Below are 72,089 nucleotides of genomic sequence, written 5' to 3'. Positions count from 1 at the left end.
TTAATAAAAAATAATTATTATGCAAAATGAGAAGATTTACAGAGTACTGTATTTAGTAAAGTGTGAATTTATAACAAATATACATCTTAACATTTACCGGCTTCGGTGGTGTCATGGTTAGGCCATCGGTCTACAGGCTGGTAGGTACTGGGTTCGGATCCCAGTCTAGGCATGGAATTTTTAATCCAGATACCGACTCCAAATCCTGAGTGAGTGTTCCTCAAGGCTCAATTGGTACGTGTAAACCACTTGCACCGACCAGTGATCCATAACTGGTTCAACAAAGGCCATGGTTTGTGCTATCCTGCCTGTGGGAAGCGCAAATAAAAGATCCCTTGCTGCTAATCAGAAAGAGTAGCCCATGTAGTGGCGACAGCGGATTTCCTCTCAAAATCTGTGTGGTCCTTAACCATATGTCTGACGTCTTATAACCGTAAATAAAATGTGTTGAGTGTGTCGTTAAATAAAACCTTTCTTTCTTTCTTTCTTAACATTTAACATCCTATCATGTTTTATATATATACTCTTCAAAAAAAGTAGGGGAACTCTAATATGAATTTACAATTGCTAAAATGCTAAGCTATATTAGCTGTGGGGAATGGTTATATGATAATAGTGAATTAATTGGGCAAACATTACAAACTGGTAGTTCAGTATTACAGTAGGTTTTATGACCACCAAAGATCTTGAAGGATGATTGGGGTGTGAAGTGAAATTTGAAAGTTGACATTTTTTTTTATCAGTAAATCGCAAATTCAAATAATAAAAATGACTAAAAACAAAACAATAACAACTGTATGATCAACAGAATGAAAAAGATTGACAAAAATAATGTTCCAAAGTGATTAATGGACCTTCCTTGAAATTGTCAAAATCGAGAATGACACCCCACGCATGGGTACGGGGCAACTGCATGATGCATATGCAAACTATGGAATGTGTTTCGGTGTGTTGATAAACAGACCTGAACGTTCTTTACTAGGATGTCTGTGGTCAAAACCTATGTTCACTCTAATAGTTGATATTAACATGAATATTTCAGGTTCCCCTACTTTTTTTGAAGAATATATATTTATATGTGGTAGTAGAACACTTTGTTAATGTTGTACTATACAGGCTTAAACAGAAACTGAATAAAAACGACAAAGGTCCAACAAAAAGGGAAAACTTAGAATTATAGCCCTTTTATATTGCTATTAAAAATCCCTACAATGGGGTTTTACTGTGTGATGCTATTCTGGGGTGAATAAATTTAGATCATTGTATAAGGGCTTAATGCAACAGCTGTATGAGGAGGGTCAGATGGTGTAACCCTGTCGAACTCCACAATAGGATTACAAAGCTGGATCAGGTGTCAGAGAAAGGTCACTTTGTGATGCTAACCGGCCTCGGTGGCGTCGTGGTTAAGCCATCGGACATAAGGCTGGTAGGTACTGGGTTTGCAGCCCCGTACCGGCTTCCATCCAGAGCGAGTTTTAATGACTCAGTGGGTAGGTGTAAGACCACTACACCCTCTTCTATCTTACTAACCACTAACCACTAACCCACTGTCCTGGACAATAAGTAATGTTATAAAATTGGGAGGCGAGTTTGTGATTTTAAGAAACCGGCCTTGGTAGTGTCGTGGTTAAGCCATCAAACATACACACAAGGCTGGTAGGTACTGGGTTCGCAGCCCGGTACCAGCTTCCATCCAGAGCAAGTTTTAACAACTCAATGGGTAGGTGTAAGATCACTACACCCTCTTCTCTCTCATTAACCACTAACAACTAACCACTAACCACTAACAACTAACCACTAACAACTAACCACTAACAACTAACAACTAACCCACTGTCCTGGACAGTAAATAATGTTATAAAATTGGGAGGCAAATTTGTGATTTTAAGCAACCAGCCTTGGTGGTGTTGTGGGTAAGCCATCAGACATAAGCCTGGTAGGTACAGGATTCGCAGCCTGCTACCGGCTTCCATCCAGAGCGAGTTTTAACGATCAATGGGTAGGTGTTAGACCACTACATCTTCTTCTCTCTCACTATCCACTTACAACTAACAACTAACCCACTGTCCTGGACAGACATCCAGATAGTTGAGGTGTGTGCTCAGGACAGCGTGCTTGAAACTTAATTGGATATAAGCACGAAAATAATTTAAAAGAAAGAAATTTTTAAAAAGCTGGATCAGATGTCGGGTAAAGATCAGTTTGTGATGCTGTGTCTTTAAACAGATTACAGATTTATTTCAAAATCATGGCAAAGATTTCTTTATTAAAAGTATAATAAAAAATAAAACAACGGTAATTGCTGTAGCTATAATATCCATGTTTGTTTTTTGTTTTTTAATTATTCCACAAAACTCTTTGGCCAAATGTCGTAAACTTTATGTGGGACATGAGGACCCTTATTGTCTAAGAGGTGTAAAAAGAAGAACTTGCATATTGCAATCACCTTATTCTGTAAAAAAACAAAACCCATTAAATCTTAAAACTCATGAATTTTGGTGGTAAGATAAATGTATCATTTACCTAACAGTGATAAAATATTTGGACATAATACAAACAGTGATAAAATATTTGGACATAATACAAACAGTGATAAAATATTTGGACATAATACAAGTTTGTGTATACAGTGAGCACTGTGGATTACACACATGATGTCACATTTCTGCCTTTTTCATTCAGTGTTAACATATGCTTTTTGAATCTGTGTTAACATATGCTTTTTGATTCAGTGTTAACATATGTTTTTTGATTCAGTGTTAACATATGCTTTTTGATTCAGTGTTAACATATGCTTTTTGAATCGGTGTTAACATATGCTTTTTGATTCGGTGTTAACATATGCTTTTTGATTCAGTGTTAACATATGCTTTTTGATTCAGTGTTAACATATGCTTTTTGATTCAGTGTTAACATATGCTTTTTGATTCAGTGTTAACATATGCTTTTTGATTCAGTGTTAACATATGCTTTTTGATTCAGTGTTAACATATGCTTTTTGAATCAGTGTTAACATATGCTTTTTGAATCAGTGTTAACATATGCTTTTTGAATCAGTGTTAACATATGCTTTTTGAATCAGTGTTAACATATGCTTTTTGATTCAGTGTTAACATGTTTTTTGATTGAGTGTTAACATATGCTTTTTGATTCAGTGTTAACATATGCTTTTATGTGCTGTGGATATATCATTAAACATTCCTTTCTAATTTTTTTATAATGGTACAAATCACCACATTACACAAGCTGATCTCAGTGCACAGTTAACAACGTAACATTTCATTATATCTTTACATCCAATCTGTCCTTCTCCTCAAACCGCCCGTCTCTTTCAGCCTTATTAAATCCAAATGAATGAATTCCCCCAGGGGACGTAACTCTGAATGGCTATAATTTGATGAAGTAATTGAGTAACAATGAGTATGTGATTAACTCAAAGGATTCCCTTGAGTCTGGAGTTATTTGTGAAACTAGTCTCAGTGGTGTCGTGGTTAAGTCATCAGACTGGTAGGTTATGGGTTCGCAGCCCGGTACCAGCTTCCACCCAGAACGAGTTTTAATGACACAATGGGTACATGTAGGTGTCTTCTCTCTCACTAACCACCTGGACAGACAGCCACCTATTGTGGGATGGTGCATATGAAAGATGTCTTGTTCCCAGTGGAAAAATGTACTGGGTTTTCTATCTTAGAATTACCAAATGTTTGACATCCAATAACTGATGATAAATAAATCAATGTGCTCTAGTGGTGTCATTAAACAAAACAAACTTTTAACTTTTTAACTCTACGATGAATGGGCGTCAGTGCCAGCCTGATGCACGGTTGGTCTAAGATCGATTCTTGTCGGAGGACTCATTGGGTTATTTCTCATTCCTGCCAGTACACCACGACTGGTTTATCAAAGTCTGTGGTATGTGCTATCCTGTTTTTAAGATATGGTTTCCATGTTATCTAGGTTACAGCATTTCCTCAGTTGACCGGCCTCAGTGTCGTAGTGGCAGGCCATCAGTCTATTGGCTGGTAGGTACTGGGTTCGGATCCCAGTCGAGGCATGGGATTTTTAATCCAGATACTGACTCTAAACCCTGAGTGAGTGCTCTGCAAGGCTCAATGGGTAGGTGTAAACCACTTGCACCGACCAGTGATCCATAACTGGTTCAACAAAGGCCATGGTTTGTGCTATCCTGCCTGTGGGAAGCGCAAATAAAAGATCCCTTGTTTTGGCTGTCGTAAAAGAGTAGCCTATGTGGCGAGAGCAGGTTTCCTCTAAAAAACCAGTGTCAGAATGACCATATGTCTGACGTCCAATAGCCGATGATAAGATAAAAAAATCAATGTGCTCTAGTGGCGTCGTTAAATAAAACAGACTTTTTTTACTGTGGTATGTGCTATTCTGTATGTAAGATAGTGCATATGAAAGAGCCCTTGCTAAGACTATATGTCAAAATTATCAAATGTTTGACATCTAGTACCCAATTTTTTAATAAATCAGTGTGCTCTAGTGGTGTTGTTAAAGAAAACAAACTTTAAACTTTACTTCATCTACACTGGTTTATTACTGACCCATGAGGAGTGACCTACAGGTACATGTATGATGTTTGTTTTGTTTAACAACACCACTAGAGCACATTGATTTATTAATCACCGGCTATTGGATGTCAAACATATGGTCATTTCGACATAGTAATAGAGATGAAACCCGCTACATTTTCCCATTAGTAGCAAGGGATCTTTTATATGCACCATCCCACAGACAGGATAGCACATACCACAGCCTTTGATACACCAGTTGTGGTGCACTGGCTAGGGCGAGAAATAGCCCAATAGAAAGAAAGAAAGAAATGTTATATTTAACGACGCACTCAACACATTCTACTTATGGTTATATGGCGTCAGACATATGGTTAAATTCCACACAGATATTGAGATAGGAAACCCACTGTTGCCACTTCACGGGCTACTCTTTTCGATTAGCAGCAAGGGATCTTTTATATTCACCATCCCACAGACAGGGTAGTACATACCACAGCCTTTGATATACCAGTTGTGGTGCACTGGCTGGAATGAGAAATAGCCCAATGGGCCCACTGACAGGGATCGATCCCAAACCGACCATGCACCAAGTGAGCACTGTACCACTGGGCTACATCCCACCCCCCGAAATAGCCCAATAGGCCAACCGGCGGGGATCGATCCCAGAACAAGCATGCATCAAGCGAGCACTGTACCACTGGGCTACGTCCCACCCCCTGAAATAGCCCAATAGGCCAACCGACGGGACACATGTATGAGTAAAGCTGTGATTGAATGACTTTGTGTACTAGAAAACAATGCGACCATAAACTGGAAACAAATTGAATTGATTTTCATCTTACTGTTGTAGTTTTTCCACAAAACTACAATAGAAATATAGCCCCAAGTGACAGGTCTTTACAGTGGGAGATTTATAGTATTGAAATAGTAATCACAAACTGGGTATGGCATATATAACTCGTAAAGAATCACAACAAAATATCAGCCTTTTTATATAGGTGACTCATGCTGTCTGTGGAATGGTGCACATAAAAGATCCCTTTCCTGGCTATTTCTCCAGCCAGTGCACCATGACTAGTACATCAAAGGCTGTGGTATGTTCTATCCTGTCTGTGGAATGGTGCACATAAAAGATCCCTTGCTGCTAATCGGAAAGAGTAGCCCATGAAGTGGCGACAGCAGGTTTCCTCTATCAATATCTGCCATAAGACTGATGCCATAGGATAGTGCATATAAAAAAATCCCTTATGGAAAAATGTAGCAGGTTTCCTCTTTAAGATTATATGTCACAATTACCAAATGTTTGACATCCAGTAGCCGATGATTAAAAAATCAGTGTGCTCTAGTGGTTTTGCTAAACAAACCAAACAAACCAACATGCTTGTGGATTTGCTAATAATTAAATTCTAATTGTGAATGGAACCTTTTAATCACTTATTTTAGCTTTGACCACAATTAGATTTGATTTGGTAGCATATCCATTTAACCACCTACATGTACATTAGCAATGTCAGCTTTAAGACTATATGTCAGAATTACCTGATGCTTGACTTCCATATACCATTTGTGACACCCAATAGCCGATGTGTATTTTTGTGCTGGGGTGTCGTTAAACATTCATTCATTCATTCATTCATTCCAGTTAAAGATGATCAATAAATCAGTTTGCTCTAGTGGTGTCATTAAATAAAAAACATACGGAAGCCCAGTGGTAAAGCGCTTGCTTTGTGTGAGGTCGGTTTGGGATCGATCCTCATTGGGATATTTTTTGCGCCAGCTAGTGCACCACAACTGGTACATCAAAGGCTGTGGTATGTGCTATCCTGTCTATGGGATGGTGCATATAAAAGATCCCTTGTTGCTAATCGAAAAGAGTAGTCCATGAAGTGGCGACAGCGGGTTTCCTCCCTCAATATCTGTGTGATCCGTAACCATATGTCCGGCGCCATATAACCGTAAATGAAATGTGTTGAGTGTGTTGTTAAACAAAACATTTCCTTCCTTTTTAACATGATATGCACTTCCCCATGCATAGGACACCACATACCACTAACCTACATCCATCTCTAAGGGGGAGATGTGTATTATTTATATTTATCCTGCATCCACTGTTTCTATTGACTGATTATGATGATCAATTAAAGAAAAGTCATATACGTATAGTAGCAGAATATGACTTTAAAATTTTCATGTCACACATGTATGTGACTTCACATGCATATATACACATGCATATATACATTATAAGAGCTGGGACATAGACCAGTGGTAAGGTGTTGCCTGATGCACAGTCAGTGTGGGATCAATCCCCACTGGTGGGCCCATTGGGCTATTTCTTGTTCCAGCTAGTGCACCATTACTGGTATATAAAAGGCTGTGGTATGTACCACCCTGTCTGTGGGATGGCGCAAATATAAGATCTCTTGCTAATAATGGAAAAATGTAGCAGGTTTTCTCTCTAAGACTATATGTCAAAATTTCCAAATGTTTTACGTCCACTAGCTGATGATTAATAAATCAATGTGCTCTAGTGGTGTCATTAAACCAAAAAAACTTTAACTTTTATATATACATGTACATTACAAAATTTTTCATTTGACCTCTAGGTCACTATCATGTAGATCAACTAACAGAACTAATTATCCCCCCCCCCCCTTAATGTTTATTGATTACAGGATAAAGATAATAACTAGTTAATGATGTAGGATATTGGCTTTATCCTGTTGAGGCCGATATCTGTCATTTACTAGTTATTCTCTGTTTGTAACCGTTACATAATTATACCATTTTTATATTTTAATGGAAGTAATCATATTGATGTAATTACCTTGTTTAAATTGACACCCAGTAGCCAATCTCTATTTTTGTGCTGTGGTGTCATTAAGCCATCCATCCATCCATGCATCCATCCATCCATGCATCCATGCATCCATCCATCCATCCATGCATCCATCCATCCATCCACATATCCATCCATGCATCCATCCTTCCTTCCTTCCTTCCTTCCTTCCTCCTCCTTCCATCATTATAAGGGGTGGGACATAGACCAGTGGTAAGGCGTCCATCCATCCATCCATCCATCCATCCATCCACCCATCCACCCATCCATCCGCATATCCATGCATCCATCCATCCTTCCTTCCTTCCTTCCTTCCTTCCATCCACCCAATAACCCACCCACCCATCCATCCATCCATCCATCCATCCATCCATCCATTCATCATTCATTCATTCATTCATTCATTCATTCTTCCCTTCTCTCCCCCCTCCCTTACCATCCTCTTTCCCCCTCTGTTTCAAAATGTTCTTCAAAGGGTTTGAATTAACACATAAGTTTCTTTGTCCCACCAAACACATTTTAAAAGTCTTTTCAGTAATTACAAAGTTCAGACAAATTAACGACTAAATATCTAGTAGTAAAGTACTTAACAAACCAGGTCTTTTTAGCAATTACTAAGTGCGGACAAGTTTCTTAACGACTAAAATATCTAGTAGTAGAATACTTAACAAGCCAGGTCTTTTTAGCAATTATTAAGTGCGGACAAGTTTCTTAACGACTAAAATATCTAGTAGTAGAATACTTAACAAGCCAGGTCTTTTTAGCAATTACTAAGTGCGGACAAGTTTCTTAACGACTAAAATATCTAGTAGTAGAATACTTAACAAGCCAGGTCTTTTTAGCAATTACTAAGTGCAGACAAGTTTCTTAACGACTAAAATATCTAGTAGTAGAATACTTAACAAGCCAGGTCTTTTTAGCAATTACTAAGTGCAGACAAGTTTCTTAACGACTAAAATATCTAGTAGTAGAGTACTTAACTAACCAGTTCTCAGGCTGACATTTAGACATTAATAAACACTATCAATAATAAAAAGTGCCCAATGTTGCTGGGGGCAGTGTTGCTAATGGAATTGTGGTCAAGTTTTTGAGTGGGGCTATGGTTCATCCGATAACCTTATAAAATAAAAACTCTTTGATCAGTATGCTTGCTTCCGGTTGTGATTTTTCATTGCTGTAGGCTGCGATTATTTTGCTTAAGATGTCTACCATTTTCCACCCAAATGAATCGGAAGAAATTTGGGACGTGCAGACGTTGAAGATTAAATTAGCACGATTCGGTTTTCTCTTTCTTTCTTTCTTTCTTTTTTCTTCTTTTTTTTCTTCTTTTAAAAAAAATCTTTCTCTTAATGTTTTTTTAAGTGCGTGTAAAATGGTGCAAATCAATAAAACTATTTTCACTTATGGTAGTACTAAAACAAATAACTTCTGGCTGGGTCAAAGTTCGAGGTGCACCCAACTTTTGATAGAGAAGTGAACACCACAAGTCCTGTGATTGGTGATAAATGTGAGTGTGTTGGTTGTAAAACAAAATAGTTTCATCTGGGCAAAAAAAATTATTTCCAATTTTATTTCATCTAGTACCACTGTGTCAAGTAGCCTTGTGCTTGAAAGGTAAAAAAAAAAATTTGAATTTTGTGCGAAACTAGAGTAGTCATAGACACTACCTATTATCTCAGAAATGAACAGCTTGACCCCCATTTTTCTGATTCACTTTAAGGGTGAGGGGTGGTAGTATTTTTATCCGTGGCGTTTATGTTGATTGATATGCTGCTGGCAGGAGTTTTAGCCACATATGTTACTATTGTCGTCTATGGGATTTGATTTGGTAGTATACACCCTTATTTTAAACAACTGGGCCAGATTTACAAAGCCTGTTTATATCTTACAGGTGTGTAACTACATACATTTACATTGCTTAAACACATGCGTTTAAAGGGACATTCCTGAGTTTGCCGCATTGTAAGATGTTTCTGAGTAATGAAATATTTCTACGATTAAACTTACATATTAAATATATTTTCTTGTTTAGAATATCAGTGTCTGTATATTCAATGTGTTTCTGGTCATCATAATATTTGTAAGAAGCCCAAACTGGATTTTTTTTTCAAATAATTTCGTACGTACGAAAAAATCTTTTTTAGAAAATAAAATGAAATTTAACCTAATACAAATATTAGAACGATCAGAAACATGTTTAATATACAGCCTCTAATATTTTATGCAGAAAAATATTTTTGATATGTAATTACAGTCGTCAAAAAGTCTCTGTTAGTCATTAACATCTTTAAAACTGCAGCAAACTCAGGAATGTCCCTTTAATTAAAAACAGGATTTGTAAATTTGGCCCTCAGTTTTTTATCTTTTAATAATATTTTATAACATGTATTAATTAAAGTAAAATATATTTTTATTTTTACATTTACTGATCATCATGTCTGTTGTGAAAGGAAAATAAAATAAAATGTATTATATTAGCTTAATATTAGCACATGAGTAAGTTATACCAACATCATTATCTTTATCATTATTATCATAATTATCATCAGCAGCAACAACATTAATTTTTGTTGTTCTTGGGATGTTTTCTTGGGGTTTTTTTTGTTTGTTTGTTTCTTGTTATTGTTTTTTGTTGTTGTTGTTTGTTTTTAAAAATTTATTTGGCCATTACAGTATTAATAAGGTAAAATAAATAACGAGGTACATGTAAAATAAATTTAGTGTTTGTTAGAAATTTGTGTATAAACTTTAGTAGCCTACAGTTAAACATTTACAATGGAAATTATGATACAGGGTTTATAACAAAGAAAATAACTGCTAGAGAATATTAAAAATAATAATTATTATTATTATTTAAAACAAAAAACTAAATCCCCTAAAAAAAATTAAAAACATTTGTTGGTCTTTTTTTAAATACACTAAACTAGACAATATTAATAATAATAATAATTATTATTATTATTATTTAAAACAAAAAACTAACCCCCCACAAAAAGGGGGGGGTAAATGTGCAAACAAGTAAACAAACAAACAAATAAATAAACAAACAAAAACACACATTTTAAAGCTATGATGATTATAAAATGGGGGATTATTAAAAACTACAAGAAAACCCTTTTTTTTTACAACCATACAAATGTATGTGGGTAGGGGGATTAAGAAAAAGGGAGATAACCCATCAATGCCCCGAGTGATGATGGAATTATTTACTTGTGAGATAGATCTAAATGGAGATCAGAGACGGAGTGAGATTGCCATCTGTGAGGAGCCCCCACCCCCCCGGCATGTCAAAGGTAATCATAGTGCTCAGTCCAATCTACAAAACCAGGGATTTGTGTTCTACCTTCAGGCAACTCTACACATTACTCAGTACATATTACACAACACTGTTAGAACATTCCAGAACACATCACAAGGGGAACGGTAGGGGGTGGGAGGCAACAGTCTTATTATTTTACTAGATGTAATATTTAATTAGCAGGCACAATAATTCGGAATCAAAAATATTACTGATAGTAAATCTTAAGGCACAGATAAATTTTGCTTGTAGAATGCAGGAAATTGCATTTCAGGACATCTAGTTTTCAAAATTTTACGGGGGGAGCATACCCCCAAACACCCTAGAAATTGTTGTGTCCTTGATCTCAGTCAGCCCCCCCCCCCCCTCCAATGTCTATTTGTTTCCGCTGTGCCTGACCTGTTACATTTCTTTCCATTAGTAGCAAGGAATCTTTTATATGCACCATCCTACAGACAGGATAGCACATACCACAACCTTTAATAAACCAGTTGCGGTGCATTGGCTGGAACGAAAAATAGCCCTGTGGGTCTACCAATGGGGATCTCTCCTAGACTAACCACACATAAAGCGAGTGCTTTAACACTGGGCTATGTCCTGCCCACGTCAGACAACACTGGTCTTAACTCAGTACATATTACACACCATTGTTAGGACCATTCCAGATCACATCACAAGGGGGTGAGGGATTGGAGGTGGTGGGGTGGTGGAAGGAACACCAAAGTTATTATTTTTATGCATATATAGTGGGATGGTTGCAAATTTCTATTCTCTATACAAATTTGGTTTAAATTAAAAAAAGAAGAAAAAAATGTAGGAAAGTATAGGGGAAAAATAAATTTATTGAAATTAATTGCAGTTCATCAAAATATTTTTTTTCACACATTACTTTAGGTCTTTGAAAATTGTGAGAGCGATAGTTTCATTTGGGCATCTGGGCGGGTCATAGCCTAGTGGTACAGCGCTCACTCGATGCACGGTCGGTCTGGGATCGATCCTCGTCGGTGGGCCCATTGGGCTATTTCTCATTCCAGCCAGTGCACCATGACTGATATATCAAAGGCTGTGGTATGTACTACCCTGTCTGTGGGATGGTGCATATAAAAGATCCCTTGCTGCTAATCAAAAAGAGTAGTCCATGAATTGGCAACAGCAGGTTTCCTCTCTCAATATGTGTGGTCCTTAACCATATGTCTAATGCCATATAACCGTAAAATAAATTGTGTTGAGTACGACGTTAAATAAAACATTTCCATTCATCCATCCTCTATGTGTGTTTAGAGGTTTTGTTAGACAAACCAAATTATAACCCCATCAAATTCCCTATGCGACAAGCTGTGTGTGTAACAATCCTTAGTGTTTCTTCAAACTCTTGTCCTGACCGGCCTCGGTGGCGTCGTGGTTAGGCCATCGGTCTACAGGCTGGTAGGTACTGGGTTCGGATCCCAGTCGAGGCATGGGATTTTTAATCCAGATACCGACTCCAAACCCTGAGTGAGTGCTCCGCAAGGCTCAATGGGTAGGTGTAAACCACTTGCACCGACCAGTGATCCGTAACTGGTTCAACAAAGGCCATGGTTTGTGCTATTCTGCCTGTGGGAAGCGCAAATAAAAGATCCCTTGCTGCCAATCGGAAGAGTAGCCCATGTAGTGGCGACAGCGGGTTTCCTCTCAAAGTATGTGTGGTCCTTAACCATATGTCTGACGCCATATAACCGTAAATAAAATGTGTTGAGTGCGTCCTTAAATAAAACACTTCTTTCAAACTCTTGTCCTGGTCGGCGCTGACCAGATTAGGCTGGAGGTGTTTTTAATGTATTTTATTAGGATGTTACACAATTCAAAAGTTCTTATCAGTACTCTTGAATTTTTTTTTTTGTGGAATTGCTAAGCTGGCTGGTGTGTGTCGTTCGATCTTCATCTAAGCCTGGAGGGGGTTTCTTTTCTTTCTTTTTTTCTTTTTTTTCTCAAGGTTTAACTAAGAATAGCTCATTTGTATGGTTTGTTCAAAAGAGCAGGGCCCCATTTCACGAAACATCGTAAGTTACGTCTGCTACTAGCAGTTATGCCGGCCGTGCGTTTACACTTGTTTGGCATCAATTTCACGTAGAAAATTACATCATTACGGAAGCTGGAGTATTTTAAAGACAAAAGAAAATGAAATATGTGCTCTTCTAACTATATTTGTTGAACTATAATAGTAATAAGAATCGTAGATTTACGTTTACGTGCAAAACGTAACTTACGATGTTTAGTGAAATCTGTAAATTAAACTGCAGTGAATTACCGGCCTCGGTGGTGGCGTGGTTACGCCATTGGACTTAAGGCTGGTAGGTACAGGGTTCGCTGTCCGGTACCAGCTCCCACCCAGAGCGAGTTTTAATAATTCAGTGGGTAGGTGTAAGACCACTGCACCCTTTTTTTCTCTCACTAACAACTAACAACTAGCAACTAGCAACTAACCCACTGTCCTGGACAGACATCCCAGATAACTGATGTGTGTGCCCAGGACAGCATGCTTGAACCTTAATTGGATATAAGCACGAAAACAAGTTGAAATGAAATGAAGCTAACAATTAACAACTAACCCACTGTCCTGGACAGACAGCCCAGATAGGCCTGTATATCAGAGGTGTGTGCCCAGGACAGCATGCTTGAACCTTAATTGGGTATAAGCACGAAAACAAGTTGAAATGAAATGAAGCTAACAATTAACAACTAACCCACTGTCCTGGACAGACAGCCCAGATAGGCCTGTATAGCCAAGGTGTGTGCCCAGGACAGCATGCTTGAACCTTAATTGGGTATAAGCACGAAAACAAGTTGAAATGAAATGAAGCTAACAATTAACAACTAACCCACTGTCCTGGACAGACAGCCCAGATAGGCCTGTATATCAGAGGTGTGTGCCCAGGACAGCATGCTTGAACCTTAATTGGGTATAGGCACGAAAATAAGTTATAATGAAGTTCAAATAAATGAAATGTGGTGAATCAGACTCAGTAGATCCATGGTCAAGACATCAAGTTTAAGGCTGTTGGGTACTGTCAACCATTTTGTTTAACAACACCACTAGAGCACATTGATTTATTCGTCATATTGTCTGTTGGAATGTCATACATTTGGTAAAGCTAACATACAGTCTCAGAAGAAATCTGCAAACATTTCTATAAGTATCAAGCGGGTCTTTTAAGTTATATGCACTTTCGCATAGACAGGACAGCACATACCACAGACTGATATATACATACCAACATGGGGTAATGGTTGGATGGATGAATAGGTTTTGGTAGATGCATGGATTGATGGATGTATGGATGGATAGGTGGGTTGGTGGATGGATGGATGGATAGATAGGTGGGTTGGTGGATGTATGGATGGATAGGTGGGTTGGTGGATGAATGGATGGATGGATGGATGGATAGGTGGGTTGGTGGATGTATGGATGGATAGGTGGGTTGGTGGATGGATGGATAGGTGGGTTGGTGGATGTATGGATGGATAGGTGGGTTGGTGGATGGATGGATAGGTTTTGGTAGATGGATGGATGGATAGGTGGATGGATGGATGGATGGATGGATGGATAGGTGGATGGATGTGTGGGTGGGTGGATGGGTGAATGGATGGATGGATGGATGGATTGGTGAGTTGGGTATTGAGTGGTAGGGATTTTTGGGTCACTGGATGAATGGATAGGTAGGTGGATTTTGGGTGGATGGATGGATGATTAAAATGGATATATGGATGTATGCAAAGACAGATGGATACAAGTTTGGATTGATTGATAGAAAGATGGAAGTAAGGAAGGATAGATGAATGAAGGATGTATAGATGAATGGATGAATGAAGAAATATATGGAAGGAGAATGTATTGATGAAAAAATGATTGCAATGATGGAGAGATATGTGTATTGATGGATGGAAGAAAGGAAGGAAGGAATGAAGGAAAGAAGGATAGAATAATGGGTTGATAAATTGGATAAATTGATAGATGGGTGATTGGCTTAACTGACGTTTCATTAAACTCAAACAGAAATACAATTTTGTTTTGCAAAAAAAAAAAAAAAAAAACCCTCAGTTTTTTCAATTTTACTCCATCCATGCTTTATCTAGTTTCTATCCAACAAATATAATCATTTGAAAATGATCGATCATTCACGGAGAGGCTCATGGGGCCAACTGTTGCTGAGCTAAGTAGATTTACGAGCTCCGAGTTTGTGTTAGGTTTTTGTAATTCTTCGTAACAGATGTTGAGTCGTATCAAAGGCTAAGTGTCGTAAACAGAACAAGTGACGGTTTGATTGGAACTCAATGTGTTTATAACCATGGCTATTGATCAATGGGAAACAAGATGACAAAATGGTGTCGTGTCGAGCCGGGGGTAAGGTCAATTTCTGACAGATCGCTATTGATTCCCGTTTGTTTACTCACACTTATTGCGATAGCCGAAATTTTTTCACTTATTTACGATAGATTGAACATCCAGTTTTAAAAAAATCTTTTGTAAAGTCTATACATCTAACTGAGTGAAAAATGTAATTACAGGACAATCACCAAGAATTCTTTAAAAAATTAGTTATTTTTGTAATTAACATTTTGCCTAATTAATACTTAGGGGCGTTCTCATGATGCGATTAGTCGTAACGACTTGTCGCATGCGATCGAATCGTACTGTAAATTGGAATGACTTTAGTCTTATATGTTCAGGTTTTTGTAAGGTTGACAAATCGCATGCAGCTAGCCGGTATGACTAAACATATAATGACAGACACTAAGGTTTTTTTTTTTTACTATTTGAGCCAGTTTTTGATAATCGGACATTACTTTGACTTTATTGTTTAGATTATTCATTTTAATATATCCAAAGTTTTTCTGGTCATCTCTTACCATGAAATGCATTTTTCGTATTATGACAAGGAAGGAAATGTTTTATTTAATGACGCACTCAACACATTTTATTTACGGTTATATGGAAGGAAGGAAATGTTTTATTTAACAATGCACTCAACAGATTTTATTTACGGTTGTATGGCATCAGACATATGGTTAAGTACCACACAGATATTGAAGGAGGAAACCCGCAGTCGCCACTTCATGGGCTACACTTTTCGAATGGCAGCAAAGGATCTTTTATATGCACCATCCCATAGACAGGATAGCACATACCACGGCCTTTGATGTACCAGTCATGGTGCACTGGCTGGAGCGAGAAATAGCCCAATGGGCCCACTGATGGGGATTGATCCCATATATATTATAACAAATTCACATACCTCTTTGAAGTAATACCAGCCTCGGTGGCGTCGTGGTTAGGCCATCGGTCTACAGGCTGGTTGGTACTGGGTTCAGATCCCAGTCGAGGCATGGGATTTTTAATCCAGATACCGACTCCAAACCCTGAGTGAGTGCCCGTCAAGGCTCAATGGATAGGTGTAAACCACTTGCACCGACCATTGATCCATAACTGGTTCAACAAAGGCAATGGTTTGTGCTATCCTGCCTGTGGGAAGTGCAAATAAAAGATCCCTTGCTGCTAATCGGAAAGAGTAGCCCATGAAGTGGCGACAGTGGGTTATCTCTCTCAATATCTGTGTGGTCCTTAACAATATATCTGCCACCATATAACCATAAATACAATGTGTTGAGTGCATCATTAAAGGGACATTCCTGAGTTTGCTACATTGTAAGATGTTTCCCACTAATAAAATACTTCTGCGATTAAAATTACTTATTAAATATATTTTCTTGCTTAGAATATCAGTGTGTGTATATTTAATATATTTCTGGTCATCTTAATATTTGTAAGAAGCTCAAACTGGATTTTGTTTTCAAATAATTTTGTAGATACGAAAAAATATATTTTAGGAAACAAAATGAAATTTAACCTAGTACAAATATTAGAACGATCAGAAACACATTTAATATACAGCCACTAATATTTTATGCTGAAAAATATATCTGATATGTAATTACAATCATTAAAAAGTCTCTGTTAGTCGATAACATCTTCAAAATTGCAGCAAAGTCAGGAATGTCCCTTTAAATAAAACATTTCTTTCTTTTTCTTTCCTGGTGTTTCTATTACCATGAAATGCATTTTTCATGTTACATGTATAACAAATTCACATATCTCTGAGAAGTAATGGTCATGGAGACAAGCCCTAGTTAGTGCATGAACCAGAGTAACTTTATCTAAATGTGTTACAGGTTTGTAGATTAACTAAACTTAGTGTATATTTTCACAGATTCATATTAGGGTCTGCAACATTTACTATTAATTTAAAAAACTGTAAAATGAAAGAGAAAACAATTGCTAAATGATGTGTTAATTGTGAAATATTTATGTGTACTGAAAAAAAAAAAAAAAATAGCAACACTTGGTATTATAAATAAAATTTAATTCATTGTTAATGTCATAATGTCTGTATAAAATACAATTAAGTACATTTGCTGCTTGTGTTGCTGTGATCTGGTATTTCTTTCCATAAAAATATATCAAATTATATTTCCAGCTCTATGGACGAGTGGAATAGTGAGTTTCTTTTCTAACTTGTTAATCTGATCCCTTATTTCTTTCCATCAGTACAAGTATATAACAAATTATATTTCCAGCTCTATGGAATAGTGGGTTTCTTTTCTAACTTGTTAATCTGATCCCTTATTTCTTTCCATCAGTACAAGTATATAACAAATTATATTTCCAGCTCTATGGAATAGTGGGTTTCTTTTCTAACTTGTTAATCTGATCCCTTATTTCTTTCCATCAGTACAAGTATATAACAAATTATATTTCCAGCTCTATGGAATAGTGGGTTTCTTTTTTAACTTGTTAATGTGATCCCTTATTTCTTTCCATCAGTACAAGTATATAACAAATTATATTTCCAGCTCTCTCTCTCTTTATCTCTATATACAACTCAATTCTAGACGAAACTTTTATCGTAACTATCAAACATTAAAAAGATCCACATGGACTACACTTTAATTAAAATAACTGATCCTTTTGCAAAAAACAAATCCTATTGTTTGTGTCACTCAGTTCTAGATGAAAAAATACAAACTTTTATCGCGATGATCATCGCACTTTCTCCTGCAGTCTCCCTGCTTTGAACCAACTGATAATGTGACACAAACAAATACAAAATGCCAAGAGAGCAAATTAAAATGTTCTTATCGCCAGTATGCCTAGCGAGAATTCTGCAGCATGTGGCATGTACAGACTGTTATCTGCTAGGCTTATCCTTGTGGCGCTAGTGGAGAGTCTACGAAAAGACAATGGCCTTTACATGTTAAAAAAGTAAGAAAGAAATATTTTATTTAACGACGCACTCAACACATTTTATTTACGGTTATATGGCATCAGACATATGGTTAAGGACCACACAGATATTGAGAGAGGAAACCCGCTGTCGCCACTTCATGGGTTACTCTTTTTGATTAGCAGCAAGGGATTTTTTATATGCACCATCCCACAGACAGGATAGCACATACAACAGCCTTTGTTATACCAGTTGTGTTACACTGGCTGGAACGACAAATAGCCTAATGGGCCCACTGATGGGAATCGATCCTAGACCGACTGTGCATCAAGTGAATGCTGTACCACTGGGCTACGTCCCCCCCCCCCCCTCCCATACATGTTAGAGTCACAGACTCTAGTTTTGAGATACAATGACACTCACATGTTAAAGTTGATTTGATTTGATTTAAACTGATTTCATTGTGATCACATGCATGCTTGCTTGATTGATTAGTTGCCTAACACTTGTCTAAGATTTGGGGAACCGGCCTCGGTCGTGTCATGGTTAAAAAAGTAAAGTTTGTTTTATTTAACAACGCCACTAGAGCACATTGATTTTTTTTTATCTTATCATTGGCTATTGGACATCAAACATATGGTCATTCTGACACTGTTTTTTAGAGGAAACCCGCTGTCACCACATAGGATACTCTTTTACAACAGGCAGCAAGGGATCTTTTATTTGCACTTCCCACAGACAGGATAGCACAAACCATGGCCTTTGTTGAACCAGTTATGGATCACTGGTCAGTGCAAGTGGTTTACACCTACCCATTGAGCCTTGCGGAGCACTCACTCAGGATTTGCCTCGACTGGGGTCTGAACCCAGTACCTACCAGCCTATAGACCGATGGCCCAACCACGACGCCACCAAGGCCAGTATGTCGTGGTTAAACCATCACATGTAATTCTGGTAGATGCTGGGTTCGCAGCCCAGTTCCGGCTCCCACTCAGAGCGAGTTTTAATGACTCATTGGGTAGGTGTAAGACCTACTACACCCTCTTCTTTCTCACTAACCAACTAACCACTAACCACTAACCACTAACCACTAACCACTAACCACTAACCACTAACCACTAACCAACTAACCACTAACCACTAACCACTAAACCACTAAACCACTGTCCTGGACAGACAGCCCAGATAGCTGAGGTGTGTGCTGAGGACAGCAATCTTGAACCTTAATTGGATATAAGCACGAAAATAAGTTGAAATGAAAAATATTTGGGGAATCACATGGTTCACTTGCATGGAGGATTATAATGAAATGAAGCTAACACACATGTATTTATTCTATACTCTTCAAAAAAACTAGGGGAACTCTAATAAGAATTTACAATTGCCAAAATTGTAAGGTATATTATTAGCTGTGGGGAATGGTTATATGATAATAGTAAATTAATTGGGTAAGCATTACAACTGGTAGTTCAGTATTACAGTAGATTTTATGACCACCCAAGATCTTGAAGGACAATTGTGGTTAGAAGTGAAATTTGAAACTTGTCGATTTTTTTTATCAGTAAATTGCAAATTCAAACAATAAAAATGACTAAAAACAAAACAATAACAACTGTATGATCAACAGAATGAAAAAGATTGACAGAAATAATGTTCTACAGTGATTAATGGACCTTCCTGGAAATGGTCAAAATCGAGAATGACACCCCACACACTGCATGATGCATGTGCAAACTATGGAATGTGTTTTAGTGTGTTGATAAACAGACCTGAACGTTCTTTACTAGGATGTCTGTAGTCAAAACATATGTTCGGTCTAATAGTTGATATTAACATTAATATTTCAGGTTCCCCTACTTTTTTTTAAGAGTATATAAACTACCTCTATATTTCAGTTTAATTTAAAGAAAAAACAACTAACCAGTGAGATAATGTTTTGTATATCGTTTCTGAAATTGTGCTGTGTTTTTCTCCACAGGTCTGAAGCCAGATAAAGAAGAACGTTAAAGGAATTTAGGTAAGTAATAAACCAATACTAGTTACATTAATTAGTGGCCTATAATGTTCTTATAATGTAATGTTTGTCTTCTTCTTCTGTGTTCAGTTTCTTTATGCTCCTTGAATTCAAACTGTGAGTTTTACTACCTCTATGAACTCCACAGTCAGCAGCAGGTCCTCTCTTTTGCTCCAAAGTTTTTTGCTGATTATTCCTGAGTTGTGGCCAGATGTTTTCTCTGATAGTGTCTCATGTTGGATGTTTTTGCGGTACATGCTCTGCAGTTTTGGGTTCAGTGTTACAGTGACATAATTAACCAGCTCTCATTGGATGAGGCTATATATAAAGTCACCTAGTATATATATATATATTTATTTATCCTATAACTTACCCATGATATCCATGTCATAAACACATGTGATAATTTTAGTGTATTAACCCGGTTAATAATGGTATGCAAATTTGCAAGGTATCTAGGTAATGTGTTGCTATGGATGGGTCATTTGCTTACAAGCCAAAAAGACCTGTATACCTGAGCGTAACATTTTCAAAGATGTAGTTAAAATGCGTGACATCAACTAATTTGTGCCAATCGCAGTGACATCATATTACCGATGGCGGAGACTTTAGCACTGTGATTGACTAAATATCAAATACAAATGTTATTTTAGAAGTGTTATAGGATAAATAGAATTCACTACTCATGTTTATAATATGTAAAATATCAACCTTGTCTTGTTAATGGGTATTTGTGTCGGCAGAGCCTCGACTAATACCACTAGAGCACATTGATTTATTAATCATCGGCTATAGGATGTCAAACATTGGGTAATTTTCACATATAGTTTTAGAGAGGAAACCCTGTACATTTTTTTCATAATTTTTTTTTTTTATATGCACCATCCTATGGCATCAGTCTTATGGCAGATATTGAGAGAGGAAACCTGCTGTCACCACTTCATGGGCTACTCTTTTCGATTAGCAGCAAGGGATCTTTTATATGCACCATCCTATGGCATCAGTCTTATGGCAGATATTGAGAGAGGAAACCTGCTGTCGCCACTTCATGGGCTACTCTTTTCGATTAGCAGCAAGGGATCTTTTATATGCACCATCCTATGGCATCAGTCTTATGGCAGATATTGAGAGAGGAAACCTGCTGTCGCCACTTCATGGGCTACTCTTTTCGATTAGCAGCAAGGGATCTTTTATATGCACCATCCTATGGCATCAGTCTTATGGCAGATATTGAGAGAGGAAACCTGCTGTCGCCACTTCATGGGCTACTCTTTTCGATTAGCAGCAAGGGATCTTTTATATGCACCATCCTATGGCATCAGTCTTATGGCAGATATTGAGAGAGGAAACCTGCTGTCGCCACTTCATGGGCTACTCTTTTCGATTAGCAGCAAGGGATCTTTTATATGCACCATCCTATGGCATCAGTCTTATGGCAGATATTGAGAGAGGAAACCTGCTGTCGCCACTTCATGGGCTACTCTTTTCGATTAGCAGCAAGGGATCTTTTATATGCACCATCCTATGGCATCAGTCTTATGGCAGATATTGAGAGAGGAAACCTGCTGTCGCCACTTCATGGGCTACTCTTTTCGATTAGCAGCAAGGGATCTTTTATATGCACCATCCTATGGCATCAGTCTTATGGCAGATATTGAGAGAGGAAACCTGCTGTCGCCACTTCATGGGCTACTCTTTTCGATTAGCAGCAAGGGATCTTTTATATGCACCATTCCACAGACAGGATAGCACACACCACTGCCTTTGATATACCAGTCATGGTGCACTGGTTGGAGAAATAGCCCAATGGGTCCACTGACGGGGATCGATCCAGAACCGACCGTGCATCAAGCGAGTGCTTTATCACTGGGCTACGTCCCACCTCTCATGGAGAGGAAACCCGCTACATTTTTTTATTAGTAGCAAGGGAAGATATACATGTAGTTATGAGCCATTTTTCATTAATGGTGGCTGGATGTAGCCCAGTGGTAAGATTGCTCGCTCAATGCGCAGTCGACATGGGATCGATCCCCGTCAGTGGGCCCATTGGGCTATTTCTCGTTCTAGCCAGTACACCACAACTGGTATATCAAAGGCCCTGTCTGTGGGATTGTGCATATAAAAGATCCCTTGCTTCTAATCGAAAAGAGTAGCCCATGAAGTGGTGACAGTGGGTTTCTCTCTGAATATATATGTGGTCCTTAACCATGTGTCTGATGCCATATAACCGAAAATACAATGTGTTGAGTGCGTCGTTAAATAAAACATTTCTTTCTTTCGTTCTTTTGACACAAACCATCTGTAGTCTAGACAATGATTCCTGTCTTTTCATTTAATGTGTTTTATACGTGGGTGCTACATTTTGAGTGAATACAAACACACCAACTCTTCCGAGAGCCATTTCCTCATAGCAACAGCTCATTAAGCAAATTAAATCAACAAATTACTTTATAAAAACTTACAAAGGAATTTACAAATTACATTTTTAATACACTATCTTTTATGGATCCCGGTAGCCAGTGCATTAATTGATTTTCTAACAAATGTTTGGGGAATTTGACCACAGCAGTGATGAATTCATGTATGATAAAGTTCTTTGATAACAAAACATTAAAAGTCCTAGCCATTTACTGAGCATGGTAAATATATCATAAAATGCACAGGGGGTAACAAAATTCAATAAAAAAAATTATAGAAAAATTTCTAAACCCACAGCTACTTAATTGATAACAACTTAGGAAGGAAGGAAGGAAATGTTTTATTTAACAGCACACTCAACACATTTTATTTACAGTTATATGGCATCTGACATATGGTTAAGGACCACACAGATATTGAGACAGGAAACCCACTGTCGCGACTTCATGGGCTACTCTTTTTCGATTAGCAGCAAGGGATTTTTTATATGCACCATTCCACAGACAGGATAGTACATACCATGGCCTTTGATATACCAGTCATGGTGCACTGGCTGGAACGAGAAATAGCCCAATGGGTCCACCGACAGGGATCGATCCCAGACCGACCACGCATCGAGCGAGCACTATACCACTGGGCTACATCCCACCCTCAATAACAACTTAGGTGCTGATCCTGAGGGGAGGGAGGGCTGGGTGTGAACAAACCCTGAACTGCAAAGAGCTCAAATATATATTTTTAAATAAAGTATTTAATGGGTGAATATAAAAATGTATTTCATTTTTTAGATGGTAACATGTAAAGAGGGTTGTACCTAATCTAAAATAAAGGTGTATAGGAGGGAGGAGGGGGAGAGGTATGTGTGTGAAAAAAAGCATTAGAGCGCAGTAAAAGGACATTTTCTACTAATATATATATACATGTATATAAAATTCATTTTTAAATTAAAAAGGGAACTTTTTCATATTTTTCTGGGGTGCAATACCCCTTCCTCTATTGCCTCTTTTTTAGAAGCAGCTAGCCCTCCCCAATTGCCGCCTTTGTAGGAGTAGCCCTCCCCATTGCCACCTTTGTCGGAGTAGCCCTCCCCCATTGTCACCTTTGTAGAAGTAGCCCTCCCCCATTGCCACCTCTGTAGGAGTAGCCATCCACCATTGCTACCTCTGTAGGAGTAGCCCTCCCCTATTGCCACCTCTGTAGGAGTAGCCATCCACCATTGCCACCTCTGTAGGAGTAGCCCTCCCCCATTGCTACCTCTGTAGGAGTAGCCCTCCCCTATTGCCACCTCTGTAGGAGTAGCCATCCACCATTGCCACCTTGTGTTTTAGTATGTGTTATTAAAAATTATGAATGATTTTCTCAACAACGGGTGTGTAAGAAAGTACCTTAACAGGAAGGAAATATTTTATTTAATGACACACTCAACACATTTTATTTACGGTTATATGGCGTCAGACATATGGTTAAGGACCACACACATATTAAGAGAGGAAACCCACTGCATTTTTTATATGCACCATCCCCCAGACAGGGTAGTACATACCACAGCCTTTGATATACCAGTCGTGGTGCACTGGCTGGAACGGGAAATAGCCCAATGAACCTACTGATGGGGATCGATCCCAGACTGACCGCGCATTGAGCGAACACTCTACCACTGGGCTACGTCCCACCCTTACCTTAACAGATACTCAATTAAAACAGTTTTGATGTCATGAACAAAATGTTCAGTCTCCTTAATCTTCACAATATTCTTTGGAAATGACCAGCTTAGGAAATCATTAAACAGCTAACTTAATCAACAGGAAAGGAAAAATCTTCGCATTCAACAAGAATCCCTCCTAATTAAACATTTTTAATTCCATCACTCTTGGAACATTATCCCAAATCCCCTCTGTTATCGGACAGAAAATTCTGTGATTAGCTTTGAAGATTTGCTGAAAGTGACAATGTTGTTTATTGGGTGTTGATTGCAAACTAGTATCACACTGCATAGGATACACATGTCAGGAAATCTATTGTTCTTGGGGGCAGAGATTAATTGCAGTGAGATTAGAGGGGGAAGTTAACGGGAAATCCTGTGTTAATTGCAATATTTAATAATGATAACGACTGCTTGTGACACTATTTTTATCCAAGAGAAGTACAGAACTCATTAAATACACCAGTTCTAGACTTCTTGAGTTATCTGTTTCCGAATAAATTTGCAGTTTGCATGCGATTTACAACAAACATCTGAGCCTTGTAACTGAGGTTTGTGTGCAGAAATTTTAGCAGGGGGTGTCTAGACTGTAGGGGAGTGAAATTTAGCGTGAGGGGGCCAAGTCATGCTCCCCCAGAAAATATAGGTTCATTTTTCTTTGCTTGATCAATGGTTTTTGTTATCCAATAAACCCCCTTCTGCAGATGACTATGTTATGATATTATTGTGTTGGGACAGGTATGCACTAAAATGTGTATTTTTATTAATGTGTCTGGCAAATGCAACTTTTAAATAGTTCTTGAGTTATCTGTTTCGGAATAAATTACATTTTGCAGGCGATTTACACCAAACATCTGAGCCTTGCAACTGAGGTGTGTGAGTGCAGGAATTTTACTGGGGGTGTCTAGACTGCAGGGGAGTGAAATTTAGCGTGAGGGGCCAAGTCATGCTCCCCCAGAAAATATAGGTTAAGTTTTCTTTGCTTGATCAACGGTTTTTGTTATCCCACAAACCCCCTTCTGCAGATGACTATGTCATGATATTATTGTGTTGGGACAGATGCACTAAAATGTGTATTTTTATTAATGTGTCATGATATTATTGTGTTGGGACAGGTATGCACTAAAATGCGTGTTTTTAATAATGTGTCATGATATTATTGTGTTGGGACAGGCATGAACTAAAATGTGTATTTTTATTAATGTGTCTGGCAAATGCAACTTTTAAAGATCACACTGCAAAACAAAAACACGATGAATTGTTTTTACAGAATTTACTTTAGTTTTAGCTCACAACACTTAAAAAATAGCAGTTGGCATTATTTGTTTTGACAGTAAAACCAGTGGAAGATAGCCATTTGTGTTAGTCGGTAGTAATTTCCACCACCTCTTGTGCAGAGCACCACAGAAATGACAAGGTGTGGAATTAACATAGCATAGAAGGAAGGAAGAAATGGATGGGTTTTTTTTTTTTTTTTTTTTTTTTTTTTTTTTTTTTTTTTTTTTTATTGTCCCAGATCACAAACATAGCAGTGTCAGGGATGGGAGCCCCAAATCACTGTTGTACATATAATAAATATACAACACATATATCCATACACAAACAGATACGTACACACGTACCCGGATGTCCTCCGATACATACACATATGTACATACATAGATTCACACATACATACACATACCTATATGCAAAAATCAATGTAAGTGGGTACAAAAGTAGTAAATATACATACATGTAATTGGTTTAATCTGGGATATTATAAAGAGAAGAGAGAGGATAAGAAAGAGGAGAAAGAGGTAGAAGACGAGATAAGATTATATGTGAGGTGTATGTTTATTTTTGCTTGTTTTCCGCTATCTCCAAACAAGCCATAGACAAGAACAAACTTAAGCTATCATCATATATTTCATTTAATCGTTATCATTAAATAAATTAGCCCATGGAGCCCATTGTTTATTAAACATTTCGTATTTGCAATTTTTTATTTAATGATGCAATCAACACATTTTATTTATGGTTATATGGCGTCAGACATATGGATAAGGACCACACACCCGCTGTCGCCACCTCGTGGGCTATGGTACTTTTTTCAACTAGCAGCAAGGGATCTTTTATATGCACCATCCCACAGACAGGATAACACATACCACAACCTTTGATATACCAGTCGTGGTACTCTGGCTGGAATGAGAAATAGCCCGATGGAAAAATGTAGCAGCTTTCCTCTCTGTAACTGCCAAAATTACCATATGTTTCACATCCAATAGCCGATGATTAATAAATCAATGTGCTCTAGTGGTGTCATTAAACAGAACAAACTTGCTTATTTTTAAGGCCTTATGTACAGCAGAAAATTGTATTTTCATTTCTTTCGGTGTTCAGTGTATAGAATGGATAAAAAAAAAGATTTTTTTTTTTCAGTATTTAGTTTCGTGCATACGTGTCGGATACAGACATTTTTAAAATGCCGCTAGTGCGAGTCTGATGATCATGATTGTGTTTTGTGTTATGTTACCAGTCTAGGCAATGCAGTACACTGAGTTTGCTTGGAGGGTACAGAATTAGAATATCTTGTTAATGCCAGGGCTTTTAATATTAGTTTCTCATTAATATAATTAGATTAAAATTGACAACATCAGAGGGGAGAGGTAATGCATATCCCCCACAAATTGTTTTCTCATCAAAATTCTTCCATCATAAAATGAGAAAATAATATGGATCGGTTTTTTTCAAGTATGTCGACATTTACATGTTTTTCATGGTCCCTTGTTTAATATATATTAGTACAGAATATAAACTCTCTAAATCGGTTACCCATTAAAACAAGACTTTTACTTGGCCCTGAGGGACGGGATCTTGCTCACTTGGGGGCCGGACGTAGCTCAGTGGTACAGCGCTCGTCTGATGCACAATCGATCTAAGATCGATCCTCATTGGTGGGCCCATTGGGCTATTTTTCATTCCCGCCAGTGCTCCACAACTGGTGTAACAAAGGCCATGGTATGTACTATCCTGTCTGTGGGATGGTGCATATAAAAGATCCCTTGCTGCTAATTGAAAAGAGTAGCCCATGAAGTGGCGACAGTGGGTTTCCTCTCTCAATATCTGTGTGGTCCATAACCATATGTCCGACGCCATATAACTGTAAATAAAATGTGTTGAGTGTGTCGTTAAATGAAACATTTCCTTCCTTCTTGCACGTGTCTGAGAAGTAACAGTTATGGAGTCCAGGTTTAGTCTATTTTTAGAGGGTGTTTCACAATTTCAAGGTCACAGACTAATGTTTCACTCTGTTGTAACTTTATCTAAATGTCTTACAGGTTTGTAGATGAACTAGGGCCTGTCCCTTTAATAAATCATGTACTCTAGTGGTGACTTTAAACAAAACAAACTTTATAATCAGTGACTTTATAATGAACCAATGATACGGTACTGGATGGCAAGGAGGAAAACAAAAACCATTCAAAAATAATTGGGATTCATTACACTGTAACAAACTAACCATAACCATACTATTTACAATAATTATATCCATTCCTAAACACTCGTCCAGAAAATTTTTAATTTGAATAATCTGTTTACCAAGAGAAACTGTCCTGGTGATAAAACCACAAAAACAACATGTCTGTTTCTATGAAATACTACTAAGCTTGGCAATTGGCCAGATTAATTTTCATTCGTAATTGTTTATTCACTTGATCTCGAGAATGTCAGGATATTTTGCCTCCCATCTGTTTTAATTCATCTTTACGCCAATTTTCACCTGTCCCATTCATTCAGTAGTAAGCAGGTAAGAAGGTGAGGTGAGGGGAGGGAGAATTGTGGGGGATGGGGGAATTGTGGGGGATGGGGGAATTGGAGGTTATGACAACAGTGTTATAAAGGAAATGAATATTTGTTTAAAAACACCTCAGCACATTTGAAACTGTGTCTTACATATGGGTATTTTGACATTTGAGTTTGAGAGGGAGGGAGATGGAGAGGGAGAGAGAGGGAGAAGGGGAGAGAAAGAGAGGGGGGGGAGAGAGAGAGAGAGAGAGAGAGAGAGAGAGAGAGAGAGAGAGAGAGAGAGAGAGAGAGAGAGAGAGAGAGAGAGAGAGATATAGAGAGGTAGAGATAGCCAGAGAGATAGAGGGGGGTGAGAGAGTGGGGGGGGGGGTGAGAGAGTGAGAGAGAAAACAGATAGAGTTGGAGAGATAGGCAGCAGTAGAAATGGAGGGAGACAGACAGAGACAGAGAGGGAGGGAGATAGAGGGAAGTAAATAGATAGAGAGACAGACAGAGAGAGAGAGAGAGACAGACAGACAGACAGACAGACAGACAGACAGACAGACAGAAACATAGAACAAGGTACAGATATAGAGGTATGTGTATTTGATTATAGTAACACTGGGACTAATGCTACATTTACACTAATATTTATTAATTATTGGCCAACATGTGCGCAGCACTTTTGTAGCAGTTACAGTAACTCGATAGAGGTACTTTTAAAGACGTTCTATCGATCACGACTCACAATAGCGGCCATTGATCGCCTCCATGCTGGGACATTAATTAAGTAGCAGATATTTTAATTCACGGCCTCTCTTAAATGGAGAGAGGCAGTACCATTTCGATGGTGCTTTCTCTTGTTTTTTTATAAGGGCAATATTTTTTATAATGGATTTGACTTTTTCATGAGCGGAAATGAGATGTTTTAATGGAGGTATAGAGCACGGGGGGGGGGGGGGGGGGGGGGGGGGGGGGGGGGGGGGGGGGGGGAGGGGAAAGTATAGTGGGTGTGTTGGTTAATGGTGCTGCCTCTAGTTTTCAGTAATGTATTTGTGGAAATCAGTTTTAAGGCAGCGGTGTAATGGAATTGAAATGAAAGGAATGTTTGTTTAACAACACCTCAGCACATGTTAATCTATCAGCTATATTTCATGTCTAACATGTGGTTATTTTTATACTTGATTGAGAGAGAAAGAGAAAGAGAGAGAGAAATAGAGAGGGAGAGGGAGGGAGGGAGGGAGGGAGGGAGGGAGGGAGGGAGGGAGAGAGAGAGAGAGAGAGAGAGAGAGAGAGAGAGAGAGAGAGAGAGAGAGAGAGAGAGAGAGAGAGAGAGAGAGAGAGAGAGAGAGACATTTAGAAAGTGAGACATTGAGAAAGAGAGAGAAGGTAAGAAAGAGGAGAGAAAGGAGAGGAAAAGAGAGGAGAGGGAGGGAGAGAGAGAAAGAAAGAAAGAAAGAAAGAGATATATCGAGAGAAGGGGAGAGAGAGAGAAAAGAGAGGGAGAGACAGACATACAGACAGACAGACAGACAGAGAGACAGAAAGAGAGAGGGAGAGAGATGGAGATCTGCATAAATCTGTAATCTGACATTTTCCTTGTTTGTTCATCAAAAGAAAACCAAAAACAAAACTAGAGAAGAAAAAACACTTTTTTAAATGTCACTTTCATCTTTCATCTACAGCACCTTTTGGTGTTTTTATTAAACTGAAAATACATGTCCAATTTCCCCACCATCTGGCTTCCACATCTGTGTTATGTAATTCGGTACCCAGGGCATGACGTCAGTGTTATTATATGTAATACGGTACTCCGGGGATGGTGTCTATGTGTTTTTGTGAATCCGCCTTATTCTGCTGACTGTAAACAGATGTGAAGTATAACCGGTATATCACAGTGAAATCTTGTCTGTTCTTTAGATTATTACTCTTTTTTTAAAAAGAAAGGAATGTTTGTTCAATGAAACCTCATGTTTTTTAGAAGAGTGAATTAATCAGGCCTAAATTGTTTCTAGGAATGTGCCAGAAAAAATAGTTAGTGTAGGTTGGCCTTTAGAAAAAACGTTTACTACCTTCACCCCTACTCTTTTAACATGTAATAGAAAAATGCCCCCCCCCCCCCCCCATCCCCTGAACAAAATAAATAAATAAATACAGGAATTAAAAATATGAGGGTCAGCCCATTTTTGCTAGGAAAGACAAAACAATTTAGGCATCAATTAAGTTCTTATTTGTTAACAATATACAACTAATTTGTGTGTGTGCACTTTCTCACAGACAGCACATACCACAACTTTTTCATATATGGGTGTGTTTGTGTTGGCAATCACATTTTTGTTCATAAGACCTGCAACTTTAAATATCAGATGTTTTAATCAATGTTATCTTTTAGTATTTGCTTACCTTCATTAATTTTTTTTCCTCTTAATGGGATGTAATTTGTTTTTATTATGTCTGTTGATCTGATAATCATTACTACTCACGGAATAGATATGTGTTTGTGTTTGAACACCGCCTTTCTCTGCCAAAGGTAAAGACATCTAGAGTATCACTTGTTTTTTATACTTTTTTCCGTGTATTTTAAAAAATTTATTTGTGAAATCAAGTTAAAGAATGGAAAGAATTTTCCAAATTTAAAAGTGTTATTTACAGTATAAAACTCCAATAAAGAAGGGGCGGGACGTAGCCCAGTGGTAAAGCGTTCACTTGATGTGCGGTCGGTCTAGGATCGATCCCCGTCGGTGGACCCATTGGGCTATTTCTCGTTCCAGCCAGTGTTTCACAACTGGTGTAACAAAGGCCGTGGTATGTACTATCCTGTCTGTGGAATGGTGCATATAAAAGATCCCTTGCTGCTAATCTAAAAGAGTAGCCCATGAAGTTGTGATAGTGGGTTTCCTATCTCAATATCTGTGTGGTCCTTAACCATATGTCCAACGCCATATAACTGTAAATAAAATGTGTTTGGCTCAGACTACCAACTGCCAGAAGAAACTTGGTCAACTCGATGGTTGCATTGTAATTTCCCCATCCCACAGACAGGGTAGTACATACCATGGCCTTTGATGTACCAGTCGTGATGCACTGGCTGGAACGAGAAATAGCCCAATAGGCCCACCGACGGGGATCGATCCCAGAAAAACTACGCATCGAGAGAGTGCTTTACCACTGGGCTACGTCACACCCCTAGCATTAGGGTTGACTTACACTAAATCACAAACTTTTGTGTCACTGTTCACTGTTGGATATTTTCAGGTGAGCGCTCTACCTAATGAACTAGATCACCACCTCCCCCCCCCCCCCCCCCATCTCATTGAAGAATGCCCCTTTTCTTTATTTCATTTTGTTGTAGTCAGAGCTGATTTGACCATTAGGTTTAACAATGTTGAAAGGGGGGTGGGGGGGGGGGTGCAACTATCAGACATGTAATTATGGTATAAAACTCATTCCTGCATCTATATCTAGCTGCAATAATTATCATGTAGCGTGTTGCCTGTCTACTGAAGTTCAATGAAAATTGTTTCCATTTTTGAACCCCTTGGAAGTGAAGAATATTAAAACAGTTAAATCTATCTAAACTGCGCGTGCTGTAACCTCACCGTGGTGCAGGGGTGTAACATTCTCTTTGAGAATGGCCAATGCAGCACAAATCCCCTTGTTTTCTTCGGGATACAATTAAAATTTTGAGTAAAAGTCAGTATCTATCTGTGATATTTGTATTTTTGCACAGTTCTTTACACTGTGTTTTTGTTTGAATCTTGAATTTTTATATTGATGTTGATCATCACTTTATTTGTTTGCATTACCATAGTTTGACACCCAATAGCCAATGTATTTTTCATGGTGGGGTGTCGTTAAACATTCATTCGTTCATTCTATCTAAACTGATACCCTACTGCACCAAGTAAAAAGTCAATTTATGTTGTGGACTGTTCTAATATTTAAAAAAGGGGTTTCACAGTATTTTAAACTCTAGGTAGCAAACTTGTTATTTATTTTTAAAGACATATTGTCACAGACCACTGACCTATTACATGGCCTAACAAAGTATTACTTAAAAATATATCTATTTGATTTGTCTCTAAATGTACCTTACTCAACCATCTACGTAACCACCATACTCCACTTATTAATGATATTTTGTAAAAATAATTGAATTATGGCAATGGTCCATAATTCAAAAACTAACATTGCTGAGAGGGTTGACATGGATTTCACTCCATCATGGTATAGTTAAAGTGATGCAATGGCTAGATTTGGTCTGTAAAAATTGATGTAATTTTTATTTATTATTAATTTTTAGAGAAATAAGGTCCTTAAATCTGTGACAGTATGCCATTAAGTACCATAGAATGATGCTATCACATGCACTATATTCTCTTTTTCTAATATAGAAAATTAAATATTGTGCATTTGTTACGCAGTCTCGTTCCAGCACTCGCTTGATGCACAGTCGGTTTAGGATCGATCCCCGTCGGTGACCCCATTGGGCTATTTCTCGTTCCAGCCAGTGCTCCACAACTGGTGTAACAAAGGCCATGGTATGTGCTATCCTGTCTGTGGGATGGTGCATATAAGAGAGCCCTTGCTGCTAATCGAAAAGAGTAGCCCATGAAGCGGTGACAGCGGGTTTCCTCTCTCAATATCTGTGTGGTCCTTAACCATATGTTCTATGCCATATACATGTAACAGTAAATAAAATGTGTTGAGTGCATTGTTTAAAAAAAGCATTTCCTTCCTTCCATTATCTGTGTGGTCTTTAACCATATATCCAACATCATTAAAATGTGTTGAGTTTGTCGTAAAAAAAACCATATCTTTTTTTTCTTTTCCCAGTTTAAAAATGGAAACAACAAATAAATCACCCACCATTACTTATGATCTTGCCATCCCTTGACATTCATAAGTAAAGTGCATTATATACATTTTATAACCCACAGTATGTGAGCAATAAATTTAAAATGGAGAATGACTGATCACCAATATATATGTATATGTATTCTATAACACATGTGTATGCAAAGAGGTCTCTAGTAGGTGACATTTAAAGGTATTCAATACTGTGTTCAACACTGTACTATATTTTGAGTTAATAAAACTTTTTCAGATTTTGAAAAATGATGGTGCTATAGTTAAAGGCATATTTTCACAGACCACTGACCTATTAAATGGCCTAACAAAGTATTACCTGAAATTTTGTTAATTGATTTGTCCCTAAACATACTTTATTCAACCATCTACGTAGCCAGCATACTCCACATATTAATATTGTTTTATAAAAAATATTTTAATTATGGCAATGGTCCATAATTAAAAAACTAAAATTGCCGAGAGGGTTGACATGGTTTCACTCCATCATGGTTCAGTTAGGATGATGAGATAGCCAGATTTGGTTTTCAAAAATTAATGTAATTTTCATTTATTATCCATGTTTAGTGAAATAAGGTCATTACATCTGTGACAGTATGCCTTTAAATAAAACATTTCCTCCATTCCTTGTTATGCAGTATATGGTTGGACTATACCAATTAAAATCCCATAGGCAGCCATGTTAACGTTTATGTTTAAAAACACTATATGCAATATATCAACCAAACTATGACCCATAAATATCAGCACTACAACCCCTACTCAAAGTATTAACTGCAGAAAATGGTACCTTCCATGGCTCATCTTCGGTATAACCAGATGTTTTTACAACACCCCTAGTTTCGCACAAAATTTGAGTACTTTTTTTCACATGTACCCATACATGTTCCAAGCACAAGGCTACTTGACACAGTGGTACTAGATGAATTAAAATTGTATACATTTTTAGTCCAGATGAAACTAAATTTGTTTTTACAACCATTTATAACCAATCACAGGACTTGTGGTGTTAACTTGTCTAGCAAACGTTTGGTACACCTCGAACTTTGACCCAGCCGGAAGTTATTTGGTTTAGTGCTACCATATACACTAGACAATGATGGCTGCAAATGATAATGAGTAGGGTTTGCTGTGAAATCATTCTGTATGGTTCAGTCCAGATGTCTCCACCAGATGTTTGGAGTGTGGATCTTTGTCCTGGGGGATTAAGATTCAGGTTACATGTGATAACATGTACAGTTTAATGATACAGCATTAACCCTTTCTGTGTCAGTGGGAGATGTGGTTCAGTGGTAGAATGCTCGCTTGAGGTACAGTTATACAAAGTTTGTTTTGTTTAACGACACCACTAGAGCACATTGATTTATTAATCATCGGCAGTTGGATGTCAAACATTTGGTAATTTTTACATATAGTCTTAGAGAGGAAACCCGCTACATTTTTTTTTTAGTAGCAAGGGATCTTTTATATGCACCATCCCAGACAAGATAGCACATACCACAGCCTTTGATATATCAGTCGTTGTGCACTGGCTGGAATGAGAATTAGCCCAATGGGCCCACCGATGGGAATCGATCCCAAACTGACCACGCATCAAGCGAGCGCTCTACCACTGGGCTACATCCAGCTCCTTCACTTATACAATCTTTGTCTTGCACAGGAAAGAAGAAAGGAAGGAAATGGATTTTTTAACGACGCACTCAACACATTTTATTTACGGTTATATGGCGTCGGACATATGGTTAAGGACCACACAGATATTGAGGGAGAAAATCCGCTGTTGCCACTTCATGGACTACTCTTTTCAATTAGCAGCAAGGGATCTTTTATATGCACCATCCCATAGACAGCATAGCACATACCATGGATTTTGTTACACCAGTTGTAGAGCACTGGCTAGAATGAGAAATAGTCCACTGACAGGAATTGATCACAGACCGACCGCACATAGAGCGAGTGCTGTACCACGGGGTTACATCCCACCCCTTCAGTTATACAATCTCTGTCTTGAAAAGATTCAAGGGTTTGGTTACAAAATAATATGTAATAATGTAATATTAACCCTATATGTGCTGTGGGTAGTGAGGACATTATATACAGTTTTGTCCTTTTACAATTTTACACAATTTTGTAATTTTACACTTTTAGATTTGTTTTTGGTAATTATACATTATTTTACAGTTTTACACTTAAAAGTTGTACACAATGTTGCAGTTTTACAATGTTACAGTTGTACACAGTATTAGGACACAATATTTCCAATTTTATGCAAATTATAATTTTTATGAAATTTGTTCTTCATTTTAAATCATGTTACACAATTAATTGTTCAATGATTTGTTAATTAATGTATATTTATTAGTGTCTGTGCTTTGTACTTCATGGTGGTGGAGGAGATATAGGAATATATGGTGGCTAACGAATCCAGTTTTAAAAATGTGTAATAATAATTATAATTTTAAAAATTAATAAATAAATAAATTAGTTAATTAGTTAAATAATGATAATAATAATAACAATAACAACAATTTTAATAATAATAATAATTTTAATAATAATAATAATAAGTATTAACAAAAACAAGGAAACAAAATTATATATTTGTTAATTAGTAATAATAATAATAATAATAATAATAATATTAATAACAGCAATTTTAATAATAATAATAACTTTAATAATTTAATTATAATAATATGTTGGGTTTTTTTTAAATAACCCCAAAACAAACAAATTAATTAACTTACGAACAACAACAACAAAAACAAATACATGTAATAACAAAAAATAACAAAACACAAAACAAAACAAAACAAAACAAAACAAAACAAAACAGGCATACATACAAACAAACAAACAAATCTAAATTAATTTTTTTAAATCCACAAATAAAATAAATAAATAACGAAAACCATCTTGACTTACAGATTTCTGGATATAATTCCCATGTGGACTTAAAAGAGCTTTCTTCCAGTCACTTTCATTAACATGTTGGGATTGACGACTTGATGAATGGGTGCCAGTCAATTACGGAGAATTATAGGTCATTATCGCATCTCCACATCCATTCCAACTTTTGTAGATAACCAGACGCATGGAGGCTAAGCACATGTTGAGATTTCAAGAAATATCGGTTTTTTTATTGCTAGCTACTAGCTACTATTATTATACGACTCACTGCATGTACATCATATGGCCATTTCTTTATCTATATTTTATATACTACCTTCCAGACAAATTATTGCAGTTAACTAAACTGTTACTTAGGTTTCAAGAGTATCAGATCTGTTCTTTATCACTAGATACTAACTACCAAAAAAATCACTGCAGGTGTAACAGCCCAAAATATACACACACCCCCCCCCCCCCCCCACCCCCCACCCCCCCACTCCAAACTATACCCGGGGTTAAAGTGGGGGTAGCCTGTTTTATACCCCTAACCCTTACCCTAACCCTAACTCACATTTTTTATTACTAACCTGTATACAAAATAAGTAAATAAATAATAATAATGAACGCTTTAAAAGAAAAGCAACTATTGCTTTCATAAAAGAGAGGTATATTCTGGGCTAGCCTGTTTTATACCCCGGGGTATATTCTGTGCTAGTCTAGTTTATACCCTGGGTATAATTGGGGGGGGGGGGGGGGGGGGGGGGGGGGGGGGGGGGGGGGGGGGGGGAGGGGGGGGTAATTTGGGTCTATTACACATGTACTAAATTGTATGATCTATCTGTGCAGCATTGTGCTTATACTGGCCTCGGTGGCGTCGTGGTAGGCCATCGGTCTACAGGCTGGTGGGTACTGGGTTCGGATCCCAGTCGAGGCATGGAATTTGTAATCCAGATACCGACTCCAAACCCTGAGTGAGTGCTCCGCAATGCTCAGTGGGTAGGTGTAAACCACTTGCGCCGACCAGTGAGCCATAACTGGTTCAAGAAAGGCCATCATTTGTGCTATCCTGCCTGTGGGAAGTGCAAATAAAAGATCCCTTGCTGCTAATCGGAAAGAGTAGCCCATGTAGTGGCGACAGCGGGTTTCCTCTCAAAATCTGTGTGGTCCTTAACCATATGTCTGACGCCATATAACCATAAAATAAAATGTGTTGAGTGCGTCGTTAAATAAAACATTTCTTTCTTTCTATGATTGTGCTTATTTGCCAATTTTGTTATTTACATGTATACTAACATCTAAACAAATGATCACAGTTAACAAAGAGAAAAAACAAAAAACAAACAAACAAACAAACAAAACAAAAACAACAACCTCAGCTGTCTATTGGTTTAGCACCTGTCAGTTGTTGTTTATTGTATGCCTAGATGTACTAGCTTCTAAACAAAATGGGAGTCATTTATTTGTTTATATATTTATTTACCTGCTATAGCACTTCCAGTTTTTTGTTATTGTTCTGTGATTTGTGGGGTTTTGGTGTTTTTGTTTGTTGTATTGTTTAGTTTTTTAAGAGTAGTTAACTAAATTCTGTTTATTTGATCATATAATGCTCTTTTACATGCAATTAATTCATCATCACCATCATCATCATCATCATCGTCATCATCATCATCATCACCTTCCTATTGTCATCACTAACAGCATAATAATCATCATCATCATATTAATTTATGAATATCACAATCATCATCACTAGCATCATCAGCATCATCATGAAATCATCATCATCATTATTGCAAGTGGCAGAAGTGAAGGGAGGGGGCATGGGGCATTGCCACCCCTAACACTAAAAATAATGCATTGAAAACCTCAGATAAAAAATCAAATTTATAAATATAGCTACTTTTCCAATCTTTCTCATCTTATGACACATGCGTTATTATGATCATCATTGTCATCATCATCATCATCATCATCATCATCATCATCATCATCATCATCATCATCATCATCACCAGCAGCAGCAGCAGCAGCAGCATCACCACCACCATCATTACTACCATTATCATCAACAATATAGCCATCACCACCATCATCATCATCATCATCAACAATATAGCCATCACCACCATCATCATCATCATCATCACCATCACCACCATCATCATCAACAACATCAACAACAACATCATCATCACCATCATCATCACCATTATCATCACTACCATCATCATCAACAACATAGCCATCATCAGCATCATCATCATCACAACCATCATTATCATCATCACTATCATCATCATCATCATCACCATCATAGCTGTCATCATCATCACCACTATCACCATCATCATCACCATCATAGCCATCATCATCATCACCATCATAGCCATCATCATCATCACCATCATCATCATAGCCATCATCATCATCACCACCATCATCATCACCACCATCATCATTAAAATCATCATTATTATCATAGCCATCATCAACATCACCACCATCATCATCATCATCATCATCATCATCATCATCATCATCATCACCATCATCATCATTATCGTCATCACCATCACTAGCTTTATCATCATCATCATCATCACATCCATCATTATCATCATCACCATCCTAGCCATCATCATTGTCATCATCATCATCACTATCACCATCATCATCATCATCATCATCATCACCATCATCATCACCATCATCACCATCATATCCATCACCATAATCATCACCATCATCATCATAGCCATCATCATCACCATCATCATCATCACCACCATCATCATTAAAATCATCATCATCATTATTATCATAGCCATCATCACCATCAACATCACCATCATCATCATCATCACCGTCACCATCATCATCATTATCGTCATCATCACCATCACCATCTTTATCATCATCATCATCATCATAGCCATCATCATAGCCATCATCATCATTATCATCATAATAATCATCGCTAGACATTTTTCATCACAATCATCATCATCATCATCATTATGATAATCACCTCCATTATCATATATTGATCCAACAGAAGGTTAACAAATTCCAGACCACACATTTTAAAATAACTTTTCAACATCCTTCTTCAAAAATGTTCCATAACTAGTATTTATTAGTGACACCTCGACATTTACACTGATTGACGAATCTCTGGCAACATAAAAATGGGTACAGATTATTTCCTCAGCTCTCGGGAATATGCAGGGTGATAACACAAAGGTCACACGGGGTCAACGTTGACTAGAAAATATTCGCTTATGAAAATAGTTTTAATCATAGAAGACGAATAACCAATTTGGTCGATGGCAATTTAGGGGAGAGCATTGCAATGAGGAATTACTGAAGGGTCGCCGTGGCAGCAAGCTAACGAGGCCGTCAAGCTAAAAGAGCAATTAGTGCCGTTTCAACGAGGCCATGTGCTTTGGTTAATTATCTCCCCTGATGGGCACGTGGTCACTGATCACAAAGTCAGGCCAGTTATGGTAGTTAGCTGTGTTGGATGTTTTAAGTATTAGAGGGTGTTTACCACCATATCTAATCCCATAGATGACAATGTTAACTAACATGTGTGGTTAAAACTGCACCATTTCAGTCAACATTGGCAGTGGCAGATCCAGAAAATCCATTTGGGGAGGGGAGGGGGGGGGGGGGGGGGCAGTGACATGAGGTGGAATGTCAAGGGAATTTTGGGGGAGGTTTGGAGGGGGAAAATTAGGGGGCCCGTGCACCTGCCCCCCCCCCAGATCCGTCTCTGATTGGGGCAGGATGTAGTCTGGTGGTAAAGCGCCCACTGTGATGTGCAGTGTGGTTGGGATCGATCCCTGTCTGTGGGCCCATTGGGCTATTTCTCGTTCCAGCCAGTACTCCACAACTGGTATATCAAAAGCCATGGTATGTGCTATCCTGTTCGACATCCAATAGATTAATAAATCAATGTGCTCTAGTGGTGTCATTACACAAAACAAACTTAAACTTTCAATCAATAGAACTCTATAGAAATAAATACTACTCATCCTTTCAATAAATCATGGGCGGGACGTAGCCCAGTGGTATAGTGCTCGCTCAATGTGCGGTCGATCTGGGATCGATCCCTGTCAGTGAGCCCATTGGGCTATTTCTCGTTCCAACCAGTGCACCACGACTGGTATATGAAAGGCCGTGGTATGTAGTACCTTGTCTGTGGGATAGTGCATATAAAAGATCCCTTGCTGCTAATCGAAAAGAGTAGCCCATGAAGTGGCGACAGCAGGTTTCCTCTCACAATATCTGTGTGGTCCTTAACCATATGTCTGACGCCATATAACTGTAACTAAAATATGTTGAGTGCATCATTAAATAAAACATTTTTTTTTTTTTTTTTTTTTTTTTTTCGTCTTTTAAATAAATCAGAAAATGTTTGGGGGTTAAAGTATAGTTTCAGGCATAGTAAGAAGTGTCCTGACTACTCTGCCTTCAAACATACTCCACCAAGGTCATTTAGGATATCACTGTGTACTAGAAATCATGATAATATACAGCAAAGTTCTCTTATAACGAACCAGAAGGGACCACAATACATTTTAGTTACTTCGTTATAGCAGTAGTTCTTTTTACACACTGGGACGGGACGTAGCCCAGTGGTAAAACGTTCACTTGATGTGTGGTCGGTCTAGGATCGATCCCCATTGGTGGACCCATTGGGCTATTTCTCGTTCCAGCCAGTGCTTCACAACTGATGTAACAAAGGCCATGGTATGCACTATCCTGTCTGTGGGATGGTGCATATAAAAGATCCCTTGCTGCTAATCAAAAAGAGTAGCCCATGAAGTGGCGACAGTGGGTTTCCTCTCTCAATATCTGTGTGGTCCTTAACCAATATGTCTGATGCTATATAACCATAAATAAAATGTGTTGAGTGCGTCGTTAAATAAAACATATCCTTCCTTTTACACATTTGCACAAGTTGGTTATTAATGTATAGGGAGATAAAACGAGATCAGTTCGTTCTATGCATTAGTTCATTCTAAGCATGTTTGTTATAAGTGTACTTTACTGTGTATATATTTTTTAAAAACACACCCAAAAACCGATAAACCACACAAGTGTCTATAACCTAAGTAACCCATTTATTTTGTGTTCTGTAATCTTCAAACACTCCTTACAGACGTGGGCCATGTCTCATCCGCACCTTATGTTGGAGAGAAATCTAAACAAGCAAGTCAAAATATTCTAAATTTATGGGATGAATATAAACACAGGGAAATGGCTGATTTAGCAGGCGGATGTGTCTGAGGGAGGAAAACACAACAGAAACCTCTTTGCAGATTGTGTAACAGTTACTGAGTGCAGTTATCTTTTTAGTTTATGGATTTTGTTTTAAAATTGAGTGAGGTGTGATAAAAGCTTACTTTGTTATTACAAATATAGCCTGTGGTCACTTAAAAAAAAAAAAAAAAATCTAAAAAAAATATTTAATAATGAAAAAAGAAATTGTGGCTTTAAAAAAGGATGGATAAAGAATGGTTGATTAGTGATACTTGAGCACATTTTTAAAATACAGCTATATCTTTATTTCCACATATCCACATTTGATAGACAGAGATGTGGAGAGAGAGAGATTGAGAGAGATCGAGAGAGAAAAAGAGAGAGACAGAGAGAGAAAAAGAGAGGAGAAAAAGAGAGAAAGAGAGAGAAAGAGAAGGAGAGACACAGAGAGAGACAGAGACATGGAAAGAGAGCACATTGATTAATTAATCATTGCCTATTGGATGTCAAGCATTTGGTAATGAGAGAGAGAGAGAGACAGACAGAGAGAGAGAAAAAGAGAGAAAGAGAAGGAGAGACACAGAGAGAGACAGAGACATGGAAAGAGAGCACATTTATTAATTAATCATCAGCTATTGAATGTCAAACCTTTGCTATTGCTAGAGAGAGAGAGAGAGAGAGAGAGAGAGAGAGAGAGAGAGAGAGAGAGAGAGAGAGAGAGAGAGAGAGAGAGAGAGACAGAGCGATACAGAGCGACAGACAGACAGACAGACAGACAGACAGAGAGTAGAGAGAGAGAGTAAAAAGGACAGGGAGGGAGAGTGAGAGAGTAAAAGAGGAAGAGAGAGAGAAACAAAAGCAAGAGAGACAGACAGACAGACAGAGATAACTCACTGCCACCACATAGATAACTAGACTGAATATTTAAATAACTACATGTTAGACACCAAATTAAACATTAAACATTCATTCATTCATTCATTCATTCCAAATATTCACAATGTAGAATGTGCTGAGGTGTCATTAAACATCTCTTCCTTCCTGCTTTCCCAGTTAACTATAATTCTGGCACAGCCCTTATGTTCTTTTTTCTTCTTCATCTTCTTTTTTAGTAACTCTAAGCTCCAGTTCCACTACAGGTTACTGCAATGATGATAGTTTCACATGTTAACATATGTTTGCCACTTGTTTGCAATTTGATTGTTTTTCAATCTGGCGAAACCACTTGGTCACACTTCGTTGGTTTTCTGCCGACTCCCAGAAGACATAAAATTTTCGCAAACATTTAGAGAAAATCATGAGGATAACGAACAGAAATAAGGCACAAAAAAAAAACCCCAAATCAATTTGGATTCCTGCGAACACAGGAAGATCAGTGTCTGAGGAAATGTCAAATTGGGATGTATAGTTCAGTAGTAGAATGGTCGGGTGAGGAGGCATGGATGGGTTGTAGGATTGATCCTGCTTGGTGAACCCATTGGGATTTTCCCATTCCAACCACTCCTCAGTGGCTGATATGATTGTGTTAGTCTCTCTCTCTCTCTCTCTCTCTCTCTCTCTCTCTCTCTCTCTCTCTCTCTCTCTCTCTCTCTCTCTCTCTCTCTCTCTTCCCCCCCCATCCCTTTCCCTCTCTGTCTCTCACTATGTCTGTTTCTATCTTTCTCACTTTCTTTCTCTCTGTCTCTTTCTTTTTCACTCTCTTTGTTTCTCTGTCTTTTTTTCTCTCTCTCTTTCTTTCACTATGTATCTCTCCCCCTGTCTGTGTCTCTGTTTATCTCTGTCTCTCTTCCTCTCTCCTCTCTCTCCTCTTCTCTCTCTTCTCTCTCCTCTCTCCGTCTCATCTTCTCTCTACCTCCTCTCCCCTTCTCTCTCTCTCTTTTCTCTCTCTCTCTCTCTCTCTCTTTTCCTTCTCTCTCTCTCTCTCTCTCTCTCTCTCTCTCTCTCTCTCTCTCTCTCTCTCTCTCTCTCTCTCTCTCTCTCTCTCTCTCTGTCTCTCTCTCTGTCTGTCTGTCTGTCTCTCCTCCCTCCCTCTCTCTCTCAACCAAGAGCCAAAATACCCACATATACATCAGACACCAAATGACCAAAGTTTTAAAAAGTGCTGAGGTGTCATTAAAACCAAACATTCCTTTCCTTTCCTCTGACCATCTGTTACACGACCACGGATGTTGTGTTTATTTTCGGCCGCAGGCAAAACTCCAGTTGAACAACAACATACAAACCAATCAGCATCTACTGACTAAATCATTTTGTCTGTGTCTAAGGCCTGTCAGTCTAACTTTATCCAACGATAATTGATGGGTAGTTTTGGAATTAAAAACATATTAACCGCAGCGGTGACAATCGGTTGCGTTTGTCGATCATTCATCAGTTGTGACGGTGGTACAAGGGGACGACACAGATTGGAACACTGTTCGGCCAGTGATCGGTGGCTAGATTAGATTAAAGCCGTAATTGATGGGGACATAAAATTGTGATTTTGGGATTTTTTTTTTTTTTTTTTTTTTTTTTTTTTTCTGGTTGGTCAGTAAAGATGTTTTCAGGGCAAAGGGAAATTAAGGTGACAGAAACCAAGGAAGATGATTTGATTATTTGTGTAACAACTGGAAACTGTTTGGTTGTGCCTTTTAGTAAAAGGATTAAAAGAAAGGAACGTTAGTTTTTTAAACTACCCGGTATGGCATGGGATTTTTAATTCAGATACCAAATCCAAACCCTGAATGAGTGCTCCGCAAGGCTCAATGGGTAGGTGTAAACCACTTGCATCAACCAGTGATCCATAACTGGTTCAACAAAGGCCATGGTTTGTGCTATCCTGCCTTTTGGAAGTGCAAATAATAAAAGATCCCTTGCTGCCTGTCATAAAAGAGTAGCCTATGTGGTGGCAGCAGGTTTCCTCTAAAAACAGTGTCAGAATGACCATATGTTTGACGTCCAATAGCCAATGATATGATAAAAAATCAATGTGCTTTAGTGGCGTCGTTAAATAAAAAAATTAATAATATTAAAAAAAGGTATACCGGTACATGCATGTTAATTGTTTTTCTGAAGTTCATTTTGCAGATACACGACTGCTATACAAGGCATTCTTTATAGCAGAATTTTCTCCATTTCTTTGTGGATTTTCAATTTTTAAATTCATTTCAATATTTTGCCTGAGCAGATATTTCATCACACACTTTTTTCTGTTTTCTTTCTCTCTATCTTAATTCTTCTTTCTTCTTCTGCTTCTTTAGGTTTTTTTTTAGAATCTCATTGCGCGATTATGAATGAGTTTTTTTCTTAAATTATTCAGCCCCGGGGTATAATCTTGATACTGCTTTTTATATGGTTTTGATTTCGATTGTTTAATGTTGGTAATTTGTTTTTTTCATTTTAATTTGCCCAAGGATGAATATCGACTTTCATAATCATGGCATGCTGATGAAGTGCAGGGTTTTGTTATGTCACAGAATGTCAAAGAAAGTTTCTCAAAGTTTCTTATATCGAAATGTCAGAAAAATTAAATACAGCCATACATGTACTAACCATAAATGATTTTGTCTATAAATACTGAAATCTCTCTCTCTCTCTGTGCCTCACTGTATCTGTCTCCCCTCTCCTCTGTCTCTGTCTTTCTCTCTTTTTTCTCTCTCTCTCTCTCTTCTCTCCTCTCTCTCTCTCTCTCTTTCTCTCTCTTTTCTCTCTTCACTCCACTCACTCACCCCTTCTCCTCCCTTCACTCACTCACTCCTCTCTCCTCTTCTCTTAGTTTCCTCTTTTTTTTTCTCTGCTGTTTTCCTCTCTATCCTCAATCCTCTTTTCCTCTCTTTCTTTTTCTCTTTCTCTTCTCTCCTCTCTCCCCTTTCTTTTTTCCTCTCCTGTTTCTATTCCTCCCCCTATCTCTTCTCCGATCTTCTCCTATCTCTCCTCCATTTCTCCTTTTGCCCCCCTGTGTCTCTTTCTATCTTTCGTCTTCATTTTTTTTTCTTTTTCCCCTTCCTTTCCCTCTGTCTCCCTGTCCTTCTCTGTTCTCTGTCTGTCCCCTTCTCCCCTCCTCTCTTTCCTCTCTCCTCCCTCCCTCTCTTCCTCTTCTCTCTCTTTTTCCTTTTTCTTTTTTTTCTTTTCCCTTTTCTTTCTCCTTTTAGTCCCTCTTTTTTTCTTTCTTTTCTCCTCCTTCTTTTTTTTTCCTCTCTCTTCTCTCTTTCTTCTTTTTTTTCCCCCCCTTGTTCCCCTCCTTTTTTTCTCCCCTTTCCTTTTTTTTTTTCTTCTCCCTCCCCCTTCTCCCCATTTTCCCCTCCTTCTTTTTTTTTCACCCCTTTCACTTTCCCTATTTCTTTCTTTCCCCTCGTCTCCTCGTCTCTCTTTTCCTATTTCTTCTTCCTCTCCTCTCTTCTCTCTCTTTTCTGCTCTTCTCCCCTCTCTCTCTCTTCTCTCTCTCTTGCCTCTCTCTCCTCTCTCCCCCAGTTCTCTCTTTCTTTTCTTTCCCAACTCTTCCACTCTTTATATTTATCCTGATCTCTGCTATCTTTCTCTCTTGTCTTTCCATCTTGTTCTGTCTTTTATGTGTTAAAATATCCTTCCCTCCCCCCATTTGTTTATCCTTTAGACCCTTTCCTCTTCTCTTTTTTCCTAATCTTTTTTCAACTCCCTTTTCTGCCCTTCGTTTTTTTCATAACTCCTTTCTTTTCCCTTTTTTTAATTTCCTCCTCTCCTTTTATCTGACCATCCCCTCCTTTAAGAAAACATTACATCACCTCTTAAAAAAAACAAAATTTCCAATTAATTTTTCTACATCTATATTTTCCTCCCTATCCGTTTTCTCATTAACTCAAACCATTTTCTGTGTGCTGGTGTCTTATTGATAAAATCCCCAGCATCTATTTTTTTTTGATTGGCTGGGTTTGGACCCTCTCTCGTGTCCATCCCCTCTAATCTTCCCCTAATTTTCTTCTCCATACGTTCCTTTTTTCTTTGTTACATCTTCGTTACTTCCAGTCTTTCCTGATGTTTCGGCACACTTTTTTCCATTGGTAATCCCCTTCCTTTTTCCCCCTCCAGCCTTTCCCCCCTGATCTCTGATCCCTTGTTCCTTTCCTCCTCTTTTTTCTAGATTAAATCTTTTTTACGTTAGGAATAGGTCACTAATCGAGAATTTGTTTCTTCCTTCCACCTTTTCCCCCCCTTTTGCCAAAATTTAACAGACAGAACTCCCAGAAAGAAAGGTTATATTCTTCAGTTTATCCTTTTTTATATATCTCTTCATTTGTAGTGTGGGTTCTCCTTCCCCCCAGATAACTCCCTTTCTTTTCTTCCCTTCCCTGCTGTTGCTATTATATTCCCCCTACTGTCCTCTTTTTCCCCTTATTCCTTTTATTGTTTCCCTTATCCCCATTTCGTACAACTTTCCCCCCCCTTCTGGTAATCCTGGTTTTTTTTCCCCCCTTTTTCTTTTTTTCCTTTCCCCCATTGTGCAGTCCTTGGGTTTTGTAAAATTCAGGCCTTTCTTCCTTTTTCACACCCTTCAATTTGCTAAGTTCCCTCTTTCTTTTCTTCTTTTTCCCCTTTTCCCCCCCCTAAAATAGGCAGTGTTCTTCCCTTTTTTTACCCCCTATGTCTTTTTCCCCCTCCTCTTTTTTCCCCCTTTGTTTCTTTTTTTTCCCCCCCCTTTTCCCCCTTTCTTAAACGACTGTATTTTTTCCCCCCCCCATGTTTTCCCTTTTTTTTTTTCCCCCCCCCTTTTCCCTTCCTTTCTCCCCCCTTCCCCTATCTTCCTTTTTTTTTTAGAAATAGTGGAAATAAATACACAAATTTATTTTATGCATGCTCTTATTCTCCCTTCTAACATCAGATTCTTCCTTTTACATGCACTTTTTCTTTTCCTCTCCCCTTTTTTCTTCTTCTTTCCTGTCTCTTTCTCTGTCTCTCTCCTTCTCTTTTCTCTTCTCTTCCCCTTTTTCTCCCCTTCTCCTCTCTTTCCCTCCCTCTCTCTTCTCTCCCTCTTCCATTCTCTGTGCCTCCCTCCTTTTCCTCTCTCCTTTCCTCCTCTTTTTTCTTTCCCCCTTTTCTCTTTTCTCTTTCTATCCTCTCTCTTCTCTCTCTCTCTTCTCTCTCTCTTTGTGCCTCTCTTTTCCCTCTCCATTTTTATGGGTTGAAACGAGAGTCTATGTGAAAAATATGCCTTAGTGTTTAAAAACTAGGGTCCGTCCCTTTAAAATCACACACCCTAGTTTCAACCCACAAAAATCTACAAACCTGTAACACATTTGGATAAGGTTACAAAAGAGCGAAACAAGACTCAGTGGTGTTGAAACAGGAAAATATCCTTAAAAAGGTCATGGTATGTGCTATCCTATTTGTGGTATGGTGTATATAAAAGATCATTTGCTACTAATGGAACAATGTAGCAAGTTTCCTCTCTAAAGGTAACCCCACATGATACAAGTGCCTTGTACAAGAACAGTCATGAAAATAACCGATTGCATGTAACAACCAATGAAATTGTCATGTTTCTCCTGTCGGTCGGCTACTCTCGTATGAGTCGCTCGTATCGTGTGGTGTCGCCTTAAGGCTATATTTGAAAACTATCAAATGTTTGACATTCAATAGCTGATGATTAATAAATCAATGTGCTCTAGTGGTGTCTTTAAACAAAACAAACTTTAGAAATAGACTAGAACTAGACTCCATAGCCATTACTTCTCAGAGCTACGTGCATTAAAAAAAAAAAAAATGCAACACCAGGATGACAATAAAAACACTTTGGATATATGGAAATGGATAATATAAACAATGAAATGTAAGTACCGTAACATCTCAGTTCAGTTATTAAAAATTATATTTGCTTTTATTTGCGTTTCCCACAGGCAGGATAGCACAAACCATGGCCTTTGTTGAACCAGTTATGAATCACTGGTCGGTGCAAGTGGTTGACACCTACCCATTGAGCCTTGCGGAGCACTCACTCAGGGTTTGGAGTCGGTATCTGGATTAAAAATCCCATGCCTCAACTGGGATCCGAACCCAGTACCTACCAGCCTGTAGACCGATGGCCTAACCAGGACGCCACTGAGGCCGGTCATTGAAAAATATGCTGTAGTGTTTAAAGTGACAGACCCTATAGTTTCAACCCTGTGAATTAATCTACAAACCTGTAACACATTTAGATAAAGTTACAACTGAGTGAAACATGAGTCTGTGACTTTGAAATGATAAAATGCCCTCTAAAAATAGACTAAAACTCAACTCCATAACTGTTACTTCTCAGACGCACGTGCATTTTTAAAAATATGAGAAATGCATTTTGTGATATTAAAAACACCAGGGGCCTAATTCACTAAACTCTCGCAACTTTGCGATCTCGCAGTGCAATGCTAAAAGATTTGCAAAGAGGATGCTTTGGTGTCTAGCAGAGCCTAAGAGATCTTTGTGAATTAGGCTCCAGGATGATCAAAAAAGACTTCGAATGTATGGAAATGGATAATCTAAGCAATAAAATCTAAGTAAAGTATGATTTCAGTGATCAAAAACGGCTGAAATAGTAAACAATATGCCTTAGTGTTTAAAAACTAGGGTATGTCCCTTTAACATAGAAAACTATGTTGCAGTGTTTATAACCTAATGTCTGCCACTTTGATACTGTTAAAGTGACCGACCCTAATTTATAAACACTACAATTGAAATCCAACATTACTTGTATTTTATTGTTTAGAATATCCATTTCCGTACATCCAAAGTGTACATGGTCATCCTGGTGTTTGCAATACAACAAAATGCATTTTTCATAATTCTAAAAATGTATGTATCTCTGAGAAGTAACAGTTATGGAAGGAAGAAAATGTATTATTTAATGACGCACTCAACACATTTTTATTTTACGGTTATATGGCGTCAGACATATGGCTAGGGACCACACAGATATTGAGAGAGGAAACCCGCTGTCGCCACTTAATGGGCTATTTTCGATTAGCAGCAAGGGATATTTTATATGCACCATCCAACAGACAGGATAGTTCATACCACAGCTTTTGTTACACCAATTGTGGAGCACTGGCTGGAACGACAAATAGCCCAGTGGGTCCACCGATGGGGATCGATCCTAGACCGACCGCTTTACGACTGAGCTACGCCCCACCCCTAACAGTTATGGAGACAAGCTCTGGTCTGTTTTAGAAGATATTTCTCTTGTTTCAACAACACCGGCCTTGGTGGCGTCGTGGTAGGCCATCAGTCTACAAGCTGGCAGGTACTGGGTTCGGATCCCAGTCGAAGAATAGGATTTTTAATCCAGATACCAACTCCAAACCTGAGTGAGTGCTCCGCAAGGCTCAATGGGTAGGTGTAAACCACTGGCACCAACCAGTGATCCATAACTGGTTCAACAAAGGCCATGGTTTGTGCTATCCTGCCTGTGGGAAGCGCAAATAAAAGATCCCTTGCTGCTAATCGGAAGAGTAGCCCATGTAGTGGCGACAGTGGGTTTCCTCTCAAAATCTGTGTGGTCCTTAACCATATGTCTGACGCCATATAACCATAAATAAAATGTGTTTAGTGTGTCGTTAAATAAAACATTTCTTCTTTCTTTCTTTCTTTCTTTCTTTCTTTCTTGTTTCAACACTAACGGACTCTTGTTTAACTCTGTCGTAACTTTATCCAGATACATTAAAGGTTTGTAGATTAACACAACTTATTGTCTATTTTCACGGCTTCAAACTTACATGTAGGTGTACAATTTTAAGTATCCATGTATATAGGGACAAGACGTAGCCCAGTGGTACAGCAATCCCTGTCGGTGGGCCCATTGGGATATTTCTCATTCCAGCCAGTGCACCACGACTGGTATATCAACGGCTGTTGTATGTACTACCCTGTCTGTGGGATGATGCATATAAAAGATTCCTTGCTGCTTATCGAAAAGAGTAGCCCATGAAGTGGCAACAGTGGGTTTCCTCTCTTATTATCTGTGTGGTCCTTAACCATATGTCCAGTGCCGTATAACCGTAAAATAAAATGTGTTGAGTGCGTCGTTAAATAAAACATTTCTTTCCTTCCTTTATAAACTAGTGTTGAGTATACATGTATATGTATATATTAATCATCATATAAAAACCACTTCATAAACCCGCAGACTGGAAACAACATGAAACTGCCACTTTTAAATTTAATAATTACATGCTTCAACTAACCGCTGATAATATGGCTAATTCGGACACAGCCCGGACTTTCTCTCGAAGACGTTAATTGGATACGCGCGGCGGCTATAGCCCGGTCTCCCCTTCACTTTGTATTATAGGAGGAGGCCTCTGGCCTGTTTTGCAGTGTACAATTTGTCCACGTATAATTCGATATGCCCCCAATGCTCGTTTATTGGTGTGAGTTCATATTTGTGCAAATTTTATTGACGACTCTCATAGCTGGTGGGTACGTACGGTGTGTGACAATTTAGTTGGTTATAAGCAGAGGGAGACGCAGTCAGATGGAAACATATTGATCTGTTCAGATTATTTCCCGTTTGGAGAGGCCAGAGGTGAATGAAAGTGGTTACGGATTCGTCAAAGTAAATTTCCGATTTACGAATAAAAAAAAATGCAGTGCAATTGGTTAAGACTAGAACGTATCTACATCTATCAGGTGGTGGATTTATGGCTTTTGTAATCAGTTTTCTTTTCAACAAAATAAATAAGATAACAAAAATAGTTTCAGCATCTGTAAAGTGTTTGTTCATCTGTCCATCCATCATCCATCATCCATCATCCATCCATCCATCCATTCATCCATCCATCATCCATCATCCATCCATCATCCATCCATCCATCCATCCATCCATTATCCATCCATCATCCATCCATCCATCCATCCATCCATCCATTCATCCATCCACTCAAACCCATACACCCACCCACCCATCTATCCATCCATCCATCCGGCCATCCAGCCATCCACTCAAACCCATCCACCCACCCACCCACCCACCCACCCATCCATCCAGCCAGCCATCCAGCCATGCACTCAAACCCATCCACCCACCCACCCACCCACCCACCCACCCACCATCCATCCATCCAGCCATCCACTCAAACCCATACACCCACCCACCCACCCATCCATCCATCCAGCCATCCAGCCATCCGCTCAAACCCATCCACCCATCCAGCCATCCAGCCATCCACTCAAACCCATCCACCCACCCACCCACCCATCCATCCAGCCATCCAGCCATCCACTCAAACCCATCCACCCACCCACCCACCCATCCACCCATCCAGCCATCCAGCCATCCACTCAAACCCATCCACCCAACCCACCCACTCACCCATCCATCCAGCCATCCACTCAAACCCATCCACCCACCCACCCATCCATCCAGCCCAGCCATCCACTCAAACCCATCCACCCATCCAGCCATCCAGCCATCCACTCAAACCCATCCACCCCCCCACCCACCCACCCACCCATCCATCCATCCATCCAGCCATCCAGCCATCCACTCAAACCCCCATCCAGCCATCCAGCCATCCACTCAAACCCATCCACCCACCCACCCATCCACCCACCCATCCTCCACATCCAGCCATCCACTCCATCCACCCATCCATCCATCCAGCCATCCATCCACTCAAACCCATCCACCCATCCACCCATCCATCCATCCAGCCATCCACTCAAACCCATCCACCCATCCAGCCATCCAGCCATCCACTCAAACCCATCCACCCACCCACCCATCCATCCAGCCATCCAGCCATCCGTCCATCCACCTAATCCACAACAATTATTCTATATAGTTCAGTGAATTTCCTATCTTTCTGTGAAGAGAGTTCTTCACTCATTATGACAATTCTCTCCATCTCAACACTTATTGTTCATTCATCCATTTAAATTTATTTTCTAAAGTTCAAGCAAGTATAAAAGATCCCTCATGGAAAAATGTAGCAGGTTTCCTCTCTAAGACTAGACGTCAAAATAGCCAATGATTAATAAATCAATGTGCTCTAATGGTGTCATTAAACAAAAGAAAACTTTTAACTTTAAACTTTCATTTCATTTCAACTTATTTTCGTGCTTATATCCAATTATGGTTCAAGCATGCTGTCCTGGGCACACACCTCGGCTATCTGGGCTGTCTGTTTGTTAGTGGTTAGTGAGAGAAATGTTACATCAATCCATTGCGTCTTTAAACTAGCTCTGGGTGGGAGCCGGAATTGGGGTGTGAACCTACTGATATGTCAATGTTGCAATAAAGGTAGGTTTGTCCACGGCAGTGGGTTAGCAGTTCGTTTTTTCATTTCATTTCAACTTATTTTCGTGCTTATATCCAATCAAGGTTTAAGCATGCTGTCCTGGGCACACACCTCAGCTATCTGGGCTGTTGGTCCAGGACAGTGGGTTAGTTGTTAGTTGGATAGTGGTTATTGAGAGAGAAGAGGGTGTAGTGACCTTACACCTACCCATTGAGCCCATAAGAACTCGCTCTGGGTTGGAGCCGGTAACGGGCTGCGAACCCTGTACCTACCAGCCTGTAGTCCGATGGCTTAACCACTGCTTCACTGAGGCTGGTTAGCAGTTAGTTGTTAGTGGTTAGTGAGAGAGAAGAGGGTGTAGTGGTCTTGCACGTGGCAGGACGTAGCCCAGTGGTAAAGCGCTTGTGTGATGCGCGCTTGGTCTGGGATCGATACTTGTCGGTGGGTCCATTGGGCTATTTCTCGTTCCAGCCAGTGCACCACAACTGGTATATCAAAGGCTGTGGTATGTGCTATCCTCTCTCTGGGATGTTGCATATAAAAGATCCCTTGCTACTACTAATGGAAATAAATGTAGTGGGTTTCCTCTCTATATGTCAGAATAACATACATTTTTACATCCAGTAGCCGATGGTTAATAATCAATGTGCTCTAGTGGTGTCATTAAACAGAACAAACCTTTTTTGGTCTTACACCTACCCACTGAGTCATTAAAACTCGCTCTGTGTGAGAGCCGGTACCAGGATGTGAACCCAAAACCCACCAGCCTTATGTCCAATGGTTTAATGACTACAGTACCGAAACACTTTCTAAGAAAGGAAGGAAATGTTTTATTTATTTAACGACGCACACTCAACACATTTTGTTTACGGTTATATGGCATCAGACATATGGTTAAGGACCACACAGATATTGAGGGAGAAAACCCGCTGTCGCCACTTCATGGGCTACTCTTTTCGATTAGCAGCAAGGGATCTTTTATATGCACCATCCCATAGACAGGATAGCACATACCACAGCCTTTGATGTACCAGTCGTGGTGCACTGGCTGGAGCGAGAAATAGCCCAATGGGCCCACCAATGAGGATCGATCTTAGATCGATTGTGCATCAATCACTGGGCTACGTCTCGCCCCTATGTCCGATGGCGTAAGGACTACACAAGCGAAACACTCTCTGACACGACTCTTTCAACTCGACATCTCATCACACCACACAACATGAAAGACTTTAAATCATCCAGATAATGCCCCACACTATCCGAAATCTCTTTCACTCTCTCTCTCTCAAATACATTATCTTCCGAGTCGTTCTAACCAGATTCCGACGTTGGTTTAACTAATGCCGTAGCAGGGCTCGGGCGATCCCGGTTATCATCTTAAAACCGGCTTTATTTTGCAATCATTGCCTGCTTAATGACATTGAGATGTTAATTAATACCAAGATTTTGTCTCCCAATATTGTCCTCCTCCTGGCTGGAGTCTGAACACAGCTGTGACCATTCTGGGTATTATTACTCATGCAGTCAAACAATCAATTTAGTCCCAGTTCACGTCTGCACCTGTAGTTGTGGAGGGTTATTTTGTAGTTTTTTTAGGACTGAAATATCGGTTCATGAAAGGGAGGTGAAAGTTATACTTTAGTTTGGAAATTAGAATTGATTATAATGATTTATTAGTGGTATTTTGTTAATCTTGTAGTAATTGTTGTTTCGAAGAAAAAAAACAATAGTAATATTTTTTTGTAATTTTTAAGTGAATAATAATAGGGTTTTTAAAAATATTATAGATGGTATAATGGTAATTTAAATTTTGAAGTCTTGTTAAAAAAATAAAAACGGAAAAACACTAAAAGACACCCCCCCCCCCCCCCCCCCCCAATAAAGCATTATTATTTTTTTAACTTGTCATAGAGGAAACATACTACAGTTGATCTTTTATATGCATTTTTCTATGGATACATACAGGACAGAACATACTACATCCATACAGTGACTTCATATACATGGAAAGTGGGACGTAGCCCAGTGGTAAAGTGTTCGCTTGATGTACTGTCAGTCTAGGATCGATCCCCATAAGTGGACCCATTGGGCTATTTCTTGTTCCAGCCAGTGCTCCACAGCTGGTGTAGCAAAGGCTGTGGTATGTACTATCCTGTCTGTTGGATTGTGCATCTAAAAGATCCCTTGCTGCTCACCAAAAAAGAGTAGCCTATGAAGTGGCGACAGTAGGTTTCCTTTCTCAATACTTGTGTGGTCCTTAACCATATGTCTGATGCCATATAACCGTAAATAAAATGCGTTGAAGTGTGTCGTTAAATAAAACATTTCCTTCCTTCCATTCCCCATACGTGGAGTGGGGGAGGGTAAGTCTTGCCATGTATAAATGTTAATCTGAATTTGACTGCGGCCCATTTGGTGACATCCATAAATGACAAGACTCCCGAAGGTGTGCTAGGAATCAGAGTGAGTTGTTAGGCCTGTCGTGGCCACGTTCCACTTTCATCTGTTACTTAGTCTCTCAGACACCACTGGTGATTTGTCAAACACAGAGTCACGTGACGGGAAAGGAAAGGCTAAGGGATGTTAGTTTAAAGTTACCGGCCTAGGTGGCGTTGTGGTTAAGCCATCAGACATAAGGCTGGTAGGTACTGGGTTCACAGCCCGCTACCGGCTCCCACCCAAAACGAGTTTTAACGATTCAATAAGTAGGTGTATAAGACCACTACACAATCTTCTCCCTTACTAACAACTAACAGCTAACCACTGTCCTGGACAGACAGCCCAGATAGTTGAGGTGTGTTCCCAGGACAGCATGCTTGAACCTTAATTGGATATAAGCATGAAAATAAGTTGAAATGAAATGAAAGTTTTGTTTAACGACACCACTAGAGGACATTGGTTTATTAATCATTGACTATTGGATGTTAAACATTTGGTAATTCTGACATATAGTCATATAGTGGAAACCCACTACATTAATCATTGACTATTGGATGTTAAACATTTGGTAATTTAAACATATAGTCTTATAGTGGAAACCCACTACATTAATCATTGACTATTGGATGTCAAACATTTGGTAATTTAAACATATAGTCATATAGTGGAAACCCACTACATTAATCATTGACTATTGGATGTCAAACATTTGGTAATTTAAACATATAGTCATATAGTGGAAACCCACTACATTAATCATTGACTATTGGATGTCAAACATTTGGTAATTTAAACATATAGTCATATAGTGGAAACCCACTACATTAATCATTGACTATTGGATGTCAAACATTTGGTAATTTAAACATATAGTCTTATAGTGGAAACCCACTACATTAATCATTGACTATTGGATGTCAAACATTTGGTAATTTAAACATACAGTCTTATAGTGGAAACCCACTACATTAATCATTGACTATTGGATGTCAAACATTGGGTAATTTAAACATATAGTCTTATAGTGGAAACCCACTACATTAATCATTGACTATTGGATGTCAAACATTTGGTAATTTAAACATATAGTCATATAGTGGAAACCCACTACATTAATCATTGACTATTGGATGTTAAACATTGGGTAATTTAAACATACAGTCTTATAGTGGAAACCCACTACATTAATCATTGACTATTGGATGTTAAACACTTGGTAATTTAAACATATAGTCATATAGTGGAAACCCACTACATTAATCATTGACTATTGGATGTTAAACATTTGGTAATTTAAACATATAGTCTTATAGTGGAAACCCACTACATTAATCATTGACTATTGGATGTCAAACATTGGGTAATTTAAACATATAGTCTTATAGTGGAAACCCACTACATTAATCATTGACTATTGGATGTTAAACACTTGGTAATTTAAACATATAGTCATATAGTGGAAACCCACTACATTAATCATTGACTATTGGATGTCAAACATTTGGTAATTTAAACATATAGTCATATAGTGGAAACCCACTACATTAATCATTGACTATTGGATGTCAAACATTTGGTAATTTAAACATATAGTCATATAGTGGAAACCCACTACATTAATCATTGACTATTGGATGTCAAACATTTGGTAATTTAAACATATAGTCTTATAGTGGAAACCCACTACATTAATCATTGACTATTGGATGTCAAACATTTGGTAATTTAAACATATAGTCATATAGTGGAAACCCACTACATTAATCATTGACTATTGGATGTCAAACATTTGGTAATTTAAACATATAGTCATATAGTGGAAACCCACTACATTAATCATTGACTATTGGATGTCAAACATTTGGTAATTTAAACATATAGTCTTATAGTGGAAACCCACTACATTAATCATTGACTATTGGATGTCAAACATTTGGTATTTTAAACATATAGTCATATAGTGGAAACCCACTACATTAATCATTGACTATTGGATGTCAAACATTTGGTAATTTAAACATATAGTCATATAGTGGAAACCCACTACATTAATCATTGACTATTGGATGTCAAACATTGGGTAATTTAAACATATAGTCTTATAGTGGAAACCCACTACATTAATCATTGACTATTGGATGTTAAACATTTGGTAATTTAAACATATAGTCTTATAGTGGAAACCCACTACATTTTTCTATTAGTGGTAAGGGATCTCACAGACAGGATAGCACCTACCATGACCTTTGGTATATCCCAAACCGACTGCAAATAAAGCAAACGCTTTACCACTGGCCTACGTCCCACTCCATAAATCTCTGAACAGGTTGGAATGAGAAATAGACCAATAGGCCCATTGATGGGAATCGATCCCAAACCGACCACACATCAAGTGAGCGCTTTACAACTGGGTTACGTCCCACTCCATAATCGGTGAACAGGTTGGAATGAGAAATAGGCCAGTGGGCCCCATCGACGGGAATCGATCCCAAACCGACCACACATCAAGTGAGCCCTTTACCACTGGACTACATCCCACCCCATAATCGGTGAACTGTGCTGGAATGAGAAATAGACCAGTGGGCCCCATCGACGGGAATCGATCCCAAACCGACCACACATCAAGTGCAGACCTGTCAACCTTTAGACAAGAGAAAGCAGGAGGTGTGTGTTGAAAAAGCAGGAGATTTTGTCAAAAAGCAGGAGATTTTTAAATTCACACAATTTAACCCAAAATCGCAAGATTTAAAAAAAAACATTATTACAATAAGTTATATGAATACTTTATAATGTCATATATACTTCTTAACCTTAGATCTTGGCATTAAAAAAAAAAAAAAATTATTAATTTTTTTTTTTTTTTTTTTTTTAAAGTTTAAATATTATTATGATTTAATACATATTTAAAAAAAAAAAAAATATTATCCAAAAATGTTAAGAACATGAACAAGAAATAAAAAATTAATTAGTACATTTACGGTATTACACTTACAGCCTTACAGGTTGCGTTACATTATCATTTGTGGTTAGTGTACCTAAGTACCAAAGACAAATTTATATAAATCTTATAAATTAATATTCAGTTTTTACTATAATGAGGAACGGTGGCGTGGTACTTATTTAAAATCATTATAATGATGCAATAAACATTGTATTTTCATTAATCATAAGTAAAACCTCATTACGGACATCGTGTGAAATATACCAGAATTATACCCATTTCCGTGAGTAACTTTATGTCAATGTCAAACACAACATTTTTTAATTGTACAAAAATTATTTCTTGAAGTGTACCCTTATAACCAACATTTTACTGCACAAACATACAAAATTAACTGACACAAGTATGTTTATACAGTTAATTGGTCTTTTCGTTGTCTTGCTGTGACATGTGATTTTAACATGCATCGTGTGTATCGCTGTCAACTCGGAGTCTGGCAGTTCAGATTCGTCATAGTTGCATTATGTAATCCAGTGGGAAGACATTTTACAATTCAGAGGTGTTATTAGAACTAAATTGGATAGTTTTTTTTTTTTATATGGCAGCACTGAATGTCAATACACAGCCTGTTGAATTAGCGGCAACACGCTTTGTAGCCATTACGATGACAACAAACATTATAATTACATGTCATTTTATAAACTCCATGTGCTTTTTTAACAATATAAATAGGCTATCCCACAATTTTCACTTCGGCAAAGGTTAAACAGTCGGGACAATTCGGCCTGTTACATTCTCAGAAGCCGAAAGTAGTCGACATTTGCCGAATGAGAAAAAAAGGCAGAGTTACTTCCCTTCTGTTATTTTGACAAAAGAGGATCGATTTTTTTTTATACTTACAAAAATGTCATTTAAAAGGAGAAACTGTCTCCCGCACAGGAGAAAGGAGATTTGATCAAATACCGGGAGACTCCCGCGGAATCCGGGAGGGTTGACAGGTCTGATCAAGTGAGCCCTTTACAACGGGGTTACGTCCCACCCCATAATCGGTGAACTGTGCTGGAATGAGAAATAGACCAATGGGCCCCATCGACGGGAATCGATCCCAAACAACCACACATCAAGTGAGCCCTTTACAACTGGGTTACGTCCTGCCCCGTAATCGGTGAACTGTGCTGGAATGAGAAATATCCTATTGGGCCCACCGACGAGAATCGATCCCAAACCAACTGCACATCAAGCTTTACCACCACCACCCCACCCCCCATTTTTTTAATGATAAAGTCAACTTTAAGATGTCAATATAATTTCTACAGACAAGAGACAATGTGCCTTTAAATCTGCAGACACAAAGCCTTCACTGATAAAACAATCGGATGTCGAAAGTCATTTCCGTGGCAAGTATTTGCCGGTATGCTGACTTAATACCTCCTGAGCCCCACGCCTTATCAGCTGCTACAAGTTTGAATTTGGAAATCTTTGTCCCGGTCTGAACGAAATGAGCAATAATGGTGCAAATCAATACAGTGGTTAAGGAAAATTAGCCATAAAATAGATAACAACACAACTGTTATGAATATGCCATTGTCTTACACAATAAAAAAAAAGGGAAAAAAGAAGAGAAAAACGAAGGGAAAAAAAGAGAAAAACGAAGGGAAAAAAAGAGAGAAAAAAGAGAAAGAAATAAGAAAAAGTTAAAAGTTTCTTTTGTTTAATGACACCACTAGAGCACATTGATTTATTAATCATCGCCTACTGGATGTTTGGTAATTTTGACATATAGACATAGAGAAGAAACCTGCTACATTTTTCCATTAGTAGCAAGGGATCTTTTTATATGCACCATACCACAGACAGGATAGCACATACCACAGCCTTAAATATACCAGTCGTGGGGTACTGGCAACTATAAGAAATAGCCCAATGGGCTCACCGACGGGGATCAATCCCAAACCGACCGCACATCAAGTGAGAGCTTTATCACTGGGTTACTTCCCACCCCTAAAAAGAAAGAAAGAAAGAAAGAAGAATTGCCGTAGATATGTCGGCATTATATAGAAAGAAAGAAAGAAGAATTGCCGTAGATATGTCAGCATTATATAGAAAGAAAGAAAGAAGAATTGCCGTAGATATGTCAGCATTATATAGAAAAAGAAAGAAAGAAAGAAGAATTGCCGTAGATATGTCAGCATTATATAGAAAGAAAGAAAGAAGAATTGCCGTAGATATGTCAGCATTATAAAGAAAGAAAGAAAGAAGAATTGCCGTAGATATGTCAGCATTATATAGAAAGAAAGAAAGAAGAATTGCCGTAGATATGTCAGCATTATAAAGAAAGAAAGAAAGAAGAATTGCCGTAGATATGTCAGCATTATACAGAAAGGAAGAAAGAAGAATTGCCGTAGATATGTCAGCATTATATAGAAAGGAATGGAAAGGAATATTTGTTTAATGTTTTTAAAAGAAGTGGCAAATCCAGGGGGGGGGGGATCTATATCTCCCCACCCCCTCACATCGTTGAATTTGTAAAAAAAAAAATAATTTACTCAATTTAAAAAAAAATTTTTTTTTTTTTTTTTTTTTTTTTTCATAACATATTTCCGCTCAAGTACAATTTATTTATATGTATAATCTTTCTCATACTAAAGTTGTCCACCCTCTCAAAAAAAAAAAAAAAAAAAAAAAAATTACACCCGCCCCCAAAAAAATATTCACTACATGTATATATAACATAACTGTAGAATCATTCTCATAATAAAGTTGTATTAATTTAAAAATTCCAATAAAATAATATTATTTTCACTGATTTACTATTTATATATAATTATAGTCTTCTCACTACATTTGTGAAAAAAATTAAATAAATAAACTATAAAATATACGGTCCTTATCATACTATCTTATTATGTTTAGTCAAATTAACAATATTAACAAAAATATTTTCAATAATTATAACAAAATAATAATACACCTCTTCTTACACTAAAATTGTGTCAAATTAACAATACTGACAGAATATTTTCAATGATTAACAAAATAATTATATAGCCCTTCTACAAAAACTTATTAAAATTAACAACACTGACAGACTGTTTTCAATGATTAAGAAAATAATAATAATATACCCCTTATAAAAAAACTTATTAAAATTAACAACACTGACAAACTGTTTTCAATGATTAAGAAAATAATGATATGGCCCTTTTCACACTAAACTTGTGTAAAATTAACAACACTGACAAAATATTTTCAATGATTAACAAAATAATAATACAGCCCGGCTCACATTAAAATTGTTCCACATTTGCATAAACATTACTTTGCACAAATGAATTTTTGTGTTAATAAATTAACCTTCTTGTGCACTGAAAGGAGCTGTCACCGCGGATGTTGGTGCTTCAGTCACAGCTGTTGCCTTGACAGCGCAACGTCTGACATGATGTGGCCTTAGTCACTGTGAGATCTTAACCTAATTGACTGCTAAAGAATAGCACCTAATCAAAGTGTGCACTTGTCTGCACTCCATGGGCTTGTCAAGGAGTTTAACACTGTCAACTCTTTGAATGGAACATTCCGCCCGGGGTGTCATTGGTTGCAGGGTCTTCTCTCTGTCTTGCTATCTCTTTCTCTCTCTCTGTTTTTCTCTGTCGTTCTCTTTCTCCATCTCTGTCTCTCTCTTTGTCTGTCTGCCTTTCTGCCTTTCTGTCTGTCTGTCTGTCTGTCTGTCCATCTGTCTGTCTGTCTCCCCCCCCCCTCTCTCTCTCTCTCTCTCTGTGTGTCTCTCCCTTATTTTCAGTTATTTTGCAGTTTTGCTCAATCTGCTTTCTTCTCTCTTCTGTCTCTCTTTGTTTTGTTTCTCTCTTTGTTTCTCTCTTTGTGTCCTCTCTCTCTCTCTCTCTCTCTCTCTCTCTCTCTCTCTCTCTCTCTCTCTCTCTCTCTCTCTCTCTCTCTCTCTCTCTCTCTCTCTCTCTCTCTCTCTCTCTCTCTCTCTCTCTCTCTCTCTCTCTCTCTCTCGCTCTCTCTCTACACACACACACACACCATGTATATCTCTCTCTCAACCACATGTTAAATTAATTTATTTATATCAGACACCAAAACAAAAAACCCTCATTTAAATTATGCTCAGATACGTGTCATCATCATCAAAGGTTAACCGTGTAATACATTTAAACCCAGACAAAAATTATTTTCCAAATATCAGAGGAGGGAGGGAGAGGGAAAGAGAGAGGTAGAGGGGAGGAAGGGGGAGGGAGAGGGGAGGAAGGGGGAGGGAGAGAGATATAGAGACAGTTCTAGTAGTTCATAATTTTATTATAAATTTAATTTTTAATAAAATATCTCCTTTCTTGCAGTCATTTATAACCCAAACATTATTCAATTCATTTTTTAAACATCCTCACATCTCAGACACATCTGTTTCCATTGTTGAAGTTAAATAGTTCATAATTTTATTATAAATTTAATTAAGTTTAACCAAATATTCCATTCCATTCAATTACTCATAACCCCAACCATTATTCAATCTGTCTTTTAAAACATTTTGACATCATCCACAAACTTTCAGACACATCTGTTTCCAGTGTTGAAGTTAAATAGTTAATAATTTTATTATAAATTTAACGTTTGACCAAATATTCCATTCCATTCAATTACTCATAACCCCAACCATTATTCAATCCATCTTTTAAAACATCCTCATATCATCCACAACCTTCAGACACATCTGGTTTGAGTGTTGAAGAATTCTGCACAGACGACATGCTTCTATTATTGCAGTCTGGGCATCCTGGGTCTGATTGTCATTGCACTCTCTGTGTCACTCCGGTGTGTGTCGATCAATATCAGAACAAATCCTTGAGTCGTTGCGCCGTCTCTTGACCCTGGCAATGTCCACCCTAATCTCCAATCAGTCCCTGATTCCTGGGATTGTCTCCAAGAACAAGTCACACTAATCCCGTAGTTAGACGTTTTCCAGTCGTTAGAGAGATCTTGGAGAGAAAAGTCTGAGAGAAAAGTGGGTTTCAGTTAGATGTGTAGTCTAGGTGTTACGGGTCTTAGAAGTCTGGGAGCGAGGGAGGGAAGGAGGGAGAGAGAGAGAGAGAGAGAGAGAGAGAGAGAGAGAAAGAGAGAGACAGAGAGAGAGAGAGAGAGAGAGAGAGAGAGAGAGAGAGGGAGAGAGAGAGAGAGAGAGAGAGAGAGAGAGAGGGAGAGAGAGAGAGAGAGAGAGAGAGGGAGGGAGGGAGAGAGAGAGAGGGAGGGAGAGAGAGGGAGAGAGGGAGGAGAGAGAGAGAGAGCGGGAGAGAGAGAGAGGAGAGAGAGAGAGGAGAGGAGAGAGAGAGAGAGAGGGAGAGAGAGAGAGAGAGAGAGAGAGAGAGAGAGAGAGAGAGAGAGAGAGAGAGAGAGAGAGAGAGAGAGAGAGAGAGAGAGAGAGAGAGACAGAGAGAGAGAGAGACAGAAACAGAGAGAGACACACACACACACACACACACACACACACACACACACACACACACACACACAAACAAACACACTTTGGTTGCTTGAGTCAAGTGTCACTTTTTATTAGACAACTTGTTTCTGATTTAATTCAATTGTTTCAATGTTCTCAAGTACCAAATAACAGTTCCAGAGCAGCTGTGACCAGAGGTTTTATTGTCCATTAGGAATTTTGCTAATAATGTTTTAAAGATCCACGAAAGTGACTTTTAAATGTTGAAAAGGAGAACATAAAAAATAATGTAAATATACTTTTATTTAAAGAGAAATTCATGGCATCATCATTTTTCAATGTCAGCAAAACTTGCCCATAAATAAAATAATAATATAGTAGAGTGTTGAACAGAGGAACAAGTGCCTTTAACTGTCATCCTTAAAATATGGTACAGTGTTGAACAAAGTATTGAGTACCTTTAAATGTCACCTGCTATAGACCTCTTTGCAGTACACATGTGTTACAGAATACATATACATATATCATGGTAATCAGTAATTTTCAGTCATAATCCATTTTAAATTTATTGCTCACAGACTGTGGGTTATAAAATGTATATAATGCACTTTACTTATGAATGTCAAGGGATGGCAAGATCATAAGTAATGGTGGGTGATTTATTTGTTGTTTCCATTTTTAAACTGAGAAAAGAAAGAATTTTAATTTTTTTAATTTTTATTTATGACAAAGTCAATACATTTTAATGGTGTTGGATATATGTTAAAGGACCACACAGATAATGGAATGAAGGAAATGTAGGGTTTTTTAATGATGCACTCAAAACATTTTATTTATGATTATATTGCGTAGGACATATGGTTACGGATCACACAGATATTGAGAGAGGAAACCCGCTGTCACCACTTCATGAGCTACTCTTTTTGATTAGCAGCAAGGGATCTTTTATATGCATTGGACATATGGTTAACGATCACACAGATAAAGTTACAACAGAGTGAAACAAAGAGTCTTGTGTTATTGAAATGGTGAAATACCCTTAAAAATAGTCTACAACTCGTCTCCATAACTGATTCTTCTCAGGTGCGTTTTCAAAAATATGATACTAAAAACACCAGGATGACCAAAAACACTTTGGATGTTCGGAAATGGATAATCTAAACAATAAAATGTTAAGTAAGATACAAGAACAAGATACAATTTATTGCATTTAAACATTCCACATGGGAACAGAAAGAAAGAAATGTTTTATTTAACGACGCACTCAACACATTTTATTTACGGTTATATGGTGTCAGACATATGGTTAACGACCACACAGAGTTTGAGAGGAAACCCGCTGTCGCCACTATATGGGCTACTCTTTCTGATTAGCAGCAAGGGATCTTTTATTTGCGCTTCCCACAGGCAGGATAGCACAAACCATGGCCTTTGTTGAACCAGTTATGGATCACTGGTTGGTGCAAGTGGTTTACACCTACCCATTGAGCCTTGCGGAGACATGGGAACAGAGTGCACAAAATAACATAAAAAGTTGCAATATCAGCAAACAATTAATGACTGTAGTCTTTATATACATATATACATATCACTACTACAGTCTATTCATTATATTGGAAAGCCAACTTGCTAATAACACCTATGTTGGCTGGGTCCTGATTTAATGTATGATTTCAGTTACCGAAAACAGCTCTAATAGTTAAAAAAAATAGTTTTTTTTAAAACTAGGATCTGTCCCTTTAACCGTTACACCACCAACACCAGATTTTGTCTGTGTGCCATGATGTTGTTTTTAAAAACATGTGTTGAGACCTCTTGTCACTCATGATAACAGCGTCTAACAGGACAGTGCCGGTGCCTAGTGGAATGAGTTCACCATCTGACTCGGGGGTCCTGGTGTAGCGATATCACGGTCCAAGACAAACAAACCTCAGTGTTGGTTTAGCATGGAAAATATTTTAATATATAGTTTTCATGTTATCTAGGTTACAGCATTTCCTCAGTTGTGGAAATATATTATATGTTCAATTGCAACAAATAAGGGTTTTTTTTGTTAGTTTTTTTGTGTTTTGGTATAAATGATGAATTGCAAACAAAACAAAATGGAAGGAAAAAAACTACCTCAGTGGTGTCGTGGTTAAGCCATCGGACATAGGGCTGATAGGTACAGGGTTCGCAGCCCGGTACCGGCTCCCACCCAGAGCGAGTTTTAATGACTCTGTGAGTAGGTGTATGACCACTACACTCTCTTCTGTCTCTAAGCACTAACAACTACTCCACTGTCCTGGACAGACAGCTCAGATAGCTGAGGTGTGTGCCCATAACAGTGTGCTTGAACCTTAATTGGATATAAGCATAAAAATAAGTTGAAGTAAAAATGAAAGTAGTAAAAATGACGTTGGGTAATCCAACTGATATAGCTGTATCACAAATATCAGGAAATGTGTGTGGGAGGCATTTGAATTTTTGTGTCTTCAGTCCTTTTTTTCCCCCAGACTGTCCAGTAAGTCATTAATGCATATACACCCTTCATTTCATTGTGTTAGGGCCGAATTTACTACTAGTATTGTCAATGTATGTAGTTACATGTGTGTAAGACAAAAACAGGCTTAGTAAATTCAACCCTCATCTCTCTCTGTCCATCTATACATCCACCTGTCTATCCATGTATCCATGCATGCATCCATCCTTCTGTCCATCCATCTGTTCATCAATCCATTTGTCCATCCATTCATCCATCCATCCACAACAATCATCCATCCATCCATCCATCCATCCATCCATCGATGTATCCATCTGTTTGTCTGTCTGTCCACCCATTTATCCATTCCTCTGTCCATCCACCCATCCATAACACTCATCCATCCATTTATCCATGCATCCACCCATCCATCCATTCATTCATTCATTGATCAATTCACCGATCCATCCATCCATCCATCCATCCATTCATTCATTCATTGATCAATTCACCCATCCATCCATCCATCCATCCATCCATCCATCCATCCATCCATCCATCCATCCATCCATCCATCCCTCCATCCTTCCTTCCTTCCTTCCTTCCTTCCTTCCTTCCTTCCTTCCTTCCTTCCTTCCTTCCTTCCTTCCATCCATCCATCCATCCATCCATCCATCTATCCATTCATCCATCCATTCTTCTTTTTTCTTTGCCATATCCATATCCACAAAAGATTCAGCCCTACCCTGGCCTCAGTTTAACTTCCAGCATCACCAATGACTGGATATGAAACACAAACATTACACTGTAGGAGAGGAAGGTACATATATAACAAATGCCACATTTTACATGACACAATTGAAAAACAACCCCAAAAGCTACCAACATTAAATATTAAAGTGACAGACAATAGTTTCTAAAAATGCACATTCTCTGAGAAGTAATGGTTAGTAATTTGTCTTACATAATTGAAAAACTGCCCCTAAATCTAGAAACGTTAAATACTAAAAAGCCCATCTTCACGACACATTATCTTCCACCTCTGTGATGACGATGATGAAGACTGGTAGCAGTTGATTGTTTTGTTGATGGCTGCGCCAGTCCGCTGATGTTTATTGCAGTCTGTGTTGAACTGGCCGCCTCTCCCAGTGAACCCGCTCTCTGATTGTGTTCTTTGCCACAAGATTGTTTGAGAAAACACCGACTGCTCTATCAGCTTGTGTCAGGGAGTTGGATCCTCGCGGTGCGATTGACAGATGGCACCACTACAGGAACTACACACATCAAATGGCTGGTAGATTGCAGGCACTGGCGTAGGAAATGGGATGAGGGCAAGGGGGACATGTGGCCCCAACTTTTCATATATTTTGCTTTATATTTGCTTTATAATAGTGTAAAAGTGTGTAAATATAAAAGTGTCCCCCCCCCCCACCCCCCTCCTGACTTGTTGGCACCTTCCTACACCACTGGCCCAAGCCTTTGAAGAATCAAGGTTTCCACAAACCATGTATGTTAACCACTCTATGTAAGGGGCGGGATGTAGCCCAATGGTGAAGCATCTAGGATCAATCCCCATTGGCGGTACCATTGGGCAGGGCTTCTAGATTAAGGATATCTCCACTCCCATAACTAGTGATATGCAATGTTGGGCTAGTAAAATAACTACTATTGCCATGCCTGACAGCTAGTGAATTTTTTTTCTTCACATGTTGCAGTTTAAGTCTATTTTGTAAATAGGAATATCCTGACCCCACCCAACCTCAAATGTTTCTGTTTGTTACCTCTATCTCCCTCTTTAGGTGACATATGTCTGATTATTACTATTATTTAGTAAAATTTTATTATTTTAAAGTAAAGTAAGGCTAGTGAATTTTTAATTATGGCAAGTAAACTTTTTAAATCACTGATCCCATGGCTAGATGGCTAGTGGATTAAAAAAAAAATCTTGAAGCCCTGCATTGGGCTATTTCTCGTTCCAGCCAGTGCTCCACAACTGGTGTAACAAAGGCCATGGTATGTGTTATCCCGTCTGTGGGATGGTGCATATAAAAGATCTCTTGCTGTTAATCGGAAAGAGTACCGTAAAATGGGGTAATAAGGGTACGATTTTGACACTTTTCTTATAAATCTAACTGATATGGGAGGAAGTCTGCTTGGTCAGACTTCACAATGGGTCATGCCATGTTCCAAAATCTAAACTCCAAGTATTTTTTTGTATTTTTCTAATGACTGTCCCTTATTACCCCATGGATGGGGTTATAAGGGATTGCCATTGGTTTTAGTTGATGTTCCTATTATAACTTCAATAGGGGTTATAAGGAACAAAGAGCATATTTAAAAAAAAAAAATTAATAATGTTTCACAACAAAACAATAGAAACAAGTAAATCAGAGCTCTAAATAAACCTGAGTAAGCCCGGCGGGGTCCTCCTTTTGGCACAAAATGAACTAATCACAGAAAAATTAAAATAATCTGTTCTCCAGATCTTGGATGGTTTAAAATACAACAGAAAATGTTTCAACAATAGTTTTTGTCATCTAAACAATTGTAACACATGTCAACAGATTCTTTCTTTTGGGCAAAATGAAGCTTCAATTCCTTCACTTCCATAACACCCCTTTTCAATTCGTTCGGTTTTTCTATCTTTTGTTTCAAGTCCTCCATTGGATAGAATAAAATGCCAGTTGTTTTGGGCCACTTCCAATTCCCACCACTCTTCTCCATTGCTTTTATTGAGCATCTGTTGTCCTTCGTCAATGTTATTACACCTGGATATATCTCATTATCGTCAGTGAGCAAGACATAGTCGCCTTCTTGTACATTCAAACTCAGTCCACTATTAACAGTATTCACAGCCTTTAATATGTCTTCTTTTGAATGTTTTTTACAAAGTTTTGCACCCAACTTTGGTTTATATGTGTGCGGCATACCGTCTCTTATTACCCCAAGTTGAAGCACTTTTTACCTGAAATTAAAAATGATTATTTTTTTATCACAATAAATACTCATATCCTTGTGATATTCTATATAATTGTATCTTATATGTTTCACTACTTCTAGCAATGGTGATTTCTTGTGTGCTTCTTTTGGCTAATCCTGGACAGATAAAGTTTTGACCAACATAATTTTTTTATCAAATTCGCAAATTGTTTCAATCTACTCTCTCCCAACATACAAGCAATAATGAATAAACAACTTACCTTGTATTCTTCAACAACACATTAGTCTTCAATAAAAAAAATTTGCTTTGCTTCTCTGTTTCAAAACAAAATGAAAATATGCAATGAAAGTTTTTTTCGGAAAAATGTCCCTTATTACCAGGCAGTCCCTTATTACCCCATTTTACGGTAGCCCATGAAGTGGCAACAGCGGGTTTGCTCTCTCAATATTTGTGTGGTCCTTAACCATATGTCTGATGCCATATAACTGTAAATAAAATGTGTTAAGTGCGTCGTTAAATAAAACGTTTCTTTCTTTATGTTTTTGTAAACGTTATTACATTATAAACTATGAAATTGATGTAGACAGGGTGTAGTCATACCAAGAGTGGGAGGTGGGGGGATGGGGGGAGGATGGGTATTTTTAGCACATTTTCATGTAAATTTGTTCTAATTTAATATCTAAGGCAAACACGCTCCACCTTCATTTGCACTCTGTCTTACTCACTCTCTCACTTTAGCTTTATCTCATTCTCTCTTTCTCTCACTCTCTCATTAACATCTCTCCTCTCTTTTTCCTGTATATCTATCACACTCTGTCTCTTTGTCTCTCTCTCTCTCTCTCTCTCTCTCTCTCTCTCTCTCTCTCTCTCTCTCTCTCTCTCTCTCTCTCTCTCTCTCTCTCCCTCTCCCCCTCTCTCTCTCTCCCCCCTCTCTCTCTCTCTCTCTCTTCTCTTTCTCTTTCTCTTTCTCTTTCTCTTTCTCTTTCTCTTTCTCTATCTCTCTCTCTTTCTCCCATCTCTCTCTCCTTCCCTCTCTGTCTGTCTGTCTGTCTGTCTGTCTCTCTCCCTCTCTCTCTGCCTCTCTCTCTCTCTCTGTCTCTCCCTCTCTCCCTTCTCTTGCATGTTATCTCTCTAACCTGTGTTGTCTCACAATTTAACACTTCCCATTTGTCTTCTGTGAGAATGCTGTTGTCTGATGGACTAAGTGTGATAACTTTCCACAAATACTGCATCACTATCATCCCATCCTGTTAGTATCACAGCCTGTGCCTCCTTACATTCATAATCTTAGCAATTATGATTAGCAATTTCGGTATTTTTTAACCCTCTCTTTCTCCCCACTTCCATTCTGCATTGTTTTTGTAGAGGGGCGGAACGTGGGCTAGTGGTAAAGCGCTCGCTCAATGCATGGTGGGTCTGGGATCGATCCCTGTTGGTGGGCCCATTTCTTTCTTTCTTTCTGTTTTTGTAAATGTCATTACATTATAAACTATGAAATTGATGTAGACAGGGTGTAGTCATGCCAAGAGTGTGGAATGGGAGATGGGGGGGATGGGGGGATGGGGATTATTAGCAAATTTTCATGTAAATTTGTTCTATTTTAACATCAACGGCAAATACCCTCCACCTTCACCTGCACTCTCTGTCTTACACTCTCACTCTAGCTTTGTCTCATGCTCTCCTTCTCTCACTCTCTCATTAACATCTCTCCTCTCTCTTTCCTGTTTATCTGTCACTCTCTGTCTGTCTGTCTGTCTCATTATCTCTGTCTCTGTCATTCTGTATTCCCCCCACACCCTCCCTAGTCTCTCTCTCTCTCCCCCCCCTCTCTCTCTCTCTCTCTCTCTCTCTCTCTCTCTAACCCCTCCCTCTCTCCCCTCTCTCTATCCCCTCCCTTCCTCCCTCCCTCCCTCCCTCCCTCCCTCCCTCCCTCTCTCTCTCTCTCTCCTCTCTCCTCCCTCTCTCTCTCTCTCTCTCTCCTCTCTCTCTCTCTCTCTCTCTCTCTCTCTCTCTCTCTCTCACTCTCTCACTCTCTGTCTGTCTGCCTGTGTGTGTCTCTCTCTGTCTCTCTGTCTCTGTCTCTGTCTCTGTCTCTGTCTCTCTCTCTCTCTCTCTCTCTCTCTCTCTCTCTCTCTCTCTCTCTCTCTCTCCCCCTCTCTCTCTCTACCCCTCTCTCTCTCCCCCTCCCTCTCTTTCTCTACCTCTCTACCTCCCTAACTCAACCCTCAGAAGATATATATTACCACTAATTTAGTTTTGGCTCATTGATTGCTATCATGCAGTACCGTGGAATACCGGACTGTTTCCGATCTCCACCAAACTCCGATACTCTTGAAGATAACATTGGGGAGAGGAGTAGAACGATTCCTCTGCTATAGTCGGCTATCTGATTGTTCGTCTGATGTAGATAGATGAAAACAGGGGCTAGGAAGACTTACCGAGATGTTATCTGATCTCAGAATATCTTCGCAATCATTAGCTGCTCATTTTTTAACTTACACACTTACAGTTTAGTGGAAAGAGGAACAGCTTATCTTCGACTCTGTGTCTAATACTCTAGAACACATTCATACATATACTGACAGTTATTGTGCATGAAAAAATTAAAGTGGGGGTTTTTTTTCTGGGTTTTTGTCTAGGTGTTGTCTTTTCTTTTCTATCAATCAACAGGTTTTTTCTGTGTTGCATATACTTGTGTATACAAGCATTGGAATGAATGAATCAATGAATGTTTAATGACACCCCAGCACGATAAATACATTCGCTATTGGGTGTTGAACATACCTGTACCCTGTACCTGTACCTGTACCTGTACCTGTACCTGTATTGGATGCTTATTTTTCCATGAGGTATTCGGTGGATTTGGCTCAGTCTGCAGATCACCCACCTGAGGTGCTTTCATCAGAGGATCGAACCCTCTGCACAGACCAGTTCTCTGGTGTTGTCCCCCCCCCCCCCCCCCCCCCCCCGGCCCATCCCAAACATGTCTCATTACTGGTATATCAAAGGTCATGGTCTGTCTTGTCCTGTCTGTGAAAAGTGCAAATAAAAGATGTATTGCTGCTAATTAAAAAAATATACATGTAGTTGGTATCATCTGAAGACTACGAGTCAGAATTACCAAATGTTTGAGATCTAATAGCCGATGATTAATTAATCAGTGTGCTCTAGTGGTGTCATTAAACAAAACAAACTTTATCTAAAGACTACAGTGTATGAGTCAGAATTATCCATTCCCATTAGTAAGCCATTTATTACACTTGCTCAACCATTGTGCTATTTCTCATTCCAGCCAGTGCATCACAACTGGTATATCAAAGGCCATGGTATGTGCTATCCTGTCTGTGGGATGATGCATATAAATGATCCCTTGCTACCAATGGAAAAAAATGTAGCGGGATTCCTCTAAATGTTAGATTTACAAAATGACATCAAGTAGCTGTTGATTAATAAATTAATGTGCTGTATTGGTTTGTTAAACAAAATAAAACTTTAACTTTTCCTACAACCCATCAAATCTCACTCAAGCAGCATATGCATATGTAGGAAAGTATACAAGAGAAGTCTAGACTGTGGCAAGGGAAGTTTCTAGGGGGTCTGAGTCATGTTTCCCCAGAAAATATATTTTAAAAAAGAAAATTAGCTTTGTGTAGGGTTTTTTTTTAGTTTGTTTTTGTTTAATGACACCACTAGAGCACATTGGTTTATTAATCATCAGCTATTGGATGTCAAACATTTGGTAATTTTGACATATAGTCTTCGAGAGGAAAC

General features: G+C 38.4%; 1 protein-coding gene across 1 annotated transcript; it reads right to left on the bottom strand.

Moving 5' to 3' along the window:
- Nucleotides 1-42,770: 42,770 nt before the first annotated feature.
- LOC121385979 (RNA-binding protein 25-like) lies at nt 42,771-45,875 on the bottom strand (the record flags this gene model as incomplete). The annotated part of the gene is made up of 4 exons (XM_041516774.1): nt 45,837-45,875; nt 45,337-45,403; nt 43,437-43,489; nt 42,771-42,863 (listed from the first exon to the last, which is right to left on the bottom strand). Coding segments are annotated over exons 1-4 (252 nt in total), but the record flags the coding sequence as incomplete, so codon positions are not given.
- Nucleotides 45,876-72,089: the final 26,214 nt, after the last annotated feature.

Source organism: Gigantopelta aegis, chromosome 12, assembly GCF_016097555.1.
Source record: "Gigantopelta aegis isolate Gae_Host chromosome 12, Gae_host_genome, whole genome shotgun sequence".
Lineage (NCBI taxonomy): Eukaryota > Metazoa > Mollusca > Gastropoda > Neomphalida > Peltospiridae > Gigantopelta > Gigantopelta aegis.
Note: the sequence above shows the minus strand (reverse complement) of the source record. Positions and strands in the feature narration are given on the sequence as shown.